Here is a 72,089-nt window from a genome sequence, read left to right as displayed (position 1 = left end):
TGATTACAAAGACACACATTTTTAAAAATAATGATATATATTATTACACAAAAGTTTTACTTCCCAACAGTATAGTGATATCCAAATTCCAAGCTGATAAATGTGCAATAAGACTTTTTAATGTAACTTAAAGTTCCAATCTCAGGGAGAAAATTACACACTGGACCAGCTCCCAGAGGGAGTTTGTAAATTAATTCAGGGTCCTTAAATCACTGTGCATGCAAGCTTGTTTTGCAATGCGTTACTAGGTTCAACAACATTAAGTTATTTGGGGGAAAAACAATTCCCTGTAGAAATCACAGGAGTGGATAGCCTTTCCACCAACTTCAGCCATTTCCCCTAGCACCATGGCAGGCGCCAAGACTCCCCGTATAACGAGGGAAGAGGTTCCTCACAGCTCTGCTGAGCTGTCCTCTTGAGAAGCCCAATTTCCTTGTGGATGAGAATGCTGTGATCGGTACCTTTGGTTGTGAGTTGCAAATGTACAACCTGATGGACAAACTCAAGTCTTTACACGTCAGCGCTCTGACGCTTAACTAAGACAAGAATTTGAAGATGTGTTTGAGGGCTGCCGAGCAGATGTTCAAGACAGGTCAGCAACCGTCAAGTTCTTTAAAAAGAAATTCTGACCAAAATTGTGACAGTGGAAACAGCTACATGTTGGGTCTTCTGCAGACTTGTCCCATCCCATCCACTGTATTGTAGCGTTCAACTCAACATCCAGTGTTAGTAGGACAGAATGTCCTAATTTTTCGTTACTAAGAGATCTATTCTGTACATAACTTTACAGATCTCCTTGCTGTAAGTTTACTCTACTCTGATGACTTCACTCCTCTGGAATTATAAGTGCCTGCGTCATTTGGACATTAAATACCACACATTGAGAGTGGGAGGATTGTTGAAAGTCCACAGCTTACCCTTCTGTCTTCTGACACGCATCAGAAATTTTCCCCTGATTCCAATGGGAGCAGAGTTAGACCAGCGCAGGCTTCCTTTTACAGCCAGTCCCCGCAGGCACACGTTTGCAGATCATCCTTAGCTGTGGATATTTATGCTGCAAACACCTCTTCTTTTATCAATAAACACCTTTCAAAGCCAAGCCTTTGCTATGTAACAAACTTGAATTCAACAGGTGGATGTTAGGCAGAGATTTTTTGAAGAGCCAAAAAATATGCACGTACAGTTAGGGACCTTCATCTTTGGGAGCAGTCATTTGCCATCATTCCACTTCTCTCTACTTACATGTTTTAGCAGAGCTGCATGATTTTATGTCTTACATAATATAGAGTGGATGATTACCAAATGTCCCATATGTTGTAGGTCATTCCCACGGCTGTTGATGCTTAATCTCTTGTCTCCTGTTCCTCCAAGAGCGGGCATCCTACCAAGTTTTGATGTACATAATATATTGGGTAGAGGAAAAGGATTCCTTTTCGATAGAAAGGGAAAGGGGGGGGGGGGGGGGGGAGAGAGAAATGTTTTGAACTAGCAGAGCTAAACATTTTAATTGAGCTGATTAAAAAAAAAACAGTCCAAAAAAAGTATCAAAATCTCTCACAAGATGGCAAAATTTATCCAGCTCTGAATTTGAGGGGTGGATGCTGAGGGCAGGCTGGAATCTGGAGCAGAGACAAGAAATTATACAAACAGCAACTGTAGGAGAAGAGGGGGTATTTACATGAGACGCGATAAGCAGGGCAGCGCCTGACAGAGTGATTCACAAGGAAACCATTGCAGGACCATTCGTGAGTGATTGGCACTTTGGATCCCGAGGTGAAGAATTCCTGAGGCTCTGACAGTCTCGTGTTTGGGGGAAGGTAACGAGAGCATTTTGTGAGCAAAGTAGGTCACGGCTCAGCAGGAGAGGCACGTTGTCACATTAAACTATGAAGATGCATAGCTTCCAAGAGGGTTTCTTTTTTCCTTCAGTTATTTCATTTAGCCAAGTATAATCCAGATTTTAAGGAATACAAGATGGTTGCAATTTATGGGTCACCTCTTTGTTCTTGCAATGGCTTTGTGAAAGAGGAAAGTGATTGCACTGTCTCGCTACAAAAGATAGCGATTTGGGTAAGTAAGCTCAATTGTCTGAACAATATTCTGCAAATGAGTGTAAAAAATTATATCAGAGAACAAAGCATGAGTCACAGAATTACTCAATAAGAAACAGCAAGTCAACTTTCATAGGATTTGGGTAATGTGGATATCTCCTGAAGTTATGCTTAGCTGCAGCAGCAGTCATGATGGAGACAAGACACATGGAGCAATAAAAATACCCAGTCATTTCAAGAGTAATAAGTAGAAAAATTCAGGTGACAAAAACCAAAACAAAACTCGAGTCACATCGTAGTTCTGATAGCTCACATAAACTCTGCAAAGTGAGCCCAGAAATTATCCAAAGAGGTCTGAGGAATGTGATGTTTTGCCCGCTATCCTGTCAGGAACAAGAGACTAATGACAGGAATGATTGAGGCTAGATTTTGACACTTGAGAGTACATAGAGTAGGTGTAGAAAAGATTAGAGTTATGCACACAGATGGAAGAAGTAGATCACTAGAGAACAGAAGTGTGACAGTATTAAGACAGATAAAGTAATTTATTTTATAGGAGACGATTATACAGTTGAGAATCATGGGGCTTTTTTTTCCATCAGAGTGAAAAGGAGAGAATATCTGATTTTCTTCCACATGATCCACAAGATGTGTCATGTTCTTCTGATGGTGTCAGAGAGAAAGAAAACGGTTTAGAGAGTGGGTGAACATTTGGATTTCTACCTGATTGACAATATGCAAGTCAGGGAATTGGCCCAGCATCAATGACTATCTAATTAATTTTGGCAGTAAGTACCGCCAACACTGCAGGAAAATGGTCATGTAACAGGTTCAGAATCGATATATTTGATTTGTCCTATATTTAAAGAGCGACCACTGAAATGAATAATAATTTTACTAATCCCCTGTCCCAGGCTTCCCCCTGTAGAAGCTGGAATAACTTCTAGGTTCAGGAGTGGCTCTTTTCCAGTGTTTCTCAGGGTTCACTTAATCTAGTGATCAAACATAAAAAACCCCAATATGCTGGCAGTCGCCCACTGGGAGTTACGCAGATCTCTTTTGGGAGAACTTCCTCCCAAATCTGGCAAAATATGGTCTTTAGCTCTGAATTACAGGATTTCGTATTGCTTTGCAGCAGTGACACCATGCACAGACCAGAAAATGTTCTGCATCGGGGTACTAACGCTTGTCTTCTGCACCAGGAAAAGGCATGCATAAAGCAGGATTGGTTTCAGTTTTCTACCATCAAAATGGTTTGTATTCCAGCACCCTGAGGCCAAATCCTCTCCTACAGCCAACCCAGAAGTTTCACGTAAATTAAAAGACCAAATCTGAAACTCTATTAGAAAAGGATGGACGAAAAAAAACTTTAAGGGGGAGAAGCAGCTTGAGGTAACTCAAAATTATTTCAGAAATTAATTGACTTAGAAGTAAATGGCAATACTGCTTAGGCACCAGGTAAGCAATTATTTATGTTATAAAGTAAGAACTCAAATGTATGTTAAAAGTGGAGGGCAGAATACTTGTACAAAATATATGGGTTTTCTTCCTGCTAATCTTCTATAATGTTGTCTGTAAACCACATCCAGACAGTACAAAGGTATCAGAGCCTTTCAAAGTCTTTCGTATATTCTTCCTCTGCACATTAGAGATAGAGACATTAAGAGTTGAACAAATGATCAAAAGAAATGTATGTGCCTAAATTCCCTTCGTTTCAGTAGTCCACATATTTTGTGAGGATCTAAGTCCAGAGACACCAGATGGTCGTTTTTCTCAGATATTTAGGCACCTACACATGCAAATAGGTGCCCAGCGGTATTTTCAAGCACGTCCAAACACTTCGCTCTCTAAATAACCATTAAAAATATTGATGCAACGTTTTCATCCTACGGGATTTTTCTAAAATATCAAAGGGAAAAATACGTCTACAGAAATTTGTCAGCAATTGAAAAGATGTGCACCTCCAGGCTACAGAGTGGGTACCATGTAGACCGGTGATATTGTAGCCAAGCGCAACACTAGACAGGGCAAAGCAATGACAGTGGCTCTAGGAATAACCTGGCACTGGAAGAGTTAAAAACTCCAGTTAAAGCTAGATAAAAGCTACAGCCAAATTTCTCTGTATCGCAACCATGCAGTTATCACTGGCTGTGCACACAACGCATCTGCGCTCCCAGGGTTCAACAGCCAAATGTCCCTGGCCCTCCCTACCCTCCAGGATTCCCCAAAAATGGATGGGGGCACAAAAACACACTCGGGAAGGCTGATTTTAAGAAATTCAGCTGAAATTTACCCTATAAACATTCAGCAGAGCGTCCTGAACCACAAAAAGAGAAGACCGAAGCAGCTCAGAGTAGAGACGACCAGAAGTACAAACGCTAAACAAAGATACCAAGATTTATCCCCCTCTTTCTATGAACGTGGATTTTATGTACTCTAATGCCAGCAGAGCTCTCTGTTAAACCAAACAGCCTGTGCTGGGTTTTATTAAGGAGGAATAGGGCATCACTTTGGTTCTTAAGAAGAATATATGATAGGTTTTGTCCTAGAGGGTTGTTTTTTAGATTCCCGACACTTCAGCAAATTAGTTTACAGCAAAATACAAAGGAAGACTATCTTGGGGAACAATCAGAGAGTTTTAAAATGCAATAAAAACTTACAGGGAAAAACCTCTTAGCTATAATTCGTAGTTTTGTCTCAAAGGGAATGAACAGAATTTTATGACTTTGATCTTCTAAAGAATGAGTGTCTTAACTTCATTAGTAATTTTGCTTAATTTTAAATATGGATGCCACAAAAGATAAAACCCAGCATTTTAAAAGGGACAGTCCCTCCTATATTTGCCAAAATTGCCTTACTGAAGTTCAGTTCAAAAGTTCAGTTAAAGAGATTTTATGGCAGACAATCTGTTATAATTAATAAGCATTCATAATTAACAGCTGGCCTGATGTAGCCTTTGAGAAGGATCACAACCCTTCTCTTTAAGATCTCAACGTAGTAATTTCTCTTCATGATCACAACCTTTCTCTCTACTTAAAAGTTTAGCAATGGGTTAAATGATAGCAAGAGTTAGATAATTCCACTATTAACCAAAGTTAAAAGCCCTTTAGCTTGCAGTTCTCAGAGACCTCACTGACTGTACTGATTATAACGCATGAATTTTAATAACAATTCCACACTGTATTTCTCACCAGCATAGGTTCAGAACTAATTAAAATACAACAGGAATGTGTTTGCCTCTATCTAGGCAAGGAACATTACTGAGTAACAACATCTTCCTGCATTGTCTCAAAAAGAAACAGCACTTGATAACACTGCTTTCCTCTGCAAAGTTAAGAGTCAGGTGAAGTTTTATTTAACTAAGCAGGGGCATTAGTTGCAAACATTTCAAGGGGCTGAGATTTGAGCTATTTGCTTTATATTTCATGCAGTTTTCCTTTTATGAGTACTGCTATAGATGCAAAAAATACTGTTATCCTAACTGATACAGTTTTTTGAGCTTTTCAAATTTATTTCCATGAAGTTATGGCAATGAAACGAAAACCAATTTGTTTGCTCCATGAAAGAGCAGATGTTCCAGAAGCAATATGATTTTAGATTATTAAAATAACCCTTGTCACATGCTGATAGATTTTCTTTCTAAGTCTATTCAATAAGCACAAGTTTCAGACCATTTTTGCTGAGGGCATTTTACAGCTTCCCTGGGCGGTGGCCAGCGAACACTGGGATGCTGCAGACTCACAGACGAGCCACCACCCTGCAACGGAGCACCTCTCCAAGGCTTCCCAAAGCAGGGGCTGTTCCAGCACGGTGCAGTACCATCCCATTTGGCAACCGTGGGCAGCTACCTTGTCTTGACTAATACTAATTACAGTCTTAGGCAATGAGAGCCAAAGATAACGAGCCATCAGAGTTAATGAAGGGGGTGAAGAGGACTTACAAGGTTAAGCCATGCTAACAGGAGAACCAAGAAGATGAGTAAGAGTGGTTTCCCCTCCAGCAGACGTTGCCGGCCGGGCTTGCCGCTCACAGATCTCTTTTCCCATCTCTGCCTGGCAGCTGGGCTTTCCTCTTTCTTCTGGCTTACACAAACACACAGATAACCTAAAGCAAACCTTGCTTTCCATAAAGGCCTGACCAGTAACCTCCCACAGAAACAAGGAAAGGGCGCTTCTAGGTTTATGGGGAGCCTTAGAAATCTGAAACGTGAGAAAAATTGACTGATTTCGTCTGATTGAAGGCTGGGCCTGCTCCAGGCAGGGACACTGTGTAGTCACTTCTATAATTAAGTGAAGCCTAAATATAGAGTGCTGATAATACATATCAAGTCCTTCTACATTGGTGGTGGTGGATTCAGACTCCACCACAGAAGGAATAAACAGACACAGAAACCTGACGTACAGGTCTATGAGCCTTTTTCCCCCCTTTTTGGGCGAGTATGTTCAGTGAACAGTGCAAACTTTTCAGATCAGCTCTGCTGTAGGAATTGAAACTACAACTTTACCCTTTCCTTGTACACCTGCTGGTGGTTTTGGAGAGCAGAAAAAAGGGAAGAGGCTGTTTTTCTTAATGAAGGATTTAATAAAAAAAAAAATTGAAACAAATCCTTTTGTTCTGCCATCTTACAGGTGACTGACTTCAGTCTGGGAGACAAGAGTTCAGCTGACAGAAACCTTGGCTCCGCTGAGGACTGGCAGCAGCCAAGGCAGCCCCATCCCCTGCCGTGGGCAGGCCACCTGCTTCCAGAGATACTCCGTGTGTTTTACAGAAGGTTTCTATCTTAAAACAAAAAAGACGTTTGAGTTAAAAATGAGCAATGTGATTTGTTGAGTCAGACTGCTATGAATGACAAATTAGAAATTATAAAACTGTTTTTCTTTATCAAGCAGCACACAAACAATTAAACTCCCCAATTCCCCGGCCTGCTGAGGAACACTGTGTTCAATTTTCCTTTCATTTTTTTGCACTCATAGATGGAAATATGCCTTAAAGTGGTAGCCAGCCACGCTGAGAGTCTGGTAATTCCCAAAATAAAGTTTATCTAAAACTCTGAAGTTTATGCCCGGTCTGAGAAGGGTGATGTGCTGCTCTGTGATTTGATACGCTGTTCCTATCTCCGAGGGGCACCCATGGACCTGCAAGTCAGCCCCATTTATATGATCGTTGGTTCTCTGAGCTAATGCTGTAAGCAGGCTGAGCTCACACCGAGACCAATAATAAATAACCAACCTTGAGCAATACATTTGCTTTATTAACTCACGCAAGCAGGGAGGCACGCGTGCAGCAAACCCTAATGCTGTTGGGAGGTGAGGATTGCCTGGCTGGGGCAGAGGTGCTGTGTTAGAGCAATGGGACAAAGATTTAACTTTCCAGAGAGCATCTACACCTATTAAGATTTCAGCTCCATCCTTCCCAGGGTTCAGCTCCCTCTTCCACCCTGTTTTAGATGGTTCTTTAGTCTTTTTTACCACATCAGAGCACCTTGCCACCTCCAGCAATTAATCTTCCGGACCCCTGCAGGGTAAGGAAGGATTATCAAGTCGATTTTTTGAACCCGGAAGGGAGTTGCAAAATAGATGCCTTGTGCACAGAACCTGATCAGAGAGATATCCAGGCTTGGCATGCATACAGGGAGGCACCTGGTCTGTAAAAGAAACTTCCATATGTATGTCTAGGGCATCACCTAGGTGTAATAACTCACCCTCATTACTTGGTGTTGACTCCCCTCAAAATTTTCAATCAACATGGACCTTAAAAAAAAAAAAAAACAACAAAGCAAAAATCAGTAACTAGGGAAGAAAGAGGAACCCTGTCTACTCAACCTGTCATCTGCTGTCTGATAGACACAGCCGCAGCTTCCCATCACTGGCAGACCATGTTCAGACGCCTGCAAGAAAGGAGGAAAAATTTCTGACACCAGACAGGTGAGTTGTACAAGAAAAGTCATGAATAAAGACAGGCTCTGTTAATAAAAGAACCCTGTGATGATCTGCGAAGCTTCCCCAACAATGCTTGTCTCATCCCAAACACCTAATGCTGGCAAAATTAAGGTAGGGAGAAGCAGGGCAATGCCAGAGGAAGAGTATTTCTAGCTGAGAGTTCAACACTTTCTCAAAAGATGATGTGGACCCCCAGCCTCTCCTGAGCTGAATCCCCTACAATGAAGCTAATACTATGGTTAAACATGAAGTTTTACAGCATACCAGTGGAACAGGCAGGAGGAGGGTTATATATACAGGTGGGATGGGTTTTGTACAGCAGCCTGGAGAAAGACTCCTTCTATTCCCTTTGAGAAGAGACGTGAATAGGAGAGAGGTGAAAAGCACTATTCCCACAGCCTCCCCAAATCTGCTTCGGATCCCCAGAGTGGGGATCCCCATCCTGATGGGGATCCCATCAGGATGGGACAGACGTTGCCTTTTATTCATCCTGCAGGTTGGTAAGGGATCTTTGGCACCAAAAGCAAAACGTATTCAAAACTAAAACCTCACAGTGAGTTGTAACACACTGGCTCTTCTTTTCTTAACTGAAATTTAAGCCCCCAAAATTGGGGTTAAACACTGCAAATACAGACACTGCCTATAGCGCGTAGCCCTGTTAATGCACGTACCTGTTCTTGGACATATCTCCCTGTGACAGGCTGAACCAGGAACCAGCCCCAGGGAGCACCGTCATGCTGCAGAGGCAGAACAAATACGGCCACAAGCTAACATGTCCAGGCAGCCCACAGAGCAGCAGCCCATGTCTGCGCGAGGACCGAGCTGACGCACGCCCGATGATGGGGGCGAAGCCTTTCTCCTGCCCAGAGCTGGGCTGTTGCAGAGCCCAGCACAGCCCCTGCATCCCCTTTCGCACCCAGCTCAGCTCACAAACCACCATCACTAGAAATCAGTTCTCTAAGTGTAAAGGAGATACCAAAGACAACCTTTCTCTACAATTATACCTTTCGCTTTTAATTCCAGAGCGCCCTCCTGCTCATGTGCTACACGCACGGACGTACTGATGCTGCATCCCCTGGAGCGTCACGGGACACCCACCCACACGCTCCTGGCTGCATGAAACTCAGCTGTGCTTTCCCTTTTATATACACCAAGCAAGCTATCGCAAAGAGAAAATGAGGGGGTTTTTAGGACACAGGGAACCCACATACCTACTGCATAAGGACACAAAATCTTTCCCTACGGGTGAAGCTTCTAGCACTGCAGCACCTCTTGGAAGCTCTGTCGAGCTGCTGCAGTATGCTGGACCAGTGATGGGAAGGTAGAGAGGCTGGGGATGCTGCCACCGTTCACCAGTTATTTCCCTACATCCACTTGAGCAGTGGCAAAGCTTACCTGGACGGCAGGAGGTGCAGCACGCTTAGTCTCCGTCCTCCAGTGGAACACGCCTTGGTGAATCGTGACGCTCCTCACAACCCAGAGAAGAACAAAGGATTCGGACGCAGCCCTGACAAAATGCACACAAGCTCCCTTTTTCAGAGACTTCTCTGGAAACTTTCTAAATGCTTTTGCTTCAGCTGGTGCAAACATGCCCCACGAAACCTAATGTTAGAAGTTAGTTTTAAACAGCACACACAAGCTCTTTTGAAACAAAATATTTTCAAGACATCTCTGCACTTGGGCCAATTTCTTCAGGCATCCAACCCCATATTTAAGCACCAAAGGCAAGACCCCCAGATTAGATGTCTTGTGCTTAGTTTTATGCTCCTGCATTTGAAAATATGGTCCTTAATATCTGATTCTCAGGCACCTGGAAATAAGTATTTTCCTTTGGAGTGATTAAAAAAAAGGAAATAATCTCTGTACATTATTTTTATTTTTTTTCCTTTATATGGTTTTAAGGCTGCTTTTATGCGGCACTGGAAAGTTACAGCCTGTGATTTGTTGCATTCTGGTCTGCTAATAGAAATATCCCCCGACTGCCGCTCACTCCTAAGAGCAGAAGGATCGTAACGCAGATTGTAAATGGTTGCATTACTGAGAAAGATAATGTTTCTTTCCACTTTCATTTCCCTCGGTTGATATTTATCCTGGTAGGGGTTGCATAAGCATATGAGAGAGAGATCATGCATTATTTACCAGTCTGGAAATGGGGAAAGGCTCCAGCCTTTCACAGCACGGCTGAATCCCAAGCGGTTCCCACCCGCTAAGATTTGCATCGTATTTGGTGGTAGCTTGGCTGAAGGATTGTTAAAGCAAATATGATCACCCTGCCAGCCCGGAGAGCAGCAGCTGAGTGGTGCTGAGGGTCGCAGGCTTTATTTTCCCTTCTTTCTGCTCTGGACAGTTTATGTCACTATTTATTTCACACTGCGGCAAGACTGGACCAAGCTCAGGCCAGAACTGCTACCGAGTCGCTGCGACCGTCGATAAATTCCTTGGGGTCAGCTGGGGCTCTAGGAGGCTCCAACATCTCCGAGATGAAATTCCTTGCTCTTGAATGTAGCTGGGGGAAGACATGCCCATAGGGGAAGGCGAGATAGGAGAAGGCGAGATAGGAGAAGGCAGGGAGCCTCTCTGGCCCCGGGGACTTGTCCCCGTGATGCTACCAGAGCCAGCGATGCTGACCCAGCTTCCAAACACCCCAGGAAGTTGCAACACTGAAAAGTTTATTATTGTTAAAGTCCAGCCAGTGTCAGGCTCTGTGTTTGTCCTTGCAGCACCATTGCCAGCGCACATTAAAAAAACTAACAAAACAAGTCATTAAATGCTGGAAACCTTAAAAAAAAAAAAAAAAGAAAAAGAAAACAAGCAACAATAACAAAGCTACTAAATAAGAAATACGTTAATGAGGAAAAATTACAAGGAACTAAAGATTTTAAATGCTCTTCCAAATTAAGGAGAACAAAGGAAAAGCATCAGCTCTTACTTTTGCAATTAAGGTATTATTTATGGCAATTTAGCTTCTTTAAAGATTAAGCCTGGATATACTGCTGCAGAAAGCACATCAGATTTACTCCCAGGGCTTCTCATCAGTTTCTCTATCAGCTTCAGCCAGCCAGCCAAAAAGCAGAAGGAGTTCTGTGCACTCCCGAGCCTGCGTGCACACAGGGCGCTTGTAAAACACCCAGAGGATTTATCCCAGGGCCGGGTGGTTGGACCGTGACCATTAGCAGTGGTCCTCAACCCAAAGCGCTAGCACTGGAGCTGAACTACTGTATCTTCAGGGCAGAAAACAAATCTTCCAAGAATGAGAGCTAACATTTTGTAGGAGTAAAACGGAAAAAATAAAGATAGATTCCGGCTCTGTGTCTGTGTGCAACCTGCATGCAGACAGGGGTGGAAAGAGGAGGCTCAGAGGGGGCACCCCGTGTTTGCAGGGAAGAGACACGCAGCCACACGAGGTCGTACGGAGGCACTGACCTGGCAGAGCAAACAGCCCGTTTGTCCCCTCCCAGCAGCGAGGTGACTGTCCCATTGACGTGACTGTCTCACCCACCTCCAGGGACACCTCCGATGGCTCAGGGGAACGCTCCCCACGGGCTCAAGGGAGGGAGGTGGAGGATGAGCCCACGGCCACCGAGGAGCCACCCTGGCAGAGCCCTTCCTTCTCCACCTCTGCCCGGTTTGACTCCGAGCCGTCAAGCAGAGCGCCACAGGGCTACCAAAAAACCACACTTCTGTGCAGGGACAAAATGCACCCGTGACTACGAAATTCACGTGCATCCTCTATAGGGTTTTTCCCCCCTCCTGCAGAGTTGGTAACATTTGCGTAGAAGCTGTTTATAACAAACTTTTTGCTGAAGTATGTGAAATATTAAGACTGTCTATGCTATTTATAGGACTCAGCCCCCAGATGCCTTCCTGCTTTTCCTACAGACTAATAAAAACAATAAAGTAAATAAATAAAAAAGGATGCAAAGTTTGGTTAAACTCAAAAACAGTTCAGGGAGGAGAGAGCTGAAGACAGGATGGTCCTGGGATGACATCCAGCCTTGCAGACATCCATGTCGTGCTGCTGCCCGCAAACTCTCCTATTTCAAGGAGACGTGATAGGTAAAACAGTTGCAAACTATATTGGCTTTTTTATGACTCTGTAGGTTTTTCCAACCCCTGTGCTGGCTGCCTGCCTCGGTGTCCTGTTCTTTGAACCCACAGAGAGTAAATAGCTGTGACTGCTGTGGCTCTGCGGGCAGGAGACGTGTCCCCAGGAGGAGCGTTAGGTGCAGGCAGGGAAAGACCCCCCAGCCTCCCCGGAGAGCAGCACGTGGAAGAGTCAGCTCACTTCGGCTGAAAAAAGGGGAAAAAGAAAGAGAGAAACAAGAATCAGCAAAGCCTTAGAGGAAGATCTCCTTGTGAATTCAAAAGGTCCCCAAGACTTGGGGGTAAACATGCGGTTAGTGGTTTTTCTGAGGACAGATCCAGAAGGATGCGAACAGGGATGTGACAGCCTTCAGCCGCCTCAGCAGACCTGCTGGAGACACAAGGGGTTTAACTGGAGCACCTGGAGCTTGGCAGGAGACGAGGAACACGCTGACCAGGGCCTCAGAGGGTGGTGCCCTCTAGCAGAGACTTTATTTTATTTAAATCTAACTGACCAGAAGATTTCTCTTCTCTTCATTCCCCCTTCTCCCAGCAGAAACTTTTATTATGCTAATTGAAACGTTTAATCACCCGCGACTGTTGGCTGCAATATCTCATCACAAGCAGCTTTAACGTTTGCTTGGATCAGCACCCTGGGACTGGAGAAAGTGTTTCACCCTTTCCTCTGCCCAGTTACCAAGTGCTCCTCTCTTCCTCGCTCCTCTCGCCCCCGGCCCTGCCCCCTGCCCTTTTTCAAGTTGCAATGCGTTGAAATAAAAGTATTAACGGCGCTTATCCGATGCATGGGAGCGAGAGATTGCGAGAGCGAGCTGGCAAGCAGCCAGCAGCTAATGGCATAAAAGCAACTTGATGGAAAAAAAAAAAAAATAAAATTAACATGCTGTCAGGCTGCAGAGGGTGCTGGGGACCATATAGAAGGGGAAAAAAAAAAAAAAAAAGACATTTTCTGATTACTCTAGATTTTAACAATAAAGGTCTGAGGAAGAAAGAAAGGTTTTGATGCAATTTTCTCCTTTTTGTCCCATTCTCTGTTACCCTCCCCCAGCCCTAAACCTCTAGCCGGAGCCTCAGGCACTCACAGGGATTTATCGGAAGATCTCTTCCTTTTTAGCATCGTGTCACTGCCAGATGCACCACGGGCTGCAGAGCCGGTCGGCACCACCACGCAGTTCTCCCCTTCCCACGGTAGCAAGTGGCACTGCGGTGGAGCGTCTGTCAGGGGGGAAAGAAAAAAAAAAAGTCATGTTTGACAGAACCCTGCAGAGTCCCACCTCGCAGCTCAGCTGAGCCAAGGACAGAGAGGAGGTTTCCAAAGAACTAACCCCTCTCCCATTTACAGGGACGCTTTTGTGGTGTTTCTTTTTTAAACAAGGGACATTGGTCAATTTTTTTTTTTTTTTTTTTTAATTTATTTTTCTCAAAGCAATCGAAAGGAGTGCCTGGAAAGCTCAAGCAGAAAGCTCAGCCTCTTAACGTTGGCTCCACAGCGTGCTGTTAACTGGGATTAAGAAAGTCAACTAATGCTTCACAGCACCGGGATTTCAACAGCACGGAGCCTCCTGAGGCAGAAAACCGCGACGGCAAATTCAGCAGGATCTCAAAGCAGCAGCTGCCTCTCCCCGCAGATGCCATTTAACCCCAGATTTGTGTGCATCCCACTTCTGAAAATCACCTACAAATCCATCGTGCCCTCCCTTCACGGACAGTGAGCACTGGCAGCCAGAGCCTTGGCTCCTCTCTGCCCGGCTGCCAGCACCGGAGCTGGATTAGGGAGAGCCTTTTCCCATGCAGGTGGAGCGGCAGCACGGGGCTCCCAGCAGATTCCCAGAGCTCCCAGCCCGTCCCGGCTGACCGGCAGATGATCCGGCGCATTTCCCCACAAGAGGCGTGCTGGGGGAACGAGGGCCAGGACACGAGGTACCTGTATCATTTTGATTAATATTTGTGGATGAATGCTGTAAATATGAGCCAAGAAGATTTAAAAGAAAGTCACTGAGCCATGCGAGTGAATTAATTTGCTTTTAGACAAAATGCGGCTGGTTTTCAGCCCTTTACAAGCAGGAACATTATTCCTTTCCTATGCCAAAGACTGACTGCGTTTGCTCTCCTGCTTTACTTCCACCGTGGAGGAAATTTAAGCAAGAACATGTATAGTGAATTGCTAAATTCAACCAGTGCCACTGAAGCTCACCTAATCATTCAGACCAACACGCCCTACCTGAGCGGCACACCGAGACCCGTGAGCTCCTCCGCTTTTTACATGTCGACAGCCAGGGTGTTAAAAGAAGGGGAAATAAATAAGCCAGACCTGGTGACTTACATCATTCTGTTTTTCTTTCTGCTCTTGACTGTGACACTCATTGTGCTCTTCATAAACTGCCAGCTGAAAAATTCTTTTTTTGCTACTCTTCCTTACGACAGATCGCTCAGAGAAGCGAGGAGCCCGTGGAGGACACAAGCTGTCTGACACTAGAGAGAAACTATGTCTTACAACAGTAGCAGGCACCAGAAACCCTGTGCAATAAGGCGTTATTTCCATATGGCAGTGAGTGGATTTGACCCTCTTTAAAGTAATAGGCTGCATCGCAGGAAAAGGTTGCTGAAAAATGTGCTGTATGCAAATCGGAATAGCTGTAAATAAAAGGCTCTGTTATGAACTAAAGAGAGAATGCTTTAGCAAATTTACACAGTTTTGTGCAAAAAATTGCCCCATGATTCCAGATTAAGCTCTATATGTATGCAAATGTCATCATCCAGCCATTCAGTGTCCATACAAGGATAGTTGCATTACCAACAATCTCTGATTTGGGCATCTGGCGGAGCTTGTTACCCATGTTTAGGAAACCATAGCATCAAATGTAAAAAAACCACAGTATATTTACCTAACAGCTCCACGCTGAGGATATGAGTTTACTTCCCAGACCCATTTCTCTCAACCGTTGCTGAAACTGCCTGGTAATGCAGCGGGAGTCCTGCCAGGCAGGAGGAGAAAACTAAAAATCTTTATTTAGGCTTTTGATTGTGATTCTGATGTTTTACTGCATCGTCAAACAGATTTTAAGTTACCAGTTACGTGAAACACTAAATACCTAAGGAATTTGTTTTCAACTTTCTTAAGCTACAAAGGAAATTATTCACCACGGCATGACACCAAAATAATCAGGATGTGGAGAAGGAAGGAGAGAAAATAAATATCATTAATAGTATGTAAACTAACGAAAGGGGAGAGCAGAGTGCTCCGAGTTCAGTACAAAAAGTAGGTAACTTCTGAAAGCCATAAAACACAGTTTTATAGGAGTAGTTGCTTTAATACACAATATCCCCACTCCTTGCTCTTTATATAAAACTAGAACAAGCAGAAGCGTGCTTTACCAATATGGCAACAGTCTGATTCAACACTGATCACTGGCAAACACCGGTGATTTAAACACCGGTTTAAATTACTAGCTACCTGCTTTTGTTCTAAAAGCTTCTGCTTAACCTTGTCAGCTGACATGCTATTTTACAGACGCTGGTTTTTAATAAAATGGCAGTTACAGCACAATTCCAGATCCAACTGCATGAACCCCAAAACAGTATTTCTATTTCCCACAAACAGTGGGCAAAAGGGCTTTTTGTTGTTTTGGTTTTCTTTTAACCCCAGTAGCTCAACATACAACTGTGTTTCTGGATGGCTGCAATTGAGTCCTAAACCCTATTTTTGCTCCAGTTTTTGCTAGCGGATCGTCTATCAGAAGAATGGGGTTCAAGTGGTGTCAGATGCTGTGCCCCTAAATCCCTTCTTAACGTGCAGAGTACAGCAGAAGTGCTTTGTGTATATATGTACATAACTTACTTGATCCAAATGAAAAGATTTTACAACGCTATTGTACACGTACAGGCTCGCACCCAAACACACAGATAAAACGTGTATACATGGGAGCCTGTTTGCAAGCTTTTTTTTTTTTTTTTTTACACAGAAATTGCACAGTTGATAACACTTCCGTGTCATTGTCTTGGTTACCATGTTTTATTATGCTCAAGTAAGTTAAGCTACTATGTAACAGGTTTAAATATATCATTCCTCAATAGGTGGCCAATTTTTATCTCCTCTGAACCAAATTTAACTGGTGTAATTCCAAGTAATTACTCTAATGTAGAAAGCAAGAATAAATTCAAGTGTGTTTATCTCAGCCCTTTTTGAATAAATCAAGTTTTATCAAATCAGGCATTTCTTATTTATTTTTAAGTAACAACAGCTTGTCTTCAGCTACCGGCCATAATGAGTTTGGTCTAAGAATTTCTGCTGGCAAAAGCCTCAGAACCTCTTAAAGCACATGTTGCATTGCACCCTACTGTACTTTATTTAAACGTTCAGGAATAACCCTGGAATAACCCTATTTTTCCCCACAGCCCGACAGTTGGAGTAATACCCCAGAAGAACCTGCCACGCTTAGAGCGCTAGCTGGTTTACTGGGAAAACTTTTATGCATGCCCTGTGTTGCTCTCATCAATACCCAGGATCACTTCTGTTGCAGCAGAAAGTTCTATTAATGACATTCTAACCAATGCATGAAATGTGTGTATAGAAAACATCAGATACATTCTCTTTCACCAGGCCCAAAATTCAAGTTGACCATAAAATCCACTTCCTGACCACAGGCATGCCAGGAGAGGGACCGACGGGCATTTATTCACTTGTTGCAACTGGTTTATTAGGTGCATGACACACACGGGGTCCCAAAGGTATACTCCATCCCTTCCCCTCACCTTCCGCCAGTCACGCTCCCGCCCCTGACACAAATACACCATTCACTGTGTCTTTATAGCAAACCCCACTTTCTCAATGCGCCTTTCAAAGAAGCCTCTCGACGCTCGCAGCCCCGCAGCAGCCTCCTGCCTGATGGCTTCTCTTCAAGGCAGACTGGAGGTCGATATGCTAAAATACGAAAGACGAGTGAAACACCAGAAATCTGGGACACGATGCTGTGAGAAGTGGGGTGGCCCCAGTTCCAAGAGGCTCTTAATTATACGCTTCGCTTTCAAAGGATGAGGAGCTCCCATAACGCTTTGGAGAGCATCCATACACTTAAAATACACACCTATGTGCTCTGCTGAATCAGGACCTGCGTGTTAAATAAGGTTTTAACTCTTCTTCATCTGGGCCAGGGAAACAACTCATCACTTCTACCCGGAAGCAGTGAGACCTTTCGCATCCGATGCCACCCTTCCAACGGATTATTATTACTGTTATATTTCAGTCTTTTGGCTTTAATCTCTTAGTCCACAGCTGGTTTTGAACCCAGCTGCCTGAGCCGTTGGCACACAGTGCCCGCGGAGAGTTTGCTGCAGTGCTGGTACTGAGTAACCAAGGAGGAGCTGCCAGCGTGATGCTCCTCTGCAAGAGCACCCCAAAATTGAGAGCTCGCTCATCCTGTTGCTCTCTGCCCAAACACCAGGTTTGTTAACATTTTGGGGACCCAGCAGGACCCATCTTTCTTCTCACATTTCCTACCTGTAGGTGGCTTTTCAATGGGCATTCACCCTCCTGCATTTCCCTTTCCCCCAAGCAAAAAACCTGAGCGTTTTCTACACCCCATGCCACATGGCCACCACAACTGATGCCTGGAAAGGACTCATCTGTAGGACTTGCAAGTCTGTCAAATTACACAGCAAGGCAAAAGGCAAAGAATAAATCCCAAAAGCTGAATATTTCACGTCTATTTGGGATGCCTCAGGCTGGTAAATGCCCTGGTGCCGCATGGCAAAGCGGAAAGCAAAGTTGCATTGCATGGTCATGCTCTCCAAACCGTTGTCAAACCACAAAAGCCACAGCAATTTGTAACTGCACTTGCTCTAATGAGTTTTCTTCTAGTAGCATCTTCAAAAGAAATTAAAAGCCCTTATCCCAGGACACCACTTCAAAACAGGAATCACCAAGACGGAGGCTCCTCTGCAACTCAGCTTCCATTAAGAAAAGAAAGAGGAAAGGCTGAGGACTTACGTAAAGCCGTTAGCGAGTCCTAACAAGAGTGAGGCTTTAGTTACACTCCTCCTGAGTTTTTTCTGTCCTTCCAAACTTACAAAGAGTGATTTCAGAGAATGGCTGAAGAGGCCGAGTAGGGTCCGAGCGTCGATTTCCTGGCCACAAGCGGCTGCCCCGACACATACGCAGGAGCGCGTCGCCAGACCCGATCCCAGCGGACGCCTTGGGCGAGAGGTTTGGTTCTGCTCCGCCAACGCACAGTGTCCTGCCCTGAACGCTGCTCTGACCACGGTCCTCGTTCTCCTAAACCTTTTGAGAGCCAGAAGGTTCACCTACCTGGCATTAGGAACATTTAAAACACCAGTAGATACATCAGACTGAGAAGATGAAAGGAAGATACCGCTGGATTGTGTTCACAGCACATTTGGCTTTAGGAGGTTGTTTCTTCCGAGCCTTAACTCACAGGACCCTGAGCAAATACAGAAACTACAGGTATAAGCAAAGAAGTTTGGTTTAAATCCATTAATCCATACAGAAAGTCTCCCGGGCAGCAAGTTACACACACAGTCACATCTTTGCAAGTGTTTTTCCTCCTCTCTCCCTCATTTTTACCCTCCTGGCAATACGAAATTCCTCCCTGCGGGGCTGAGCATTTGCCCAGGCAGTGCCTATGGTACCACCGGTGAACGATCTCCATGGACACAACCTGTTCATTCCTGAACTTGCACTTTTAGGTTTAACATACTGTATTTACCTCTGATTTCTTACAGGAAACTTAAGGAGAATTCCTCCTATAAAGATCTTTTAGAGTGAGACTGTTCACCAGAGACCTGAAATCTCACAGGTCTCAGGAAAACTAGTCTCCATGTGGCTCTTACAGAAAAAAGCCTATTTTGTCTATTTTGCATTGTCTCCCAAATTCCTCCAATCCAGCTCTAAAGTCAAAATCACCCACACAGCTCAGAGCTTTCTCAAGAGGTTCATGAGTTTGCTAACAGCAATTTTGATATCTAAGAGACTTCATAAAATGAGATTTCGCAGGAATGACTGGATTACACAGCACTTCTTATGTAGTCCTGGAAATAACCGGGTTGTTTGCAATAGCAGATGTACAACTTCAAAAAGAGAGTGGAAAAAAGGTATTTATAAAGAACAAACTACAGCTGGCCTTAGAACAAAAGAGTTGTTAATTTAAAATGCCTTTTTTTTTTTTCTCTTTTTTAAATGTCTTACGGAAAAAAGGAGGAGTCCTGCAAGGGGCAGGAACACAGAAAGGCTGGAGACGACCCAACACCTCCCACCCCCCAGAACCTCACCCCCCAAGCCCCTCACCTCGCATCTCCGCGGGAGTGAAGTAGTTTTACAGGGTTTGCCTTTGTGGGGGAGATTTGATAACTAAGTAGGCTTATTTCTGAACACAATTTTGAATTTTATTTTCTTTTGCAAGACTTAAGACTGAAAAAATTGAGATTTCACATTAATTTGCTGAGGTGTATAAAAACTACCTACCATTTTGTCTTTATTAGACTTTCACCTTGCCTCAGCTGTCCTACCTCGCCTGTAGCAGGTACAGGCGCCTAAAGCATTTCCACGACACTGTTGCTCTTTCTGCAACCACCACCCCACCGCCGAGGGAGCCCACTGCGGAGCAGCCAAGCCCCTGGTAACTCAGGGCGCTCCTCTGACGGCAGCTTTGCCATCCCACACCAAAACCAACTCGTACCTCGAGCAGGAGGCAGGTGGGCTCCAGGTGACTTACGGCAACGCAGCTGCCCCGTGACCACCCTCTGGATGCGTTGCCTTAGGGCGTTCGTCCTGCTTCTCTTCCCTCCAGCGTAGCACCAGCAAGCACCATTCAAACAGCAATACAGAGAGTTAATCAATTAAATACAGAACTGATTGACCCGCCATAAACCTACTTTGCAGCTATAGCCGGTCTGGCTCATTAGCAGTTTCCCCAGTCACATACATTTAAGGGAAACGTTGTGGCTAGCACAGCAAAAATTCTGGATAAAAGCGAATTTAACAACACACTTCTCTCATATGATTTTCTGTAGATCTGTGTCTTCATTTCTTGCACTAAAGTGAATACTTTTAGTGTTCTTCTAGAGCAGAGCTCCTTCAAAAGAGATTTCACACAGAACTGCTCACTGCGGGATTGCCCAGCAGCAACCGCTTGTTCTAGGTCAGGTGTGACCATCGCGCTCAGAAAACAGAACACTTGTGATGCTGGCTTCTTGCCATCCTTCGAAGAGCAGATGATTATCACTCCAGCACAAACTTAAGGTAGTACTGAAAAAAAAAAATATATATATATCTTGCCTGGCAAGATCTCTCTGCTGGGATAGATCTCCTGCCTCCAGATTTTTAGAATGAACTTTTAGACTGATTTGTCATTTCAATGTTGTATGTTGTCAGTAGCTGCAACGTTTGTTTTTAACTGGACCCCCACATGCCCTACAACCGCATTTACCAGCCGATGAAACTGCAGCCTCAGACTTACCTTTAGAAGTGCAGAACAGGAGGATTAAGAGAATCGCAAGCCAGACCTGTCTTTGGGTTCGCACTCAACTAGAGCTAAAAAATTGTTGCTTACAGAAATATTTGTACAGCACATTTGAACATGTGGCCCTATAAGGCAGTTAACAAGAACAGTATATTCAAAAAGAATTTGACACAAACTGCCTGGAAGTTGTAAAACTCTGAAGCACCTATCACACGGCTATTGCACGTGTTTGTGTTGTCATTTATTAAGGTTTGCTCCCTCTTTTAATGTGAACGTACCACTATAACTCCATCAGCTAGAGGCTTCTTATTTGGTATCTTGAGGTCTAGTCCTTTGACTGTGTTGGACTTCGGAGACCTCTCAGAATGGTTTTAGAGGAAAATACTGCTAAATATAGAAACATAGGGCAAAGAAAAAGCCAGACTGCGTGTTTCAGTCTACCTGCGACAAATGGCTGGCACATACTCAAGGCATGACACGCCATTTTCCCCGGCGTGTCTGAAAACCTGGGCAAGCAGTTCAGCAACACAAATATTCTGCCGAGAATGAAAGTGTCCTACACGCTCCCCATGAACAGGTCTATGGCCATGGCTACGCAAGCACAAGTCCCCTTCACCTGGGTAGGGGACAACACACATGACAGGAGACGAAAAGGAACAGATACGTCAAAATGATGTTTCTTATGAGGCTAAAGGACCCTTGGTCCAACTTGCAGGAGTTGGAAAAATCATGAAAAAGAACAACTGAAGGTCTGGGAGAAGCACCAAGACATCAGGACTCAGAGTATTGTCCTTTCAGTGGCTTTGGCGATTGTTTTATGCTGTAGGGGTTTTTTTCCCCAAAAAATTTAGTTTCTATTTTGACTTCTGCTCTTCCCACAGCACAATAGGAAGTCCGCGGACAGACGCTGGACAGCTTGCACGAGTCTCATACCTCCACTCTACAGCTTGCATAGGCTTCGTTTTTCAGCCTAGGTTTCCAGCATGCAGCTTTCTGCTGATTCGCTATTAAATTTGCGAGTGGTTGGTGTGAGAATTCACGCTACAAAGCTACAGACAACCAGCTTTGCTGCGCCTGTATGATAAAAATGCACAAGATGACAATTCTTTACTTCAAAGTTTATACGCAGATATCCAAAACTAAGGGAATGATTATTTGTGTTGAATGGTGCCAACCCAAAACGCTCATCAGCATAAGCCAGTTCTCCCGCCAATACTAATTGAGCATTAGGATGATGCAGCATCTAAAAACATTTATGTTTAACTGAGTGGCTGACAATTCACAGGTACTTTGGGACTTTTTACAAATGCCTCAGTGCACGCAGAAGACGACAGCTTGTTCTGCATCCTAAGTCAGAAGATTAACAGTGCTTAAGATTTCAAGGGAAAGTAGAGCCAGTATCGCCACCGAGTGTAGTCCAATGATTTTTTTACGCTAGCGGTGTCTGGAAAACACGCGTTCTAAATCATATACGCCAAAATACTGAAATTGGCAAGTTTAATGGAATCAGCCTTTCCACGATACCAAGTGCTTACTTCAGGAAAGCTGTTTGGAAAAGCCTCATTTAGAGCACTGACTTGACACTCCAATGTCCTCTGACCGGAGTATCTATAGTAAAAGTAATTTCCCAAGTTTTCCTAACCTCCATGAAACAGTTTTTCCTAGATGAGTAGGATTTCTTGGGATGGTGTCAGAGAAGGCATGGTCCTTGGCTACAACAGGGCAGGGAGCACTCCAGGACAGGAGTGCCTGGCACAGGATATAGGACACCCAACATTTAATTACTTTAAATGCTAGTGAGATCTTTGCTTTTTACGCAGCAGTGAGCAGAAGCAGCCTCTGACTCATTAACACGATGCAGGTTGGAGCGGAGGTAGAAAAGGTGGGTTTTGCCCAAAGCTTTTTTTCTTCTGAAAAAAACAGGAACGAACAATTTCACAGGTCACTTTGGCTAGCTACTCACAAAGATGTAGTTATCAACTGTTACTATACCCTCAATTCCCCAGAAAGACAGACTAGTAAGATTAACAAAAACTCTTCAGTTCTATAAAATAGTATTTTAAAGCTTTTAATAGCGAAGATTTTTTCTTCAGGTTTTGGGTTTGTTATTTTTTTTTTTACTTATATAGAAAGCTATTAATACAAGTCCATATAAAGTTTCTTGAAAGCCAACAAGCCACTGCGACACTTAATTTGAGATGTTACTTGCAAATTAGACTGTATCATCTAGGTAATACTATCATAATAAATCTTCTGGGAACTTTACATGGCAATCATTGTTTTGGAAGCAAAACCATCAGGTTTCAGGAGATTTTAAAAAAAAAAAAAATTACTACCTGAGTGATTGGATCCTCCTTACTATAGTGCATTCAGAGGAAAAAACCTATTGAGAAGATGAGAGAACTTCATGGAGTATGACTGCAAGGTGGCAGTCTGCTAGCCAAATTAAAGCCCAAAGCGGGAAGCACAGACAAGATCAAGCAGTATCAACACTTTTGTTTCAGTTTGGTACTAATGGAATAATTTGTCCTTTCTGTGGTTCTTAAATGGAAATCCCTGCGGAATTGGGATTCAGTATTTTTGTACTTATCCTGCCAAAAAAAAGGGATTTCTTTCAATTAGTGCACACCACCAATTACTATTTCAACCTCTATTTCTGTAGTATCTTGGTAAACAAGAGAAAAGTTTTCTTCCCCTCAATCTTAAAAATTAAGGCTAACAGACAGTAAAAGAACAGCTTACTAAAACACTCCTAAAATTTCCATTTTATTGGAAGAGTACTTGAGTTTCAAGAGATATTCAAACAGCCTTCATTTCAATGAAAAGGCTACCGGTCATCAGTTTAAAGCTCTACATATTCAGACATGATGACAGTTGTTTAAGACCGTTACGGTCAGCCACAATGCTAAAAAATCCCCAGCCGCACCCAAAACACAATCATCAGAGCGTTGCTGAAGTCTTACAGCTATACATTTTTGGTACTACTGATTTAAATATTTTGATAAATACCAGCAAATTGATACCGTTACCGCAGTTAAGAGTCTTTGGCTGGCTGCATTCTACAAGCCCCACAAAAAAGGACTCAAATAAATTAATGAAATAATTTAATCTGTGCTCCTGAGAGCACTGCAGCTTTTGCATTACCAAAAAGCTATAGAAAAGTATTTTTAAAATTACAAGTCACATTTGTACGAGGAGGAATATGTACATGGTAAGGCATCAGCATCGAGTTACAAGAACTCATAAATCAACCCTTGTAAACAAATATTTGAGACGTACTGAGTTACAGATAAAGGAAATCAGAAAAATCTGTGGGTTTTTTTGTTTTGTTTATTGAAATATGAGCAGCAGTATGCAAAAAATATCTTTAAAAACATAACATAGCAAAACCTAATAATATTAAAATTAACAAAATAAAAAGATGTTTAGAGTTAAATGAAAAAACTCATTGCTAGAACTGTGTTTCCTACAATGTAAACAAAAGCATAAAGGTTATGCTTGCAACAAACACAGAAGCAGGTTTATGGAGCAGCACAATAAAGCAACATTATGTTGTAATCTGATGGTTTGGTCTACTGATTTGAGTTCAGAATGGGTTACCTTCCTAAACAGAAGTTTCACAACTACAAAAAAAAAGTTAGTCACGTGTTTGTCTTTTGAAGCAAAACATTTAGAAGATGTTTTGGTTTGTTTTTGTGGGTTGTAGGTTTGGGGTTTTTTTTGCCCCTAAAAACCATCAGCAGCAATACTTTGGGCAACTAAATATCCTGAAAAAACTTATTTCAAACTAGGAGGAAAGCCTGACATTTTAATGTTCTCTAGACTTACACTGCAAGAGTATCTGCCCAAGAATTGACAACTTTCACATTGTAATACTGGGGGGGGGGGGAAATCATAGCTTCAAGCAACACCCGAAAGAATTCCAATATTTTAAACAATTCTACACCAAATCATAACACATGGGCTGTTTCATCATTCTTTTAACTAATGGGCTGTTCCGTTAGATTTGTCTCTCATCAGTCAGTCATACTAGAAAGTTTTATTTTGGTCCTATAGATACCATAACCCAATGTCATCCCTTCACGTACAACTACTTCATGCCTAATGCAATTAAATGAACGTAATACTTACGCAAGGCACTGGATTGACTGCCAGCAAGACTGAAGTCCTCTAAGGAGGAATATCCAAGCTACTATCTTATCTTAGCGACTATAAAAGCAAACCCACAAAGAACTTCAGCATATGCCTGTTCTAGGCTCTTTGCTGGTATTGCCAAAGCCGTTAGTTAATGCTGTGGTTGGTGCAAAGTAGAAAGACGCCCAAAAAGAAGAAAATACTTACACTACAAAAGCCAAAACAGTTTTCACTGAAGAGTAACATTCAGTCTAAGCTGGGCTATACTGGAAAGGCTCCATCTTCCACTACCACACTACTGGCTGATTCAACTTCTCCATCCTTCCATCTAGATCAAGAAGTGACTTATACACAAGTATGCTGCAACAGAAGCAGCACTCTTTACTATTGCTACACTTAAAACGTCATTAGGCTCAAACAGTTCTCATCCAATCCCTCTGTGCATTGATACCCGAATTTTGTATCGGCAGCACAGATAAACTAAACATGATTAGAAACACCATGAACCAGTAGCACACAAAATTTGCTAACTAGAAAGCTCTCAAAAAGTCCTACTTAAAAGGAACAGAAAAGTAGAACATAGACAAACCTTACCGGGTCTGCTCCTGCAAGCCTACCCTGGCAAAATCAGCAGTCACAAGGATATCCCCAGCACTGCATATATTACAGTTCAAGAATATGTACACAAGCAGAAAAATGCCAGAGTACTTTAGTAGTTAATGACAGCATCAGAAGTGGGTTAACTGGATATTACTGCAGAAATTATGGTTCAGTGCACGGGTAAGCCAATCTAACCACAATACTAAGCACCAGCTCTGGCTCACGAACACCCACTTCAGCACCCATTCTTGAGTCATTTAGTTGGCCACATCTAAACATACAAGTGAACAGAGATGAAGCCAGGTGAAAAACATTTTGGATAAAGTAAAATCTTGTACCTACAGCTAAGATCTTTCCTTAATCCAATGTGCCATGACATTTATTATAAAAGCTAGACAAGACAAAAAAAATCCTGTAGTGTCAAATATACATATTCAGCAACTCGACAAAAGTCAGGCCCAGGGAGAAGAAAATAGAAGCCTCATCCTGTGGCCAACCAACTTCGCATCTTATTCGATCAAAAGAACCATCTGTGGGTTGCAGTTGCAAAAAATGAAAGAGAAGACCCAAAGGTGAGCGGCAAATAATGTTATTCCCCTTCTCCTGAAGATGCACTTGTTTGTTTTTAAACACACTTGAGAAACTGCTTAAAAAAACCCAAAGAAACCAAAACACCAAGTAATATAGAAATTCCTGTACAAGAGAACATTAGGGTTCTGCAGAAGTGTTACAGTTTATTCCTTTAAGGCATTTCATAAGAAACATTTTAATGACACGTAAACAATTTTATTCCTTTAAGATCATTTGTTACTTAGGTACCATATGATGCATGATTTCCACATTTGAGCAGAAACTGTCATTCAACAGACGACACAAGAACTTGTGTAAGCAATCAATGTCTCAGGATTGCAGTAATTAACTGCAACACATCTTTTAATAAGTATTTGCATTTTAGAGTTTTCAGCCTCTCCCCCAAACACTGAACCCTTTTCTGAAGAAGTGTTCGGGAAAGGGTAAAAGGAGGGTGGGAAGTTAAAAAATACAACAAGTCTTTTTCGGCATGCAAAGAAATTTTGTATATAATTCACTTCTAATTCTCTTAGAATGTTTCTTTCAGCCTCCTTTTTTAATTATTTAAAGGGGAAAAGTATGCATACGTTAACTGATTTCTTTTAGTGTTTAGTACAGTGTTTAAATTCTCTACTGAGTAATACAACAGCACAGGCAACAGGATTCTTTACATGTGAGAGAGAAATTTCATCATCATATTAATGCAGTCCTTCAATCCCATCAAGCTGCCAACTACAGTTACGAGTCTTCTGATTGAACACCTGCCATCAGGGACAGGATCAAGACCACTGTTTCATGTAGGCTACAAAGAAGTGATTACTTTTGGTCATTACCAACAGGTCTGTATTAAATTACATGATCTGGAAGTAAAAGCTTCTGCATTCAGTTACTAATTTGCTAAGCCACTCACAGTCTTCAAAGAGACTCAAACTCATACTGAAAGTGAATTAAATACAGTGTAATCACTAATACTGCGTAATGTCTACTGAGAGATTAAAAGGCCTAACACAGATCAACTCCAGACAGGCAAAATAAACAGCTAGAACACCAAAAAGAAAACAAAAAACTTATTCCTTCCAAAAAGTAGTAAGCACTGCTATTTACAAATAGTAGTGTTTATGTTAAAATAGAGAAGGGTACCTAAAAAGAAATAGCCTTGGCAACCAAATCCAAACGGCATGAGTGTAAATCAAAGCAAAACAAGAATTACTACTCCAGAAACGTGCAAGATGTTTACCTTGTATCAATTACTATTTAAAACGGTGGTTAAAAGAGCTATTACAAAACTGAAGTGGGAAAAGGCTAAGAACCGCTATTCTGCATTAATATACAGTGTGTTTATGACAGCATTTTCCAATAGACAATACAAGTGTTTTTACACCACTCCAATATTTGTAAAAAGTATATTTCATGTGTACACTTAAAAAAAATCACATTGTTCAATCTGAGGCAAATTAGCCGTAATAAAGTCTAATTTTGCTTATGACAGATGTCAACCTTAAGATGTTAAACTACGCTAAAAATACAGCTTGCAAGCTGGAGCTGCACATGTTCAAACAGTTTCATAAACGTTAAAAAAAATCCCAAACTATGATATGTATTTATTTTCTGAAGTCAGTCTTCATAATTCTTGTCCCTACAGGACAAAACTAAAAAAATTTTCCAGTTAAGACATATGCCTGTTTAGTTCTACTTGAAGGAGGGGAAAAGTGTTCTGAATTTTTCAATAGACTTTTTTTCCCTTAGGGCTCAACTGTCACTTAAGCATCACAAGAACAAATTGAAATGTAAAACTGATTAGCTATACACAATGGAATTGGTCACAAAGGGATTTAAAAAAAAAGTTAAACCGTAAGATCCATTCTCCATATAGCTCACAGTATCCACACTGGAAGTTTCTCTAGAATTAGAATAAGTTCGCTAAAAATAAGGCTGAAGACAAAATTTCAGCACTATGAAACAGATGAGATGGGATTAAGAGGAGAACCCATTTGTGTAAGTACTTTATCCAGCCACTGGAGGGGCCCATGAAGATGAATTTCTATCCAGCATGGAGTGCTCGTGACATCTTGTCGGTGATATTCAGCTCCCCAGCCCTATAAAAATGAACAAAATGTTATCCACCAAGTTAAGAACACGCTTGTCTTTCAAAATAACTGTACTAACAAGAAGCAGGAAATCATGTTTTAAGATACTTATCTGAAGGTAACTCACAATCTAGCAACAGTTCTTATCTAAAGGAAAAAAACTGAGATTGGGAAGGAGCAGCCCGGAGGCTGCACCTGGAAGCCTGAATCAAGTCTTGTCTGCTACAGACTTGGAGCGACTACAAGAGCTCCTCTGCGGAGCGCACTGCTGAGTCAAGAATGACTCCTGGCTATGGCCACATCTCTCTTCTGTTTCTCCCTCCTGCTCCCTATCCTCCACACTCTCAAACTGAGCAGTATTTATCGTAATTGACAAAACGAACAAGACATCTTTTGGACAAGATGCAAAAAAAACCTGGAAGGTCCAAGTCTAGACTCCATGCTAAATATGAAACAGACTGCATCTTGATTAAACAATGTTGAGAAAACACTACTGTGAGAATAACAGCACAGTTTGACTTCATAAATTCAAATCATGTCTTTTTTCCATAATCAATTTTTTAAAAAACATTATCTTTGAAGGAGTTGCAATTTTTTTCTGCAATCACTTACGCTCCTCTCTACTCACATTCTTTTTAGTGGTCTTGTAGTTCACTTTGTTCCTTCAAATTTAGAGCATGAGCTCCAATCTCCTTTAATAAAATTATAGCAACTACAATGATCAAATCCCTGTCCTGCACACTGAAGTAACTAAACATTCAATACAGCAATCTGTGCTCTTCTTTTCTTGCATTGACTTCCCTCTCCCCAAATTAACCATTTTCAACATACTTATCATTGAGAACCACCACATCAGGTCAGAATAGCTTTGCTACATTGTTACGGTGCTAATGTAACTACTGCTGAATACCCAAATCCACAATAAATTTAAATGCCCCCAAAATAATTTGTTTACCTTTACAAAACTCATTCGAATGGTGCACATTTTGGTGAGCTCATATACTGCTTCAAATCCATGGTTGACAGACTGAGCTAAAAGCTGAGCAAACTCCTGATTGTTAAAAATTTTCAGACTGCATCCACTAGGAATCTTGCATACAGTTGTTGGATGAAAGCCATGGTGGTAGTTGCAGTTCCTGCTCTGTACAAATATGCTGCTATCACTTAAACACTCAGCATAGACTTCCCCACCAACATAGTAGAGATGAACTCCTTGAAAACAAAGATAAAAGTGTTTCAAATTACTCCTTTTTTCCTTCCCCAAAAATATAGTACTTAATACAATCCCCTTGAAATCAGAGACAGTAAATTTTCTGTTTGAGGAGCTTTTCAGAAAAGCTCTTTTGCCCACACTATAACATACTTGCTCATTTCAAAATACAGCAGACTTCATTATACATCAGCCACTAGATGTCCTTCTCTCATCAGTTACAGAATAGAATGAAAAAACTACTGCCACACATCAACAGTTATTTCAAGCTATTTTCCTAGAGAACTTACGTGGATTTTAAAACTCCAGTTTTATAAAACTGGTAGCTTCTGCCTATGGCAATTCCAACAGAAATAAGTGTCCTGGGAGAACAGGCAGTGATAGACAAGAATGAGAACGTATATCCATAGTCTGCTCTGATTTTCAATGTATTTTATCAAGCAAAAGGAGAGTTAAGTCAAATTAGTTGCACAATTTAAATACCATCAGGCTTTACAGACCTTAAAATCAACAAAGCCCCTAGATTTATCACATCTGCCTGGATTCAGCTATGTACGTAACTGCTTCCCTCCCTTTACGTTCTGAAGCCTGTATAACACTATTACTCACTAAAAATTAATATATAAAAGCTGACCCTTTCAGCATCAAAACACAGATTCTCATTGCTACTTCAGCTGAGATACTCGCCTGCCTTCTCCCAGATCTTCTCCCTTTCCCCCACCCAGCACTGTTATATGGTTGGGACAGAGTTCAGTTTAAGTCTTCCTTGCAATACCCTGCGAATCCACTGCAGACCATCCCGTGGTTTGCCAGATGAGGCTGCAGCAAGTCAACAGATGCAAGTTAATCTTTCAGACAGCAGCAACTGTTGTGAACATTGCTAGAGCCACTTGGGACTAAGGCAGGATGAAGGTTAAACAGAGGAACCACTGGCTTCATCAACTACAAGCAGCTATCAGAAAATCTGGGGTGGGCAAGAATGCACTTTCACAACACAACCCTGTTCATTTAAAAAGACAGAGACCACCACTTGCTAGCTAAGTTCTTTTGAGTAAAGACCTTCCGAGAGATCTCTGAAGAGGGGAGCTGGCTAATGTAACAGTCTGAGAAGAACACAGATACTTCAAAAATAATCCAACGCACAATTAGAAGTCACTTACACTTGCAATGCAACACTTCTACAGAAAAAAGCTTAGCAAATAGGATTGGGTAGTTTTAAGGAGGCAAAAACCCAAGACCTTCCAAACAAAAGCCATAAATAAATAGTATTTTATCCCAAAACAATCTTAATTGTTCTCAGAACTGTTACCATAAAGCAAAGTCTTAGTTTAATAATTAGTATTAGAGATGTAGCCATTTTAAAGCTTATTGCAGCCAATACCATTCTACAACATGCTGGATCCTTGTTACGGTTCTGACCAGACGCGCAAGATTTCTCCGCCAGTACCACTGAAAGGGGTAAGCCAAAACAAAAGAACCTGACAAACCACCTGCACCCCAGAAATCAATTGTTCCCCTTTATAACATTTACTTTTCTCGGACAACAGCATTGCAGAGCCAAGTTTCCAAGAGATATTAATATAACTCGTGTTCTCCAGATTATCTGCAAATTTTTCCTGTATTTATAGTAGTTTCTAATTAAAAGACTGTTAAGGGACAGGGATGGGTCTTGAAGATATATTAACAAGCAACAGTGACTTTCAACAAACAAAACTCAAGACCAACTGTACCAAATGATCTTAGGTGTTAAAAAGGCCTCTAGATATGTGCAATAGAAATGGGGTTCTCTTCTCAGGACTTAGTTACAAAAAAGGAGATACTCAGAAAAGGAGTACTACGTTGTAAGATAATCCAAGCACATTCCATCGGATGAAAACCGTGCATCTGTACGTACTATCAGCCAAACAGTACGGGAAAACTAGAAGATCTTGCAAAACCTGCTGTCTCCAGGAATCCCTCCCACGCACATACACACCCCATGGATTCACTCAGACAAATGAGCCCTTGCAGTTTTGCATTAGCACTTCAAAGTCCTGCTGCCAACTCATGCAAGATATGTGAGCATACTGTAGACAGCAGCATAATACCTTGCATGAACAACAAAATAAAAATAATCTTTGATATACTGTAAAGTGGTATGAAGAATTTGATTTAAGAAACAGATATAACACAGAATATCAGAAGTCCTGCAATATGTTTCTCGGTGCTGAAACACAAAATTCTACATACAGACTGTCATTAACCATAACAAACAAGCCCCTATGACGACACAGTTTGGTAAGGAAGAGGTAATATTTAATCTTTTAAATTAGCGCTAAAGAAAAATGCATGCAATTCCTAGACTAACTAGAATCAAACTATGCCTAAGTTGTCTTCAGATACTGGAGAGGTAGATAATATATCACAGATTACTTCTACTATTCCTATCTGAGAATAACCATTGTTGCAGTATACAGAAGTTGAAAAAAAAAAAACAAGGACTTAGCTTCTTAATCATGCGTAACACAACTAAGCTTTACCTTTTCCAATATGTCGTCTAGTGTTCTCAATTGTTGAGTTGCGATTAACATTTGAGAGCAAACCTAAGCAGAACCTGTTTTTATTATTGGAGGGATCTGTAAACCCATCTACTAAGACACTTGTAGAAGATGCATGAAAAGCCTCCCCAACACGATTATTTAATTCGTAATACACAATCGAACACCAGTGTTTGGGTTCTTCATAGGCAACAGGCTGAACATCTGAAAATAAGCAAAATGGAAATACCAGTTTACATAAATGTTAAAATATTAAATCTAAAACTGTAAAGCAGGCCTTCCAAAATATCAACAGATAACTAAAAGCTTAGTCAACAGTTATGATGGGCAAGAACAGTCCTGATTGAGATCTTAACGATTTTTACTTTAATGCATTTTAGCTAGTCCATTGATTTTATAATTATTTTCCTATTTTAAGCCTGATATTAAACAAAAAAAACCCCACACAAAAAACCATAGGTGACTATGTGGTATCAGGTGAAACATGATTCTTCTGTCCACTTTTAAAAAAAATCGTTTTAATTGATATTTTGGGACTCAATTTTCAGAGCCTTTGTGCATATACAATTCCAACAGCAGGCAAAGGTAGCAGAAAAGACTAATTCTGAGAAATGAAAAAAAGTTCAACTTCTTGTAAGCCATACTATGCACCTGAGGCTTTAAAAGCAAGAGATGCAAATAAGTGAGGCAAGTTTTATTTCTCAATTCTTTCTGCTACAGCCCCATTTTGCCTTGGAGAAGTGTTTCCACTTGTCAACAAGGTTTACTGCGCCATTTGAAGTTATTCGTTCTATTTGGTCATGAGTTATAAGAAACAAAACTATGTTAATTTTACACCATACTCTACAACTTACCTCTGGTAGATATATTTGGCATGATTTGAGGGATCATTGTATTGCTTGTGTCCATAGACTGAGAATTATCCTGCCCCATTTGATCATCAGGGGGCATATATGCAGGAGGTGGAGTATCAGCTACAAACATGAAAAAATAAGAATAAACCAGAGTAAACCTCAACAATTTAGAGTATTTATTTATTCATTCTAAAGTTGTAAACACACAAAAATACTCTTGAACAAGAGATGTTAAAACATTTGGACCCATTTTCAAAGTAACCTGAAGACAACCCAGCCAGCTGTCTTTACAGCAACCTCCCTCAATAGTTGGATTCTTACCTACGGCACTAATAGCAAGGTTGGACACTTGAGGAAAACTAAGAAATGAGCTTTTTTCTTTTTGCCTTTTCTCTTTAACAACTGCACTCCTGGGCAAAATGACTATAGTTCCCACTTTTTTTTTCCCCCCCCACATGAACGTTAGCTTTCTTGCCTACCGTCTTCTCCGTGTTCAAAAAGAAAGAAGTAGTAGACAAAATAACTTTATTTGCCGTAGCATAACGAAGGCCTAAACCAGGGGTTTTTTTGCTGCTTCTGTAGGCTGAGTTTATTATAAAAGCGTGGATCTCTGCATTCTTCCATTCAGCACAGCAGTCAGCGTACCAACACACTATTATCCCCTATTTCAGAAATTCCCTCCCAATACCATTAATGCATCTGTCCCAGTGATCACAGTCCTTATCCAAGAGGGATAACCCACTGAATGGACACTCTTTTTGCGGCACTGGGCAGCCAGAAAGAACAAAGATGAGGCCACCGAGCCACTGGAAAAATAAATTCTTTCATCTATTAACTTCTTGGCTTTATAAACCACACCAATAACCAGACAGACTCAATAAGGCTTCTTTCCTTTGCCCCTATCAGTTGGTGTTTTTTCCCTATTTTCACGCAAATCGGTTAAGTTCTATCAAAAATTTGCTCTTTTTTTTTTTCCAGTTAAATACCACGTGTCTTTATTCAGAGAAAGACATCGATAAACTTCTTGCTCAGTCTCTTACATCTGCTTTCTTTTCATTGCTAGATATTCTTGTAAAGTATGTATCAGTTATTCTACATTGAAGCCGTGCAAAATAACTCACCACTATAGTATCCATGAAAAAAACATTTGGAAAAGTAAAACTATAACAATTAACTCTGACCAGTGACAAAACTAGGAAGAAAACCCCCTAAAATGTAAGTAGAAAAGCAATTTATTGCAAGTATCACAAATTCCTGAGGTAGTAAGTCACAACAGCACGTGACATCTCAATTATTTTTATTAAGTTGACATTTAGGCTGTACTTACCCGGTAGCTGAAATGGACTAGATGGTCCAGAGCTAGCTGGGGAGCTTGGGTAAGTGCTGCTGGCTGGAGAAGGTGGATAAGGACTGTTTGGCGAAATGGAAAATGGAGTGCTGTTGGGTTGCTGGAAAGAATCTGGAAATGTCGCGTTGTGTGGCATATGTGGTTCATTGTGGCTTAGGTTCCTAAACTGAACTAGTAGACTGTGCTGTGGATTGAATTCACTATGTCTAGGCACTAACACTGGAGGTAGAACTGAAAAAAAAAAAAAACAAACAAAAAACAGGGAAACTTAGATTAAAAACTGAGATAGAAGGAAAGAGATACAAATAACGTGGCTCATCATGAAAATTTCAACACTAGCTGGAGAGGAAAGAGGAGCAGGGGATTCATCATCATGCCTTTACGCCATCCTCTCTCCTTCATTTTTGTTTTTTTACGTTGCACTTCATGGAAGACTCAAACTTTACTCTCACAAAAATCAGAGCAGAAATGCACTTAAATTTCATGCAACTGGAAGCAGACCTATTTTAACAAAGACCTATTTTAGTCCACATGTAGCATGTACCAAAGTAGTGATTTAGAAGTGCAAGACTCGCTGTATGTGTACGTTACCAAATCAGTAAAAATGGAAATACAGTCTATATTACTATAGTCAAACTATATAGTTACATATAGTCCTTTTCACTGAAGACAAACAAAATCTGTACTACAATATACAACTATTGCCAAGCTGGAGTCATAACTTTTAAATTCAAGAGTGCTGGAGTCTGGAATTCAAGTGCTACAGTAGAGCACTTCAGCCGTCTGCAGTAGAGTTACAACCATTTTGTGGAACAACGGAAGCAACTTTTCACTATACTTTCCAGAGCAACATAATTCATCTCTCCCACTCGTAACCACAATCCTCCTCACCTTCTCCCATGGCAACATGCCTTAACAGCAGACTTGCTACCTGACACAAATTTGGTAGGTACCTTGCTCTAACTGATCATCACTCTTGGTTCTGTTCAGCTCTGCTGCCTGCTAATGGGAAATCAAGTGGGCAACACTGCATCCTAGAATATTTTTTTTATCTCCTCAATTCATGTAACTCACTGATGAAATATTAAGCCCCTGAAAGAAGGCTACCAACCTCCTTGCAAGGACTGCGGTTTTTAAACACGTTTCTCAAAGAAACTGAAGTCTTTTGATTACTACTCTCCTATTTTCTTATAAATGAAGTCTTTGCCACTAACTTTAAGGGTAGCAGGCTTAAGAGATCTGTGGGAAAAGTGTGATTTACCACAAAGAAAAACAGCTAGTACAGAATGGACAACACACCTTCCCCAAAACCCCACCAGAAAAGTACACTTTGAACATTCCTCTTCCAAACTCCCCCACACACCCAATGTAATTTGTTCTGCAGTACTGGAGGAGGAGGGAGTGAACAAGGGTGGTTCCTGGAGATGTTGTTCAGTTTTTAGACAGCCATGTTCAAACATACCTGGGCTCTCCACCCTCTTATAGTGGTATGGATTGATGCAGACTTCCTTCTGTTTAGATCCAAAAGGAAATTCACAAATATCCAATGGCTTCAGCTCATGATGGCTTTGTAGATCAGGCCAACGCCAAACACGACAGTAAATTACATGGGGAAGGCCTTTTCTGTGAGAAACTTGAAGTCGTCCATCTAAAGAGCGGGGGATAGTAACACACTTGCTGGGCTGTCCTGGACTGCTCAAGGCTTTCTCCAGTTCTTCCATAGCACCTTTTTTCTTTTTCAGCTTTTTTACCAAAGCGTCAACAGCTTTTTCTGCCCATTTTTCCTCTTCATCTCCTTGTTTCCAGCCCAACAGACGCTTTACAGCTGGGCTAGTAAAGGAGAACAAACTGGCCATTGACGTCATTTGACACAAGTCTTCAAAAGGTTTATTGGGTTTTGTCTGTTGGGGTTTTTTGTTTATTTGTTTTTTCAAATAAATGTCTGTGTACACCAAAAGCAGTTATCGCCACTGATGAGCTGTATTATTTCTTGGAGGCTGACAAATGAACATACAGATGTCAGTGATGAAGTCTTCACATCAGAAATAATGATTGATTCCACCAATTTAGTTCTACTAAAAAGATAAGTTAACAAATAATTAGTAAACAAGTAAAGAATGTGGTAAAACAAAAAGAATGCTTGTTTCCACCCTAGCCATTGCACCTGATTTTGTTCCAAAACAAAATCCCAGAAGTACTAAGACCTCACCCCAAGCTAAATAAAGTAAAACATGATCAGAGTCCCCAGTTCTTGCATTACTGATTAGTGGGAAAAAGGACAGTCAAGGGACCAAAGGGACAGCATGGTTTCTGTTAACAACGTTCCTTAAATCTGTGAGTTTCCTTCAGAAGACATGCTTGGGGAATATGTTTCAAAACTGGTATTATATTCCTATCACAGTGCTTTACCAGAAGACTTAAACTTGCTCTGAAGAAACAGGGAAGAGGCATGGTGGAACCAGTAGTTCCACAGCCAGTACTGCATAGAAGTACTCAGCTGCTCAAATGGATCTTTTATTTCCCAAAAGGAGAAAATATTAAAGCATCTATTTGCTCTTGAGCTCTAATTAGGTACCCCATGCTTTTTGAAGAGTATTAAAAAAAAAATGAGGAAGAAGCTGTAGATAACTAAAAACACCAAAAACAATTAAAAGAAAAACCCAATAAAAACCTCAAACCAACCCCTCCCCAGCCACCACTCAGAAAGGTGGTCAACCTTTTCAGCTGTGGCTATTTTTATGCTGCACTTCCTCATATCTTTTAAGAAGAGTATTTGAGGCACTGGATATTTTTAGCCGTTGGCAAAAAAAGACTTTTCTTTTCCCCAGAAAAAGAGGGGGGAAAAGGCATGGCAGAGTAAGTACTAGAAATGTGACCTTTACTACAAACTGCCTCAGAAAGGAGAGGAGCAGAACAACACTGTGCAACTCAAACTGCGCTCATGAATGGTGGTGTTTTCTACCACTCACCAGCTCTAATGCAAATCCTCCCCCCCCCCCCCCCATTTAAGGAGTAATGATGACAAGAGGAAATGATGTGCTGTGGCAACGAACTGATAAGAACTTGTAAAATCCCTTGTGAATACTAAATAAGCAAGTATAGACAATGAGCAGCTGGCAAAAAGCAAGAGCAGAGCTAAGAGAAAGGATGTCAATAACAAAAGATGCTTCCTTTCTTGCTACAGAGACTGCCAAACAACATTGTCTCTCAACTTTTGATAAACCGTGGTGAATTAGAACACCTAACATACCCCGAGACACCAAATCTGAACATTAAGAGAAAAAGCAGGGCGGGGGGAAGCAAGATTTAAGTACCTCTGTGCTGATTCTCTTACATTGCTACCTTTAATCAAGGGGGTTTTTCCCTCCCACCTTTGACTAACTAAAAGTCATCTGATAAGGCTTTTCTAGGTGTCTAGGCACATTTACAAGCTCAGACACAGGGATGGGTACTTTCCTATAACAGAACCATATATTAAGCATCATCAGCCAAAGACACAGCAACCATCCCTAGAGAAAGCATTCATAATGTCCCACATGTAATCATCCTAGATTTTCTACTGGGGAGGTGGAAGGTGAGGAAAGCAGGGAACTGCCCCAAGGACACTTGGCTACAATGAAGAGTGTAAGTTTAAAAACTTATGAACACCCTTTACAGGAAAAAATCAATTTATTTCACACAGTAGCTTAATCCCATTGGTACTTCTTTGCTTATTCAGCTTTGTTTCAATAATATGGAAAAAACTGGGAAAAGCAAAACAAACAGAAAAACTGTTTGAAGATCTTTCTTCCTAAGCTCTCATAAAAAACAAAATGAAAAAAAGAAATTAAAAGAACAAGAGTCTGTCACTGCTTCAATAAGTCCTCAGAAGAGGGTATTGCAAAAAGAAAAGAAAAAAAACTATTATGTACCACCTTATTTCTTCAGAAATAAGGATGTCTGTACTTTAAGTACAAATTTAGTTCCCTAGAACTATTACACATGAGAACTTTGCACCCTTCAAAGTAACAGGAAATACATAAAGGGAGATAAACTTGGCCACGAACACAGACTAAATTTATTCTTTTACTGAGGATAAAAGTTTAGTGTTCTAAAAAGTAAAAGCTGTTTACAGCCACAATTAACTTACTTCCAAGCCTTGCGTACATTAAATAGCTGTAAGATATCAGCAGTTGCTCACACCCCTAAAAAAGGAAATGAACCCATCTAGAATCTCAGACCAGCAAGACGACAATTAAAAAGTTCTATTTCTGTTTCTCAGCTATGCTTTCAAAGAATCTTAAGAATCATCAAGGCAGAACATACACTGGAAATTCCTATAGTTAAGTCGAGCTCAGAAGAGATGTCAAGAAATGCCTCTTGGCTGTTGCCACTCTGATCTATTCCATTACAGCTGTCCCGTCTATATTATGCAATCAAGTTTACAGATCTATGATTCTATTCTATGATCATGTATAATGTCTTTTTTTTTTTTTTAGTATTTCAAACACGGTAACATGCAGCAACTAGGAATGAAATTTTACTGGTTGTATATCATTTCAACATCATTTACCCACAAGTATGCTCATGGAATAAACAAGCTAACTAAAAGCAAAGAAAGCTGGAACAGCTCTACTAAAATGATGCTTTGCAGTAACTAGTATTTGTAGGGCAACTATTGAGAGAATTTTGATAAATGACTCTGTCCTATAAACTATGATTTTAGAAATAATCTGCTTGGACTAAGTAACATAATTAGCTATAAAAACTTTACACTAGTCTGAATACCTATCAACAAAAGCAAAACCTAGTAGAACAAGTACTCCAGAACCATCATAACAGATTTGATCAAAACTGTTTCAACTTCTTAAAAAAAAGTTTCCACATACATGCTTGTACTATAACCACTGAAAAACGAGACTGTTGAAGTTCAAAACTTTAATAGCATTTACTGTAAATCCATTCTGGCCTTCAAGGCTTTCAAGACTTCTGCTGAAGTGTATTTTTACCTGTTCAAGAACAGCAAGGGCAAAAAAGAAACCCTGCAACAAACTGATAGGCTTTGCGAGGTACAAATGGACACCGAATTTATCTAATTATAGGCCTTTCAGAAGTTCATTCTGAAAGGCAAAAATACTGACGGGTTACAGCTTTTGCTTTTTCTTAAGAAAACAAGGTAGTATTAAAAAGCTTCATGAATTATTTGTAGACTAAAAGTGCTCCCTTCTTTGGAGCTATTTCAGGTCACAAAGCTGCAGGTTCAGGCATTTATGTAGAACCCAAACATTTTCATGTAGAAACTGCGACTCTTGTAGGGTTTTAAAATTTCTGAATGAATGGCATAAACCACATTTAGAACATTTACTTGCATTTGATGTAATTTCAGCATCTAATTTTTGAAAGCTTTCTAAGTAATCACGACATCTGCTAGGAACAATTTCACCAGATCATCTATATTTACAATCAATTTCTTCCAAGGCTTTAAAAGTGCATGTCATGAGCTGTGATTGCAGTACAACAGTACATCACTAAGATTTGAGCACAGAAACAAATGCTTTAGAGAGTCACATTTTCATTCATAGTATTGCACAAATTACTCGTATTGTTGCACCTCTGGACGCAGCTGGTAACAACTTTCAGGGGGAAAAAAGCTTTCTTAGATTTCCTTAAGAGGCAGAGGGTCTATTATGCATTACCTTCTTTTATTAAATAACTTCTCAACTGAGCTACAAGAAAACATCGGCTGAAATACACGTTATTACATTTAAAAGAAACAGTTGCAAACACTCTTTAAAGCGTGAGTGTCATGCATTGCATGGGGTAGCATGAGGGGGCTTTTAATCGGTGAATATAAAAGGAATTAATCACTGTATCAAAATTAGACTTTGGGGCATGCATTATTTATACATTTAAAGTTCTTGTTAATGACTACAGCAAATGAAAGGAAACTAGTTGTGTGAACAGGTCCATTGTTTGAACCCCTTCTTAACACCTCATCAAGCCAGCTAGCTATAAACAAAGTTGGTTAACAGCAGAACTTACAAATTACATTTCATTTGTGAAGATGGGAGAAAGAGACTATCTTTCATCTACCATCACAAATACTGAGTGAGTGAACTACCTTTTGGTTCCTTCTGAGATTTTCTTAGCCTACTATATTAAACTGGCAAGTTTAGCAGATTAATTTGATTCGCTACCAAGGAATCTTCCTCTGGCTAACAGGGCCTGAGCGGGACTCACAGCAGAACAGATCAATATAAAATTACATACGATATATTTATTTTAATGAGATGCACTTTTTATGCGACATGTTCTGCCATCGATTCCAAACTAGTTTCCCGCCTGCAAAATCTAAATTTAAAGTACCATTAACCAAGCAACCCATCACCCCAACCAGCATGGCAATGAACGATGCTTTTCACAAGCGTAAGAATAAAATGGGTCAACAACTACACGGTCCTCATCCTTTCCTACTGCCCATACTAAGCTTGTGTTGCAAAGGTACAAGCACTATTCTTTCCCTGCTTAATTTACTTGTTTGCAAATTAAGAAAGCTTCCTGTAACTTCATACCCAATCTGAAACAAGGAACTTCACTGCTCATGATTAGAAGCTGCTTTGAGACTCAATTTCATAATCTAAACAAACCACCACTTATAACTAGCTACACAATTGGTAGTTCATTAGAGCTGCTTCAGACTTGAAGTCAAAACTGTTTTTCAGTCAACTCTTGTGCCTAACTTTATTGCCCCTTCAAACTGAGAAATACTCAAATATTTTGACTCCATATACGTTAACACATTACACATTCATACAGAAAGCTCAGAAACTCAATTACAGTATATTATGCTATATTCAGTTGTCAATATTTTCTTTTAAAACTACAATCTCACACATCAATTTCACCTGGTTTTGTTAAGGTCCTTCTTTCCTTATAGATATCCTGACAGGAATTGTGCAGGATTGCGCTTGGCTTTCATTATCATTTTCCCAAGTCTACATCTTACATTATAGCCTAGCACAGGGTCCCATGCAATGGCATTCATTAGAGCCTTTTCTTGAGGACAAATATAGAAGAAACATTGGCTCCATAGTTTTTCCATGCACATCAAGGATAAAATAAATCCTGAAGTTACACAGTGGTTAAAGAATTTGGGCAGTAAACTTGAAGGGCCTACATATTCCCTACCATTGCCACAGCCTTTCAACAAAAAAGATTTCTTTCAATTCTCCTGTGCAACATCTTACTCAAAAGAATATCATCAATGATTTAACTCATCTTTTTTTCCCCTTCCTCCCCTTAAGGGTAACTAAAGATGAAAGGAGATTTGATGAACGATACCAAAAAGGAACTTGTGGTATTTTCATCAGAACGGGGCTTGCATATCCAAATGCACATCCAGCTGACCAGAACCTATGGTAAATGCTTTTATATTAGCACTAGATTTCTTTGCTTCAAACATGCCTTGTAAGGCAATATATTCTAACTAATAATACATGTAAACAAGAACAGAAAAGAACTCTCTGGTATCTTCAAAAATTTTACTAACCATGACTGCTCTCCAAACAAGAAATGTATTGACAACTTCTCACACAATACTTGTTCTTTTCATTTCCACATCTGTACATCATCTAACACAGCTTAAAAAAAATCTGAAGCATATAACTGTCAGCTGAGAAGTATTTAACTAGCACTCTCTTAAAAGAAACATAACAAAAATCTCTGAGGCCAAGCACAATCGGCGAGTAATGCGTCGTACATGGAAGAACTGTTATCATAAAAGCTATGTAGCTCAGACTGCAAAAGTGATGCTTCTGTTTTTCTTAAAGTTTTCTCAAAAATCACTGTTATAAAATATTATCACTTGTGTTATTTTTTTTATCACAAGAGTTCACTAATAGAGCTCCAATGCATTTCAAAAGCACCCTCACTTCCAACTGATGCCAAGAAAACCTCAGAAAAAGTGTAACCAAAGAACAGAAAGTTTTGAATTTGTTCTGCATCATGGCAAAACTTGAATTCAACTGTGATACGGGGCGGGGACGGAGGGGGAAAAACCAAAAACTTCCCAAGCCTAAAAAAGTTAGTATCTATTTCTTAAGGCATCCACTTAGGACACAAAAATCCAATGCTCACATGATCCTGGTATCTGCAACTACTCTAATTACTGAGCAATTAGCTTTTGTAAAAGTTCTCAAAAAACTACAAATTCCGTCTTAGAACCAAAATCTCTCTCCCTTAAGTGTTTTGTCAGAACCGTGCATTTTCTCACACTTCTATTTCAGCTAATTGGCACTTTCCAACAGAGGCATTATGCTGAAAAATGCCATCATCAACAGCAGTCAGCACATCTGAAAGTCAGCCCTGAAACTGCCTCATGTTTTTAAGGTTATTTAAGATCTACTGTAACCACAGCAGATAACTACAAGTTAGCATCCATTTCTTAATTAAAATTACATACAAGAGCATCACTACATTTCACTAAACATGAAAACAAAAGCCTATGCCTCCATTGGTAGGTTGGTGGACATGGACAGGCAAGGGGGTGATTAGGAATGACCTCAGTGCTACAGCTGGAGAAAAAAAAAGGGAAAATAAAGGACATCTGACACTTTTCACAAACCCTAAAGTATGTTAAAAAATTAACAAGCTGGACGAAGCCTTCCGAAAATTTAGATGCTCGTATGCAAGACCTTCATTAAAGAATAAGATCCTAAATACTGCCACTAAAAATGTGACTTGGCAACAAAAAGAGTAACCTGAAAGCAGGGACTGTACAGACTTTCATAAAGCTTTAAAAGAGGGAAAGAAAATTAAAGATGTATATGTGTGTGTGTGTGTGTATACACTTCCACTCCAACCGAACTGCATTAAGACTGTGACAAGATTACAAAAGCTACAGGATTTGGAGGGGACACTGACAATAGTAGTTCAGCAAGCTTTTTTTCCCCTTCCACAGAATGAATGAATGGCAAAGTATTCTAAATTTGTCAGTTTGTGACATCCACTGACCCAGAATTCAGAGACACTACCTCATAGTTGGTGGATCAGTAGCAGCGATTCTGACAAAGATCCTCTGTCAAGGATGACAGTCCTGGCAGGCTCAACCTTGGTGGTAGGTCAGTAGGGATACAGACTTGGCAGGCGGCGTTCTGCACCTTGCCAACCCACACTGGTCAAGCACGCTGAAGTGCCAGCCAAACTTTTCTACGTGGTCACACGAACACGGCTAAAAAGGCTTCCAGAAAACAGTGCGGGAACTTGCACTGCAACTAATGATAACTGCAGAAGTCTTAAATTACTGTTCAACTTGCTTTTAATGAGTTATCAACTTCAGTCATTAAATATCTAAAGCATTCTCAGCTCACACGAGAACAAATCTTTTAATTCTGAGCACGAGCTGCTCTCCTTACCTGTTGCTATGAAAAAATCATCTAAAGATCTTTAAAGAGGAAACATTAACACATTAAAATTAATTTCAGCAAATCTATCATAGACATCAGAAGAAACTTAAATTTTTCATGTTGATTAGAACGCAACTGGCAGGGAAGGAAGAAATAGGGACTTGCATAGAATTGCCACAGCAGTATTTCTGCAGGTATATAATTCAGCCAAGAGCAACAAAAGAGTTTTTAGAGTTTTCTTTAGAGAACTGTAAATATGGAGGATATTTTTCTGAAATTAAAAGTGTCCTCTGGAATATTAAAGATCACAACGTAATTTGCAAAGACCATTGGAATAAACTCAAAAACATACACTACACTTTAATAGAGCACAAGCACTCCATCTTGAGAAACAGAATTTCTCCCAGCTCAGATAATATTCCATCACCATGAAAACTCTGCACAGATCACCCACTCAAGATGCAAGATTAAAAATCCGACTTCACAACAAGAACCGAGTAGTACAGGGTCCACAGTTATAGTCCCTTCAGGTACCATCCGAGGTTAAAACTCCAAACCTCAAACAAAAAACACCCACCACAGCTGTATGCAGCATCATAGCAGCACACCCTTTTGTTGTGATCTTTTGTCATCGAGAGAAAGAAATGCAGAGGAAGCCCCTCTCCCTCCTTTCCCATTTCTCATCCCCATCATGACTGTCCATCTTGGGCTTCCACTAGGAAAGTTTTCTTTAGAAAAAAAAAAAGAGAATTCCTCCCTCAAGGGTATTTTCTCCACATTTGAAAGAAAAAGAAAGGTTTGACAAAGGCAGGTACCCCAATAAGCACATGGTTTGTTGGGGTTTTGTTTTGCAAAAATAAGTGCCACTTAGCAGCAATTTCAAGGCCAAGTGAACAAAATTTTAATATCAAGAGGTAAGAGTAAACCATTATCAAATGGTAGGGATTGAGACATTAAATCCAACAGCACCCTACACAGACAGAGCACTCTCAAAAGTTACAACACACTAATTATAAAACATCTTCAATTAAGTTATTTGCTGCTTCTATTAACTTCCACTACCACCAGCTGCCAACTTCATAAAGTATTACAGCTTTTGATGAGCATGGGCACATGACTGCAATAGCGTGTTTGCACCTTTTTTTTTTTCCTTCCCCTTCTCTTCAATCAAATTCTGTGATTCCTCAGAATATCAGAACTTCCACAACCGAGATATGCAACGAACAACGCTCATTTCAGTTTTCAGTATTTTAAAGCCACCTATGGAAGGTAAATTATCCGAAATTAACAAAGGAATGAAAGCCAGCAAGAGATTTCATCTAAAACCATCACATACTGACAATCTAATTTCCCATGACAAGACAAAGCTTACAGGCTGATGCAAATTTTGACAGTTATTCCTTGGAGGTTTTGTTAAAGCAGAGAGCCCAAGTCATTCACTAAGTAAAATCTCTAAATCTCTACAGATTCCACCAAAAGATTCAGCAACTGTTACTGAACCTGCTTGATAATATATTCAACAACTACCGCTGAATCAGTTCTTCCCTACCTCATTTTACTGAGAAATACCTTCATTCAATTAGCTTAAAGTCACATCAGAAACTACACAACTGGAACAGAGCACAGATCACTTGATTTCCAGTCTTGTGCTTTTAACCGCAAGACCATATTTCCTCTACTAAGTTTACAGCCCGCAGAAAACAAAAATTGCCATTCTAAATCATTTAAGTGGTGCATCTGTTGTCAGGCAGCTGTCAGTACTGGATGCACGCAAGACAGGCCAAGGTGGACAAGGGTGCGTGCCCTAACATCGCCTCCGCGGGAAAGCGCCTCTTCACCAACGGATTCGAAACGTGGATTTGTTACTCTCCCCTTTCGTTTGGTCAGGCCTTACACCATTTAAGAGCGGAGTTCCTCGTCTTAAAAAAAAAAAAAAAAGAAAAAAAAAAAACAAACAAAAAACACCGAGCCTCTTATTAGCATTGCAACAGTTTGCTCCTACAGTTACGTGCACAGACTTATTTTTATCAGAACGAAGCGTGTTTTAACAGCCCAGCAGCGCGGTCCTGCGCTCCCCTTTCCCTCCCGGGGCTGCTCCTTCCCCCACACGCCGCTCACCGGCCCCCTCCCCGTCCCGCCGCCGCCCCCGGCAGCCCCCGGCCCGGCCCGGGATGACCCAAAGCCTGTCACCGCCGCGGCCGGGGGAGGCCTCGGCCCCTCTTAAGTTTCCGAAAGGGCCCGTTCCACACACCACCACCACCCCCGAGGAACGCGAACCGCAGCGCCCCGACGCCGCTCGGCGCTGAGGAGGCGCCGCTCCCCCCGGCCCACCGCCCCCCGACACCCCCCTCGCCGCCCCGACCCACCCGGCACGGAGCGAGGCGGCCTCCCCGCCGCGGCGGCACGGGGCGGGTGTCCGTTAGGCGAGAGGCGCCGGCTGGGCCGCGGCCGCCCGCTCGCAACAAAACTTTATTGGGAGCCCGCGGAGGGGACAGCGGCGCGGCGGCGCCGGCGGGGCCAGCGCCGGGACCCGGATGTGCGCGAGGGGCGGGGGGGGAGGAGGAGGAGGAGGAGGAGGAGGAGGAGAGGGGGGGAAGCGCGCGGGCGGGATCCTGCGCGCCGCGCATGCGCGCCGCCGCCGTGGAGGAAGCGGACGCGGCGGGAAGGGCCGGGGCGGGCGGGCTGAGGGGGCCGAGTCGGAAGGGCCCGCCGGGAGTCAAAGCCCGGGCCCGCCAAAGAAAGTGAAATAAATAAAAAAGCGAGACGTTCGGGGTTTGTGGTCGAAAAAGTAATTTACCCCAAGACGGAGGAATAAAAAAGTTTCCTCAAGCTCAGCGCGGTCCCGCAGCGACCCCCCCTCACGAGGAACGCCTCCGCCGGGGCCTACCGAGGGCCCTCACGGCAGCCGATGGGCGAAGGCCGCGCTGCGATGCCCGGCGAGCTGCTGGGGCTGAGATCCGGCGCTCCCGGCCGGTGGCGTGTGCTGCCTTCCCGGCGGCTGGCGGCGGCCCGCCGGCCTCGGCCCTTGGGCTTGGGGGTTGTTCTGCGGAACTGGCTGGGTTTTATCCGTAGTGCTGAGGGACAGGTGAGGTCCTTCAGGTGGCTGCATCTCGTAGTAAGGTACTAAAACCGCGTGGTAAAGCTTCAAGAAAACGTGTTAGCAGCGTTAGGAATGACTGTAGAAAGGACTGTAGGGATGAGGACTTTCATACTGTGTATAATGCCAGTATGGGACAAACTTCTGCTTTTCTCACAATTGTCCCCATCGCGTGAAATGGAAATGACCGCTGTTTCCTCAAAGCTATTTTTTGAACAGCACAGAAGAAAGTTTCAGAGAAGTACCAGGCCAAAACCACCTCCAACGTGCCACAAAACCACCTGACCTTGATTAAGCATACTGCAGGCATAAAAGTTTGTTTCTTGTCATTTTTAAGTAAGTAAGTTGATTGATACGAAGGTAAAGAAGAATTGGCTTCCACGCCATGACTTGATGGCAGAATGTTTTCATTTTTTAAATTGCCTTCAATATACAACCGACTTTGGGAACTCCAAACACCTAAATTTCCACTAGATCTGAAGAATGTGCTTACCTCCGTTGGAATCGATAATAAAAATCAGTTGTCCATTCAAAGGCCTCTCATCGTGGGGAAGGACTGGCAAAGTCTTGTTTGCCTTACAAAAGACAAGATGCCTTAGAGCAACGTGTGGAAGGCTGAGCCGCGTTCAGCCCTGCTCTTCACTCGGTTCACAAGCAGGTGGAACTACTCGCCACAAAGTCCTGTTGAGGCCCGAACTCTGATGGCATTGAGAAGTTTAGTTTTATATGTGCAACGGGAACATCCACAATTAGGGGAAAGTATTTCACGCTTCAGCCCACAGAGTGATTTTAAGAGGAAACTTTTCCTACAGGAAGATTACTTTATAACCCAAAGGCTGCCTTCCTCAGAGGAGGCTGATCAGAGCCTGTTTCAGACACACTGCTGAACTAAACTGAATCCTAGTCTGATCCACTACAGAAATTCCTACGGAAGAGTTTCTTCCTCTGGCAAAAATATCATGTAAGAACAGACATAGGGGGCAAAATCACAATTTGTACATAAATTTGTATCTATCTCTGTTGTAGGACATGTAACTACACCGTCTTGCAGCAGTTAAAAATCTGGCGTACCAATTGCATCTGGCATGCCAACTGAATCTTGCTAGCAAACAAATTCCTTTTGGAAAAAAATACTAGAAACAAGCAAATGTAATGAAAAGTTATTTTATATATACATATATATGTATATATACAAATACATATATAATTAAACTAAAAAGCAACCACATGAAACCCCATGTTTTATTTGTGTAAATTAAGGGTAAAACATCTACCAAAAAAAAAAAAAGAAAAAGCAATGTAAAGTTTGTAGGAACAGGGAAAAACATCCAGTGAGCCAAACTGAAGTTTCAATTTCAAATATATTTGAGCTTTGAAGAAATTTTCTTCTGGTTCAAAACTATTTGGCTCTTGATTATTTTTTATGCAAACAGAAGTTTTAGCACCAGTGTACTCTGACTAGATCTATACAGAGGTCAATTAATAGCCCAACAGGATATCTCTACTAAAGTTCATGACAGCGGTGAAGGAACAAGGCTTTGGTGTAATTTAGTCAAAGAACAGAGCTAACCTTTGGGGACTCCTATGTATCTCTGCACCAGCAATTGTTCTGCTTTGGCCAGGCAGTCCAAAATATGGGACAAAAAAACCTGTTGGTCTTTTTCCAAATCTTTTGTGTAACTTAATTAATAAACCAAGTAACAAACAACAAATTGGCAGCAGGCATTTTAGGTGTTGTTCATGTGCCAGCCATCATGTCTCTACGAAACAAAATGTTCTCTTATTGAGAAGTAACAAAACAGTTGTATGTTGTCAGGTGAAGCTACAACACAGAGCTCCGATGTGCTTCCCCCTGCAGAGGTTTTTTAGAGTTCCAGTGACGAGGAAAGCTGAAGGTGTGCATGCAAGTGTACGGGAGAGGACAAGGAAAACTGTAAGTTTTCCAAAACTTAAGTTTTCCAAAACGTTCTCAGTTTAAAACCACAGGCACGTTTGGCATGTCTGCTTGCAGCACACCACTCCTCAGAAAGCAGTGATTCTTAAGCACAATATAGAGACTATTTTGGAGTATGGTAATAATGAATATGATCTACCGGCTGAAAAATAGTTTTCCTCTTTTTTTTTTTTGCCATTTTTTCACAGACTAATGTTGAATGGCCAAAGACCAAATGTCTAAAGTCACGTTATCTCCTTCTAGTCAATGGGACAGAGTAACGGACAAAGTAAACGACATTTGCTATCTAATGGTTGAAGTCTGTATATCCTTAAGGTCACAGTAAAATCAACAGCACTTATACCACTGTCTACTTCATACATGGTTTCCATCACTTAAATCTCTAGTGCCACACTCCAGTGGGTCCACTCTAACAACGTATCAAGTTCACTAAAAGGCTTGCAACAAGTAGACTCAAGGCATCCTGAACAGAGTTTCCAGAAATCCTGTGGTTTCACGAGTTCATGAATTTCACAACTCATGGAACCATCAGTCCTCGTTTAGCACTGGCAAACCTAGATTTTCCAACATACAGACATGCAGCTGTGATAATCCAAGGAGAAATGACTAGCTAACCTTCTACTTACCTGAATATTTTAATTGTGTGTTCAGATTCTGCGGAGTCAACTGCACGTGTTTATACATTTGGTCCTGCCTTGTAAAGTCAACTAAAGAACAAGTACCTGTCTCGCATTCCTTTGCACACAGTCTAATGGCAATGAAGAGAGAAGACTCTCTTCTCGTAAACCTATGCTACTGTAGATGTGTATGTTGGAGCTAGCTATAACCTTACAGTCTGATCAAAGTACAAAACAATCAACAGAAAAACTACCACCGGTTTGGATCAGGCCTTGCATGGTTGAGAAGCAACCGTGAAGTTCAACAAGTATCTTAAATTACATTATTTTGATTTTCTCTCCAGATTTTGAATAGGAACCCTACATTTCTTAATGAGATTTTTGTTTGGTTAGAAATGAATAGTTTGAAAATCAAATAGATTGTTTGAATTACAAGGAAATAGTCTTGAAATAAGGTTGCTTTATTATGAAACTTTGGCCTTCCTGTGACTTCTAAAATGACTGCATTGTTCAACTTAATTCCCTATCAACTTTCTAAATTGCTGGGGGAGAGGGGGAAATTAAAAAAAAAATAATTAAAGAAGCAGTTACCATGTCTCTACCCATATTAAACATTTGCAAAGCTGCTATTTTTAACTACGTTAAAAAATTCCTGTAGTGTGAAAGGTGGCTTGGATATTTAAACCAAATCTAGCTTAAAAACAGAATTGGGAGAAATGGATAGGATAGCTCAAGAAAGTTCCACTCTCACAGCTGTCAGCTGAGAAGAAATGGGGGAAGGGGGAAATGCTGAGAAAGGAATTTATTTTTTTTTTGGCAGTGAAGAGAGGAACATGCCATCCCTGTTTGAAAAGTTTCAGGGTGGGAAAGGCTAAGGAGGGGCTAACATACTCTACATACCTTTACGTATATTTTTGAGGCAGAAAAACAGTGTTATGTTTGAGCAGAGTTCAGCAAGTGGAAAGGGAGGTGGCATTCGCTCTGGCCATTTGGTCCTCCTAAATAACCCCGCAATTTACAGCATGCTGAGAAGAAGCACAATGGATGGTACGTGGCTGCCTCACAACAAGAAGGCAACACAAACGCTGTGTACATCGCATCACGTGTAAGAAAATGAAAAAAAAATGTTTAGTGTCTGGAGGAAATATATTAAAAGCGTTTATCTACAAGGCCCTTGGTGGCGTGGGCTCCTGTGAAGTTACACTCGCTGGCTCACGAGCTTTGAATTCTAGGAGAATAAATTATGTACCCCGTTACTGTTACAGCCACACTTCTGGGTGCCTTGCGTGACGCAACTCCCACAGCAGTACAGAGAAAGGGAGAGAAGAGTTAGTCTTGTTTCCTGAAGCTACAGATGTAAGACATTAACATGAACTTGTAGACCAGGGGCGGGAAAGGCAATCCAAAGGTATACTTCCCAGCAAGTTTAAGGCTGCACACTTTTCTTCCTAGACTGGAAGAATAAATGAGATGAGACGTGTAACTGAATACTGGTACTTCTATGGAGATGTTAGAAACAAAGACGTTTTGTAAAGGTTTTGTAAGTTCAGCTCAACAGTGTCTTTTCACACTCCACAGAATAAAAATGTGAATATATTGGGGATGCTACATCCAGTTCGACAGATCTGAGAGTCAGCTAAGGGCGCAAAACTGAACATGCAATTCAAAAAATAAATGTCTAAAAAACATACAAAAAAGACGAAATCCTGAAAAGGGGAAAAGGACACTGCAGGAAGAGTAAGACGTATAAGAAGTAATGAACAAGAGAAGCCTTTGCCTGAGAACCGTCGCAAAGTCCTCATCAGAGTGTGAACCCTCTTCCATTGACACCTGTGGATGGAGTCTGGTCAGGGCAAAGTACTGCTAAATTGGATCTGCCTCTTGGAACGGGGTGGAAACCTTCCCGGAGGAATGGAAAAAATGTCCCAGCCGATTAACACAAAGTAATACAGTGCTCTCAGAGGAAATGATAAAGAGAAGAATTTTAAATGGCACGATTCCTTTGACTATTCCTCCAGCATTGCTATTTTTCTAGACCATCCCCCAGCTTGCCCTCACCATTGCATCAGCAGGACAGAAACGTGTAGTACTCTCATTCTTCTAAATCAGTGATTTTCAACTATTTCCAGAACGTGACCTCACATTATAAGAACACTTTCTGGAGTCTGACACCCACTGCTAAGCCCAGAAGAAAGATAGCCCCTGCCTCCTAAAAGCTGTCTGCGACGACCAGATCAAATACCTGTGGACAACAAAGAAGCTGGACCACAGAAGTGGGGTAGAAAAGGTAGTACAGAAAGCGAAGGAATCTAACATCACGGTTAACTTCCTTGCAGTTACCATAACCATGTGATCACTATGAGCTTTTTTCTTTTATGAAAACTGCTCAAAATTAGCCATGAACAAAATTGTGTCTTATTTTCTTCTTAAAGATTTACTCCCTTCCCTACCACTTGTTTTACATCCTACACCATTAGCCAAACGCGGAGCGGCCTGGGTGTGTTCCTCAACGTTATCGCCTGCATAGACCCGGTTTTTCCTAGGGCCTTTCACTCCCCAGCCCAAGCGCTGCCTTCTGATGCTCCCTTTTGGAAGTGACTGGCGTTTGGGTGGGACGCGTTCTCGCTTTGGGACAGTGAGGAGATCTCACATGCAGCCTCACGCTCAACATAATCGTCTGTTGACACAGTCATGAGCTGGAATTCCATTTCTCGTAGCAATAGTTGGGACCAACATCCACAATAACTGTGCACTGAAAACTTGTATTTGTGGCTTCATGGCCAAAACCACAGGAAAACTATTTTTAGTGCAACAGAGCTCTAAATAGTGGAAGCACTGAAAATTTAGCTCACATCATGGGCCAAATTCTTCTCCTGGTTACACCCACTCTATGGAGAAGCTTGAATATAACAAACAGAAACACTCTGAAACAGAAATTTAGAAAAAAAAAGAAAGCAACTTTTGCTTATGAGTAAAATCGGTATTTTAAACTTTAAATGAAGAAAGGTACACATCCTCCAGCATTTCCCCTGGAAATAAATAAAAGGAAAGGAAAAAGGAACAGTCTGAAGTAGAAGCGATCTATTACAATAATTGTACCTATTACGATAAAGGTAATTCTTCCCGCTATATATATCTGAACAATACCTATAGCTAAAATCTCTCTCCATTCATTATGCAGATCCTTTTGGCTTAGACCAGTGAAAAGGACACTGAGTTTATCTGTATCTTGAGAGAAGATGCAGCAGATGAGTGTAGCCTCTGAGTAACAAATCAGGCTTTAATAGCTAGACCTACAAATTACTCACAAGCCAACTACCTAACAGCAGTTTATCATCTCAGGATTTCACAACACGAAACAATGAGTGATGGCAATGCCGAGTCCTCAAGCTTTCTCAGGTAGGAACCAACAGGACCTGACTTTCTCCTTCTGGGTGTATTTCTGCCAGAGTCCCCATTACGGGACGCTGGGCCTTTACAACTTGTGTATTTAAATCTCGTGGCACACTTAGGGACACAACTTTTTTTTCCACCCTCATGACCAAATAGTTGGGTTTAATAATTTCCTCTCCAGTATCAAGATCTGCATATACAAGCATAATAATGGCTGTTATAAAATTAAAGTGCTTTTGGGCATAGTGTAGTGCTGGTTTTGGACAGCACATTGTAAGCTATTTGCTTCTCTTCGCAAAATTTCCACAGTAATTTTATTTTCCTTTCTTTTCTTTCTGTTAGGAAAACAGGGAACTGGATCATTTTCTAAAACAAAAATTAAAACTTTTTGGAGAAGCCAGTAAGATGAGAGAATCGCAAAATAGGGTTATTTCTCATAATAACAATAATAAAAAATGTTATTTTTCATTCACTATTTTATCATTGATGAGATTGCTTCCACTCTTTAAGCACTGCCCTATGACATACATTTTAAAAGGAAATACAGGGAGGAAAATCAAAAGACAAACAACACATTTTCAATTTTGGTTACATTTTTGCAAATCTGAAATAAATTAGGATTATTGTTACTGTCTAAACACATTCATATTTCACACAGTAAAGGAAATATAAGAAGTTCATAAACTTTTTTGCTCCAGCTGCTTAGATGGGCCCCATGTAAGGCACTGTCACTAAAATAGTTCACAACCCTAATTACAATTCACCACATCTTGGGAATGACATTTAGGATTCTCGAGGCGCTTTTAGATAATTTTTAGACTCTGCGTAGAAGCTCAGCTGTCACGAAGTAGGTTTTATTTTGTAACAGATTTTATCCTTTGGAATGTTATGTTTGGATTGAGCTGAAGATACGGAAAAATGCATGCAATATAGTATGCTTACCCCACTGAAATATAACTCCTAAAACAAAGCTGAAACTTTTTGTCCTTTAATGTTCATATTCTAGCCTGTGCTTGCCTATAGCTATTTAGATTTGGGGGGGGGGGGGGGTAGGAGAAAAAACTCTCCCTTACTGCATTATTCCGACTCCATTAGTGTAGTCAGAGAGAATTCCTGCTCTCTGTCCAGTAATTAAATAAATATTTAACATCGCAGGATTTAATTGGAATCCCGAAAGTTAACAATAGCCTCTGCTATCGGTGTCGCTATCGCAGGGGTTCTGTTTTCACAGGCGTATATTTAGATCTCGGCCACATCACCCACTTGCATTATGAATAGTACAAAACCCACCCTCCCCCCCTTAAAAAAAAAGAAAACAAACAAGAAGCTCAGTGAAATCTGGCAACTTTTATAAAGTGACGCCATCTCCACGAATCTCCTTCCCCCTGCTGCAAACCGTACTTCAAAGCTTAACAAATTAAGTGGCAGGCAGCCTCTCGTAAAAAAAAACAACCAACCAATAACAAATGAACACAGCTTTACCTTTCAGAAAATTACTGCAGCTCCATTTTCTGACCCTTTATTTTTTCACTAGCTCCCTTCCAAGCGATTTCTATTCCTCTCTCTCTCATGCTGGCGGCAGGGCGGCTGGGGAGGAGCCCTGCGCGGAGGGTCCCCAGCCTGCCGGGGAGCAGGGACCGGATCGGGTAACACACCCAGCAGCACACCCAGAGCTGGCTGCAGAGAATTCAAATTCCCACTTTAGAAACTTTCTGCAATACTTGTGTGTCAAGTCTATTTTTGCTTCCTTCCTTCATCCTGTAATAATGCTCTTCGGTCCGATGCGACGCAGCCATCTTTTGTGCAGTGTCTTTCGTACAATCTGTAGATCAAAAGCGCTTTGCCGGTGTAAATCCTGGCTTTGCCAGAGCTGGCTGATCCCTTTCGGTGAATAATTTATCTAGTTTGCAAAATGGGAACAACTACAATCACAGTGTATTGACTCTCTGCATTAAGTCTCTCTGCACAAAAAGAATACTCCCAACCTGAATGCTTTTAATGGATATAAGTGTGTATATACATGTATAATACATATAACTAGATATATATACACATATAAATATATATACACACACATTTAAGGCATTCAGATGGTATGTCTATGCGCACATGCACACACCCCCCCCTCAAAATGGGCCAGTTTAATTAGGATAATGGTGCTTTTCATGTAAAAAATACCATTATAAAGTATGAATGATTTTCATACCAGGCCTTCTACATTTGCATTTTACCACTCTGTGTGTATATACAGAGATGGCAAAAATAGAGAGTAACATTTATAAACGAGAGTGTAAGTCTGCAAAAGACGAGCCATTCTCTGTGAATCTACAGCGCTAAACACAATAAAAGCTGATTAGTCTTGTTGACAACAGAGCTCATAGAGGTTTCAAAGTCCAGTTATAGGAACAGTCTGACAGCTGCACACCCTAGAAGAACCACTTAAAACGGAAAATAAAATTCATGCGATTAGATGCTTGCAGAATCAAAGCCTTTCTTACAAAAATAATGAGATTATTATGATTATGTCTAATCATTAGCCATTGGTCTTCATGAAGATGACTAGGGTTGTGTGTAAATGATCAGCTCAACCCTCTCAAACCCTAGTTCATGAGAAACCTTGTGTCTCCCTCACACTGCAAGCTTGAGTTCCCTTGCCAGAGCTCCAATTACCTGGCAAGATTTGAGCCAACAGTGGACAGGAAGGTTCAGACCCCCCCCGTAAGGCATACAGTGGGGAAGGATGAGCGTGGCTTGTCAAAGGGGAGTCAGACTTTGCAGATCACTACTGGGTTTCTTTGAAGGATTCAGCCAGAGCGTGAGGAAGATAATATTCTTCTTGATGTATTCTACCTGGATTTCTAAAAGACTCTTGGCAACGTCTCCCACCTTTCTCAGGGAAGATAATCTGCCAGGGGAAAGGAGGTAATGGCCTCCTAAGAAGGTATAACTACTTAAAAGAAAGGCAGCAAAGAGTGGCAATATCTGGTTACTTTTCACAGCAGAGGCAAGTGGAATTTCACAGGCAAGCGTGTGCACATCGGTGCTGCTCAACGTATTGCTGAGTGAGCTGGAGAAGGCAGTAAGACAATCTGTGGATAACGAAGTTGTCTAGGAAAGTGAAGATGAGGGCTCAGCGTGAAGAACTGAAGGAGTTCGCCATACTGAGTGGGAAACAAAAGGCAGATGAAATTTGGTGTAAATATAAATGTGAAGTTGCACATGTGGGAGTGAAGTCACATACAAGATGACGTGCTCGACCATATTATTACTCAGTAATGATATTTTATAATAGTTCGATGCAGGTGTTGAATGCATTTTTGCTCACCAAGGAGTGCATTGAATGTCAGGAACTGCTACAAAAGGAATGGCAAACAAAACAAAGAAGATCGCTCTGACGCTGTGAATTCCTGGTGCACCTGCATCTCAGGTTCCATGCAGAGGGCCAGTTCTCCATCTCAAAAAGAAATGCTACACCTGCCAGAGGTACAGACAAGGCCAAAAAGAGTGATCTGAAGCATCAAGTGGGTCCCATGCAGGGAACGTCTAAATAGCCTCTTCCATCTGGAAAAGAAAGAGCTGAGAAAGGATATTACAGACATCTGCAAAAAGCCCAAGTGGAACAGGGAAGGTGAAAGAAGACTTTGTCTTCCAGTTCTGGAGGAGGTGAAAGGACACTTAGCTGCAGGCTTTTGAGAAGAAAAAGGTAGTTCTTCACACGAAGTGTAATAAGGGGTTCAAATCTCCGCCACCGAACGTTGCGGGTACTAAAACGTTACATGAGTTCAAAAACCAAAACTGGTGACACAGCAAATTCACAAAAGAAAAACCCGTTAAAGGTCACTAAATATAAAGACACCGACCTCTGGCTCCGGAATTCCCTCGGTTGCAAATTGCTGGGCGAGTATTCTGTGCCGTCACTGTTTGCCCTGTACTTGCATTCTTCCTCTGGGCATCCTCTGTTGCCGGCTGTTGGACGGGACACTGAGCTAGACAGACCTTTGATCCCACCCGGTAGGGTCATACTCATGTTCTTCACACGCTGTTAGGAGAACTGCTTTTCATCCTGAAGCTCATATCTCACTGCAGTCATATTTTATTGTCTAAAATATCACAAATTCTGGTCTGCATTTTTTCCAAATTGTGTGATACCCCAGTTCTGCCTCTCCACCATTCTACAAATATTGTTACATATTTACAAATTACATGTACAAATGCATCTGTTAATAGGAATAAAACTCTTCTGGTCAAAACCTGTGAAATCGTTTTTGTTTAGTGTACCACTCTGGCTTTCTCAATATGGTCAGGAGCAAAGCTTCCAAAAAGTCAGTAATGAGTTTACACTATGTAATTAAAAAATGCATTAATTATTCTAATCTACATTAAGAAACTATTATTAAGAACTCCACATTAAAGGTAATTTAAATAGAAGCTTCAATTTAGTGAAGCTTCAGTATGGTAGAGCACAACTGTGCAGAGCTTATAGCCCAGCGCAGATACTAACTGAACTAACCATATAGCATCTTTTCATCCACATTTTTATATCATTATGTACAACAACAAACGTTATGTTTTGAAATGTGCATCTGGTCTCTTCCAGTGATACCAGAGCTGTGCAATAACGGGAAACTTCCCTTCGTGCCAAACGGGAAAAAAAAATGGCTTTTTTACATTTTCTGTGAAGGGAAAATGGTAGCAGGGAGGACGCTCATTTGGCATTTGAAAAGTTGTGTTTTGATAGAAAAAAAATTCCTTTTAAAACAGTAATGCAAATGAGGAACGTCTAATGGAAAAGTCATTTCTAAAACTTGTGTTTTGACAGTGATGAGATGGGATTGCAGCTGAACTTTTCCATTTGTCCGTTCTCTTCCTTCCCTAAACCAACAGTAAAATGCAACGTAATTCACAAGGTATTTTAACAAATCTATATATGCCAATGGGACAGATTTAGGCCAGAGTTTCTTTGGTCCAGCTCAAAAGGACAGCAAAATACTTGATGATATTTAATTATTACACTTTCTAAGAGAAAGGCATTTTAGATCCTATTAGAAATACAAAGAAAATTAAGTTCAGCTAGAAAACGCCACGTGTCCAAAATCAGTCCGAAATATCAGTGGCAACTTCAGAGCAGGAATTTTTAATTCAACCCCAATTTTGAATTCCAAAGACTAACCTGATACAGAGGATCTCGGGTGCAAAAACACAGAGCAGTTGTAGTTGCACTGCAGTTCCCACTACCGCCTAAATACCGACATTTTGGGGTTTCGTAGAGCAAGGAGGTGTTTCCATTCTAGATTACTGAGGATGTGTTTCTGAGAAAGTCACACAATTCAACTTGAAATAAGCTCTTTCCCGCCTTTCTTATACATAACTCATCATACCCAGATTTTAATATTTGTGTTCTTGTTTCAAACCTACTCTGCCAATTTATTATATAAGCAGCACCTTGATCTTCATTCTGTCAAACAAATTTCTTAGAAAAACTCTTGATTTTGGTGCCAGTTTTTATTAGTGGGATAGTTGGAACTGCTGATAGAAGGCTATAAACCCCAGTTTCAGGAAAATACTGATTAGTGCTTACATTTAAGCATGAGAATAATCTCCCGTCTATTCAGCGAAGTATTTATGGCTATGCTTTACTTTAAGCACACGCTTAAATGCAATTAACTTCATTTTAATCATGGGCTTAAGTGCTTTGCTCCCTCAGGATAACAAGACCATTGGCATTTCATTTAGCTGGCTGAGCTTGTTTTTAAGTAAATCCCGTACTCTCAAGCACAAACTGACAAACATGCAAATAACAGTTACCTTTTTGCCTAAAGACAGAAAATGATAAACCGAGTAGTTCTCCAGTCCATGAGGGGAAACACCGAGGCATGGAGTAGATTTTCATTTCCCTGATACTATCATATTAATTGTCTGGTAGTGAAATGCTGCCCTGCAAGAAGAGATTGTGCCGTCTTTGATCTCCTTCTGTACATGAGCAAGAGGAGACATAAGCATTATTTTCCATTGAAATGAAGAATGTTTGCTTGTTTGCTAGACAAAAGCAAATGTCTTTGAGACATTGTGGGCCATAGCTTCACTTGATATAAACTGGCATGCCTCTTTCATTCCAGGGGAATTACACTAATTTTACACCTCGGAGTACATCTCGGAGACTTTCCACGTCATGTATAAACTTGAATAGAGAGATTCTGTATCATGAGGTGAGATCATAATATGCAAGTGTTTGACAGACATAAAGCTATGAGGTCTGGGAATGCTTGATGGTAGCTAGTAAATACAGTATGGTCTGGTCATTAAGTGGGACCAATTGTTTATAAGAAGAATAAACCAGTTGGTAGGCAGAGCCAAAAAGCAGTTTTCTTTACCATGGTACTCCTAATTAACAACTTTTCCCCGCCGAAGCAGTAAAATGCAAAACTATGGTTTTATTAAGTCTTACGTGGCTCAAAAAAACCCTTTCAAACGTCGTTAACATTTGATCCGTTCACCAGAGAAGTGACCATTTTAAAAAGAAGTAAAAGAATAATTGAAAAATTTGAACATAAACCAGCTTACACCACTGGCTAGAATATTTCTGATGCAAATTGAGAACTGACGTAAAATAATGCCAACATTACCACCATTCAATTTTAAAGGAAATAAATTGTGTTACGTTGTCATAGTTAACTTCAATTAACATGAACGAAAAGATTTTCAGAATTTTCTAACCTTGTTAGTGTTTGTGGAACCAGACCAAAAGCAACCCAGCAAAACTGGAATTTCTGTTTTCCGTACAATTACTTCTATGAATAGTGATATTAACGAAGGCTTAGTATAAAAAAAATACATTGAATGCATGTAGCATACTTCCATTTTTATCTTGTGAACATTACTGCAATTATTTTCATATACAGGAAAAAGTATTCCTAGCGGAAGAACAACAATGCTGAACGGATATTGGGAGAATTTCAGACAGGAAACCTGGTACCTTCAAAACCAAGAGTTTTGAAAAGTTTTGAGTGATTCATGACCAGTTTAGAGATCTGAGAAACCGCCACCAGCTGCTCGTCTCTGCAAGAAGTGGAAGGCGACTGTGGGTACAACCAGGGCGCTGTGGGTGCCAACACCTGAACCGCCGCACGCACCTTTGAGGGTATCCCCAGCGGAAGGCAGAGCCATCGCTCGCACCATCGCGCACCCCAGGGAGCTGCTCCAGCCCGGAGAGGTGGAAGGAGAGTGGACGTTCCTTCCTGCAGGCCAGTATTGCTGCAGGAAACGAAGATGAATGATAATGAAGTGAGACTATGAGAAGCTTGCAATGAGCACTCGGGGTTTTCTCTCAAATTACAACATATTGGTACCGCTGCTGGTGGCTCCAAAATTTATGGACAACAAAAATGCTGAGCGGGATGGCTTTCCCAGGTCCTACCCTTCACCTGACTGACAAATACCTTTTTCTAACTTGAAGAAATACCGGGTTTGGTCTGCAGAGGTCTGTCTCTGGCTGATTGCTTCCCCTGCCTGCCTTTTGTCCTTTCCACTTACTTTCGCAGGCTTTGCACTGAGAAGAGCGTAATGCCATGTATAAGCCCTAAATGTATTATTTAGTCCTTTCTTCTAAAAGGAAAAAAAATGTCCGGGGGCAGAATGATTTCAGGCTGTTCAAATTCCTGACATGGAAAACCCTGTGGTTAGTCAAAGATAATCCTGTTATTTCCACCAGTTTTACAACACTATAACCATGACTTCCCGTTGGGTGGTTATGAAGCTACATCAACGCAAAAGGAGAACAAAGTTAAACTATCCCAGCTTCTGAGTGCAGAAAAGCTTTTGGACCTCCATAAACGTTCACTTCCTTGTTGTAAATGACAATAATTCAGGACAGTTCTTCCTAGGTTCTTTGCATTTAAACATCAAATACAATGCAAGGCTTCAGAAGTGCTTTCTATCTGCCCTGGAAATCAGAGAAGAAAAGCAGTAAGAGTTAAAAGCTTCTTTGGAGCAAATTATAATTTACAGCTGGTTCACCATTAATGTGTACCTGAGCAACCACTCTGAGTTCATAAAGTTCAGTGAATTCAGTAAAATTTAAATGAGATTATTGTATATTAAAGGCCAAGTCATATGGGGTTTTTATGCAGGCAAAAGCCTCGCTGCTTTCTTTCTGAATAGGGCCTGATTAACGACGGCAGAATTCAGCTCTATGTTAATGCACCATTTAGTGCCCCACTTTTGCACACTGCAATGCTACATCCGTGCCCATTTCATGTTCTCAGTTAAATCAGAAGCAAAAAAGGATAGATTGAAATGGCGCATTCCAAGTATCTCTCACATAGTTTTGCTCGTAAGCTGAATGGCCCTTTTTGTAACCAAAAGGACCAGAAACAGCCTCCTTTCCCAACTGGAGGTCTTTTTTAAATCTGGCTTTTAAAACTCTTTATGGTAGCAGAGAGAAAAAAAACACCATAGTCTATATTGATGCTCTGCTTGCAGATTGTCCTCCGTAGCAAGGGGCACAATGCGCTTCCCTGGCCGATGCATGGTTGCACGAGAATCATCCATTTTTATCACTTTCAGTTATTGTTTCCTTCCCTCGCCACAAATATTTCCCACAGTGCCACTGTTTTCTCTTGGCCTCCTTACTCATCCAAGCTAATAGTTAGGGGCACACTGGGCATTTTGTTACGCTTTTTTTTATGTTCTGGTAGGCATGAAAACTCTCAGTAGGGATTCCATTATGTTTTAGCACTTGTGTTGAAGGGTGAAATAACTTCACAGCCTGTCAGAGGAGTGATGCATCATGAATAGTTCCTTCTTTATTCTACATATTTTTACTTAAACATTCTTAACCATGTTTTGTAACAAGCTGCTTTCACTGTACTAGACTGTCTGGAGGAGGAGGATCTGTTTTAACTTTCAAATGACCGTGAAAGATTGGAGAGAAGCAACAAACAAGAACATCTCTGTATTAAGTTATCAAAGTTTTTCCAGGGATCTGAGGCTGGAGAGCCAAATGTTAGCAAAGAGGTTTTGCCTTCATTCGCTGTTTTGCTGCCTTTGTTTTCAGAAATTTGCATTGTTTTCACCTGGGTATTGATTTCATCTCAAACTTTGACAACTTTCTCTCTTCTGTGATTTCTTTGAAGACTGAATGTGTCAGAATTTACATGGGCAGAGCAAAGGGCAAACCAGCGTCAAACCCCACAACGTCTGTGTTCCCCATTGGCACCCTTTTACTGATAATCTTCAAACTCTTGTCAACAGCTCCTATGTTTCCAACACAGAAAATGTCAGATTTGCCATTTTTACTGTGTTAATAAAACTCGTCTCATTACCACATTCAGCTAAATAACCGCACCGAGCCTTTGGTTAATGGACATCTCCAATGAGTTCATTTTCGTGAAATACCCAAAACTCCTTTTACAATATCAAATATGTGAAGGTCGTTTAGCCTTAGCGAGTGGCCCTGCCTGGAAGGGACTGTGGCACAGGTCAAGGATGGAACATCAGCAAGGGAGAAGAGGAAAGGGCATTTTCCTCCTCTCAGCTCCTCACAGTGCAGTTCAAGCCAGAAGTTACTGGGTATTCCTGACTCTTCCTCAGCTCTTTAAAACAAGTACGTCAGCGATGGAAGGATTTTGTGTACTCACAAGACGAAGTCAAGTCACAAAAACTCTGCAAGGTCTTCTCAGTGTGATAGTGTCCTTCTGATTTACCCCAACTCTATTTTGGGTTTACTTTTGAAATCTCCCAGGGGTTGGCCAAAGCCACCAACTCTGATGGTACATCAAACCAGGACTATGCATTAGCAGTAGTACAGCCTTCATTATCTTGCCTTATGTGCTGACCGGTGCTCATCACTAAAATTTCTTAAATAGGCCATGACATTATATGTTCCCCCAGATGTCCACCTTTAAAAACAGCCTAGACACTAAACTCTAGAATGTTAAGTTGAAAACCTTAGAGCAATTTCTTCACAACACTTAAAAAGACCCAATCAGGAGCATCTGTTGTCACTTTGCCCTAAACCCCACTCATGGTGAGCACGACAAGTGAAGTGCCGCCCGGAGGCAGGCTGAGACTTAGGCCATGACTCAGAGTGTTGTTAATCTTCCTTCCTTAGGGTTTCCTTCCTCCCTGCCTCCAGGACGTGGGTCCTACATCAGCTTTCTGCCTGGAACAAAGGGTGGCCCCACCGCAGCATCTCGGGCTAACCTCTTGCAAAGGAAAGGAGTTCACTGCGCACACAGTCCCATCAGTTCCTGCTGACATCCAGGGAAGGGACAGAGCTGCCCTGCTGAGACCGCTCACTTTGATGCTACTCCTGGTAGCAGTACGAGGAGCATCAGGCCATGAACAGCCTGTCCAGGGGTCTGCTTAGCAAATCTAGACCAGGCCAGGTTCGAGCACTCTGTGCAAGGTCCTTCATTTCACTCAGCATCCACAGTACCAGGATGCCGGTAGCCAGCAGCTGTAAAAAGCAGGGTCATGAAGTACAGAGACCATAGCAGTGTGCTGGTTCGTGCCTTGCCAGAAGTCACAGGCTGTGCCCATCACGGGATGCACCTCCAGAAATCAGCAGTCTCCTGCCCCCACGCTGAAACCAAAGCTCTGCTTCTGAGCTGATGCACCGTATCGGCTGCGGTCTGGCCTGCACAATGGATACCGAGTTACATGCAATGACAAGCTTCACATCCTGTCTTCTGCCCCTAAAGTGAAAAGCAGAGGGGAAAAAATACTTAAATCAGCCCATTACTCTTCTAAAAAGACGGCAGTGAACTGGACTTGCGCAGCCTTCACAGTAACAGGGAACATGAGAAGCCCCTTTCTAAATCTCTGTAGTTCTTTGCTGATTTACAAGCCCTAAAGATGAAGTTCATTAACAATATTCCCCTTACAACTTGACTTGAGTTGGAAATTTTTTTCCCACTATTGGCTAAGAATATATCCTAAGAATGGTAACACAATATTTTCCTATTGACCCAGCAGAAAAAAGATTCAGGACTCATTAAAATAGGTAGCTATATGGATTCAGTGGCATAGATGTGTAAACTAAAGTGCTTGCAATAAAGTAATACCAAGAAGCTTTAAATAAACAAAAATACTTTGGATCTATCTTTGAGCTGATTTTTCATTGATGTCCTGTAATGGGAAGAGTTGAAAGGAAGCGTTAGCCTCAAAACCTGTAGTGAACAATTACAAGGTTTCTACAAAATGATGGCAAATTTATACAAAACAAGGGGAAAAATTTGGGAAGCTCTGCACCATGAATCTAGACTGCCCTTTTAGGGAATACCACATAGTGGCTGGGGTTTGCAAAAGTGATTCAGTAAATTTAGCAGCATGAAGGTAACAGTCACTTGTTTTTTCATCAGCTCCATGGTTTTGATAACAAACCCCTTGCCTTTGTTTCAATTTTCTGAGAATTTAAAAAAAAACTTTTTTCCACTTTTTGAAGATAAAATCAGCAACTCTTTTACTGATCCATTTATTACGTGAATAACTGTGAACTGCAGGGTAAAACTGCTGGCTGCATGCAGTTTGTGCTCAAAGGACCTGGACCAGACTTCATGCTCCCTTCTGCCTCACAGACATTTTATCAGCTGGAAGAAAATTAATAACATCCCAGCACTGATTTGCATTCACAAGCTCAATGAAAGAGCGGCAACACAGAAAAAGCAATCACACGGGAATGTACAGAACATTAAAACGAGCAGCAAAAGACAGTGTATAGTGAAAACACAGGTGCTTCATCATCATATTTTCACTCGAGTATCTGAATCCTCAAATAACCTGCACAAAAATCCCTGGAAGAGGTGGTGGTGGGAGGACTCTGCAGGATGAAGGAAACAGTCTGAGGAGGACATGGAGCTGGTGCCGGAGGGTCAGAGGCAGCAGGAAGGTTCTGGGTTAAACTTCTCCACATCAGCACGAAGCTGCCAGGTCACAGGCTGGGCTCTCTGGTGAGCGACCAGCTTTTATTTTCTCAGAAGAATAGATAGGACCCGTGAGTTTCATGTGTAACAGTTAGGTGGCTTGTGAATAGAGAATGAAGAAAATACACCCTTTGGGTTTTCTCGGCCGTGAATTTTACAGCTGATAATTCAACATCAGGTTGAGAAGCGGACCCTTGCTGAAGAAGGGGAGAGGAGAGGACAGGGCTGGACGCCACAGTGCACAGCAGTGCCAGCTGCCACGAAGAGTGGCGTTCGTAATGCCGAATACACTGAAATTAAATCACAATAAAACAGATACCGTAAGTCTAACAGTGTCTGCATACACGTTACTCTGGTTACACGCTCCCTTCGTAAGGATAAGAAAGGTGCTTGAATAGCCGGGTCTGTTGAAGAGCAGATGTCTCGTACACTTTTTTACCATCTCTCGTGAGAAGAAGGAAGGAGAGAAACCATGTATGCTCGCAATTATAAACCAGGGGCCTGATCCAGAGTCTACTGAAGTCAACAGAAAGGTTTCCACTGACATCAGCAAGCACTGGGATGGGCCCCCAGAGCTTCGCTGCGTGCTAACAACATCTTGACTGTTGTCAGCTGGAGCTTCGCTGGGTGAATTTCAGGACTGGCTCGGATGCCCAGGTTTCCTCTCCTTGCACGATGGGTAAAAGGGCAGCCTGCAAGCGTGGGGCTGCAGGTTTTAAGACTGGTTCTAAACAAGGACCAAGCTTCAGCATATTGTGCAGCAGCCTTGGGCTGTGCTAAATTAATGCCATCTGCTACTGGCCTTCCTCCTCTCGCCTCCTCCCACCTCCTCCCTCAGGGGGCTTCTGACAGTGGAGAATAGCTGGAGTACAGTCACAAGCATCACGCCTCTTCCTGTCCCTAACACACCCTTTACACCCTTTGTTTCTCTCTAAGTGTCATGGGTGGAGTAGGATCCCAGTATGCTGGCTCCAAACCAGCTGGCAGCATCTGGCCAGGCTCAGCCCCATTTCTCCCGGTCTTGGAGGACCTGAAGCAGGCAGAGCCCCCGCTCTGCAATCTCCAGGGGTTAATGATGGTTTTTTTCACCCAGGAGACGAGTTATTTTCAGTGACGTCACCACCCTCCTGGCTGAAAGCTTATGAACTTTCCAAATTCAGAGGAGAATTGCAAATACCGTGTGAAATCTCTTCTCACCCTAGGTTGAAACCTTTGCCAACAGCCCCTTCAGGGAAAGGCTCCCACCACTAGCCTGAAAGTTCAAAAAGTAGGAGCCATTTCTCACCAGCAGTGTTTGTGAAACGCAATTGAAAGTAAAGATCCTAATTACATTTGGCATTTCTAAGAGTCAGTCCTCTGCTAAACAAATGACATCATTTGTGGCATTGGCAGTAAAAGAGCCCACTGTAAGGGACTGTAAACAAGAGTCCATCCAGCCTCATTCTGCTCTAACAAAAGGAAGGGGAAAGGGGGGGAATCTTGCTAAATGACCACGATGTTCACATTTTTTTCAAGTATCAGACATGTCCAGATACCTCTGCAAAACGGGTTTGAAACGGGGGATAAAACGCGCTCAGAAACTGGGACTTTTGGCAACCATAAGGAAATCACTGCACTCAGCAACGCGCGGCCGCTCAGGCTGGGGGCATGGTCACCCCTTGCCTTTCTGAATCTGAATTTTGTGGGTGTTAAAGATCGGTGAGGCTGGATTGAACCTCCTCCTGATTATTGAATGCTGTATTTGACATTTCTATGGGATGCATTTTCCAAAACAGGACTTATATTCACAATTCCTCTTGGAAAAATGGTTGCACATCATTGCTCTTTTCCTCATACCACATTGCATGCTCTTTGCCTTTCACCTGCTGGTGTCACAGCTCCCACCTCTGTTGAAGGGGGAAGAGATGGTTGTATTTAAGCCTAGAAGGAGCTCCCTCTAGAGAGGAGCAAAGCGGCTCTTCCCCAGCAGGGAGGAACTCCGCACGATTTTGGTGTAGCAATGCATCAGCCTGGCCTTTTGGGGGAAATACCAGGATGCAGGAGCTGTGCACCAAATCATGATTAAGGGAACAGACCAAAATCCCTTCCCTCCGTCAAAAAAAAAAAAAGAAAAAAATATATATATCTCAGACTGCTGTCTTTCAGTCTCAGGTTGTATATGTTCTGGTTTGCCTCTGTACAGCAGCCTGTCCCACGGCTGTGCTGGGAATCAGCGCAAGGCCAGCTCGGAGCGACCCGTGCTGCCAACACAGGAGGATTCTTCAGAGCTCTCCTTTCCTCTTAACGATCCTGCTCGACCCTGCTTACTTTGTGATATTTGAGGGCATCGCAGCGTGAAGTGGTATGAACACAGACCATTAATTGTAACAGGATGCGGTTAGAGGCTTTTTGATATCTACAGGCCCGTAACTGTAACCTGCATTCAGCTATTTTCAGCCCTTCATGCAAATAGAAGTAACATTTGCATTCAGATTGCCCTTAGTGCATAGATGTGCTGGATGATAAACGAAAAGTACAGTGTAAGGGCAATACCCATCTGTTCCCTGTCAAATATATATTAATTTTTTTCTCACCAGGTACTGTAGATGGCCCTTTGCCAAATTTCTTTTTAGGCAATTGCACTCACCACTGAAAAACAACTGCTCATTTGGACTGTGAGTCAAACTACCATCTTAATACTTTCCCACTGCTCAATTTTTGAAATCTCCTTCCTAGCTGAGCTTCTGATAGCTTCCTTACTCTAAGGAAAGATCTTCTCCTTGGTCTTTTTTTCCTTTGCAAAAGTAAAATATGGGATACATTCTTGATCCAAGCATATGGAAATATCCCCTCGCCTACAAAGCGAGATGGGTTCATAATGTTCCTTTCTCTTATTAATTTAGTTGCAAGACGCTCTCTGAATCACTCACAGTATCATCATGCAAACCCGTTCATGGTAGTTAGACTTTATTCATAGGAGCACTCGCCTTGCGGAGTCTGAAAGAGGCCATTTATGCTTAATAATGATAATAACCAGCAGTTGGAGGCTGGGAGAAGAAAGGAAAGTAAAACCCCACAGAAGTTTACAGGAAAGGACACTTAGTGTTGCCAGGAGGGTGAGAAGGTCAGACATCTGGTGCTTAGTCTCGCCCTGGATTACAGGCAGGAATGCACGGCCGTGGAGGTGGGGCTCGGCCGGCCGCTGTGGCAAAGGCGCTCGTGGCCGAGGGGACTTTGGGGTGCCCCGGTGTGCCCCCCATTTGCACGAGACCTCTATTGTTCGGGGGTGCAGAGCACAGAGGGGGCTCATTCTGCACAGCCAAACTCCCAGGGAATGAACAAGGAGGTGAAAAGCGCGCCCTGAAAAATTTTTTGAGGTTAAGCTGGGGTAGAATCATAGAATCATAGAATCATTGAGGTTAAAGGCTACCAAGGAAATATTTAGGAAATCCCTCAGAAATCATGTTGTATTCATCCTCATTAATCATGAAAAAAACCCAACAAACAGGGATCACAGAGACCTGAGTGCCCTCACTCGGTGGTCCCAAACTTTCTGGGCATAGACTATCAGATATTAATGAAAAAGTGTGTGTTTTGAGAAGCCAGCTGCAAACTGCCTTGCCACTTATAGATCCTTCTATAAGGGGCCACAGACATTGCTGCTTTATTCTGCTCTAGTAAGGCAAAAACATTGCAAGTGTGCTGAAACTGCGAGTATCAAAACCATGCAGTGTCCTCCCGTGAGAACAGTGGGATGGAGAGCTCATATGGTCAGCTCTCGCTTGGCCACAAGTCATTGAAATATATAGAGTAAGGGGATCTACATTTTCCTAAAGCCTAGAATAATGCTTGAGTTTAACCTTCAAGAGCTCAGCAGCCCACAAGACAAGGAGTATCTTATTATCAAACCCTGTAAGATCTTACAATGTTTTTCCTTTGGTGCTGCAATTTCAACACCCCCAGCATTTATTGTAAGTTATCTCAAACGTTCACTGTGTTCAGTTCATGTTCATCTCCATCTATTTTTAACAAAAAACAAACGCACATTGGAGCAGTACAGTATTTCTCTTGAGTATCATAAGACTGCTTGATCACATCTTTTCCTGGCACTTAGTCTGTTGGTTTATGAATTATTTTGTTACACTGAGTACATAGTTGATAGTTTAATGGCTGGAAGTGATTGTTCTTGAAATATGGATGGAGTTGTCATGGTAATACACTGCTAGGAAGATTAAGGCATGCATTGAATTCTCAGTTGTTTTAGCTGTTCTTTCCTTGCCATGTTTGGAGAACATCCTATCTAGTGCAATCCTCCAAGACGTCTTACTGGATTCCCTGTCAAGTAGTGACTAACCCAATGCTTTGAGTCACCAATTTGCCATCCCTGGGCTCCAGCCAGTCCCGTGCAGCGTGCGTAGGGGCTGGCGGGGCAGCGATTGGCCTCCAGCACTGCCTGTTTTGCAATACCAGGAATTCCTTCCAGCCCCTTTGAACTAAATCTTAAACAGACTCACACTCTGCCGGAGCATTTGGCTCCAAGATACACAGGAAGGTTTTCAAAAGCACAGAAGAGTTCAGACAACAATGGGAGCTGGTTTTCTAGAATTTGATATTTAAGAGTTTTAAAGGATTTGATAGCGATAGATGGGGCCTGAAGAGGTTTTCAGAAACACGTATTGAAAGTGTCGCCCCTGGGGTTCCCTGCCACCCGCCCCATGCAGCAATTTGTTCAAAGTCACCCTAGCGATTCCTATCAAACTCTGACAAAGAAGATTTTAGTCGAGTATCTCAGTAGTTCTGATAGACCGATAGCATTTCTGGCTTTTGTTGAAAGACATCAGCTGACACCAGTTAAATCTCTGGTCCTCTGTGACCTGTCACTGGGGATTTTTTTCACGCAGCCTCACTGACAGAGACGGAGATCGTGTGCGTGGGTGGGAAGGGAGAAGCATCATTTCCCCAAAAGCGGCTCCCTGTAGCCAGCCCACTTCAGTGTTCTTGGTAGATTTACTCTGTGCCTCCCCATCTATGCACAGCGAAAAAGAATATATACTAAAACCTTATCTTTGAGAAAATTTGTATGGGAAAGGAGCATTACTGGCAGTCCCATGCAGGGTCTCAAATCCATGCTGGTATTTGAAACATGAGCGAAGAAAAACCTTCAGACATTGAAACTCAACGGAAAAAAAAAAAAACCAACCCAAAATAAAAGGCCAGTCTATGAACATGTGGAAATACAATTTTTAGAATTGCCTAAATGAAACAGAAGCCCTGAACATCCTATTGCTGTGGACAAAGCAAATCCACAGCAATAAGAGTGAGCGAAGAAAACGGTTTATTGTCAAATCCACTGACATGGAGTAATAACTACTCATTGCAACTGCAGTCAACACCTTTCTTGTAAATCCAGCAAATAAGTATTCACTGCCCTGTACGTGATCTGCAGCTTGCAGCAAAGATGACCCCAAGCACCTGGGAAAAGGATCAAAACAAAAAGCACGTGATGGTTCTTAACAGAAACTACATTATCCACGGAAGGGACAAACACACATGGCCTTCAGATCCGTGTAAAACAATACCAGGGCTGCAGCAGGGCTGAAACTGGGAAAAGCAGATGCTGCCCAAAGCAGAATCTGCTCGAGAAGTTTAACATGCACAACACATATCAGGAAATCGGATCACTTCCATGTGAGCAGAGAAGAGCTCGTTGCAAGCTTATTTCCGGCTAGCATCAAGGAACCAAATGACAGAGAGACTGAAGAGGCAGAATTCAGACCAGGATCCGTACGTTCACTCAGTCTGGTTGAGTTAGCCCTTGTATTCAGCTTCTTTTGGAGACAGGAGCCAGCTACAAAAACGAGGCCTGGCTTAAGGTCAAGAGCTACTGAAAAACATAGGAACAGTCCTGCAGCATTTCCTCTTAAGAGACGCTATTATCCACAGCAAAGACCATAAAATTTCAGCTGGTGCTCATTGACGGGAAGTTAAAAACTCACACAAAGCACGAGGGTCCCTGAGACACGGCGGGAGGGGGGAAATCCCCCCAAAGCCACATGTTTTTGACTCCTTCAAAGATGCATTCAGTTTAACCCTCAAGTCTAGAGCTGTTTCTGCAAATGTAAGAAAACCATCTCTAGCTTTTAATAGGTGCCAAATCCATTATTTTGGCTAGAGAGTCAAATTAGCTTTGGGTCAGTGGAACAGACTAGGTGATTTATTGAAGTCCCTTTCACAGTGCTTGCCATAATTTTATAAACTAATTACAACATGCAGAGAGTTTTAAAACCATCCAAAGGCAATGTTGAACTCCTCATGCAGTACAAGCCTGTGCAGATCGCACGGAAGTTACCAGCGTTGTTTCTGAGGACTAATATGTCTTAATTCCTTTAGTTATTCCCAATTCACAGTAACAGACATGGAAAATTTATACCATGTTTATGGCTGATTTAGAACTAAGACTCAACTTACGGCTCAACCATGAAAAAGTGGAAGATAAGTCTCGTTAGATAAAATGGACAAATATTGGCGGTGTTCATGTGGACTGAGTAACTCCAGAGGAATGCTCTCCTTGAATGGTCCTGGAGGAAGGTGTGGAGCTTCCTCTGTGTGTGTGTGCAGTTGGGCATTCACTGTTTTCCACGCACACAGCTTACAGATGGGAGAGAAAGAAACCTCCGCACTGAGCTACAACTGCCTACACAAATAGGAAAGGTCTGTTCACCACATTTCGGGTCCTCCGTTCTCTTTCTACACCAGGGTATTTGCAATCAAATCTTGAAGCGCTAAGAAGGCAGCAAAGACCAAAGCTTTTCCTCGTGTGTCATTACCGAGCATGAGAAGGTGATGCTCAGAGCCCCAGCGAGGAGGTGCAGGTGTGCCGCATCCATGATCCTCACCACTGCATCACTCCCGGCCTCCGTGGATCTCCTACGGGGTCTTGCGGAGGAACTGCAGTGCCATGCGAACAGGGTCAGGTGAACGGCAAAGCTTAGGCCGAAAGTGGCATCGGAAACAGCTGGGTCCTGCGAAAGGGAGGTGGCTGCAGTGCTGGTATTGCTGTTGGCCGCCCGCCCTGCCCCAGGGTGGCCGCAGTGCCGTGCAAGGAACGCAGAGGCTGCGGCGCATCTGCAGAACATAGTGGGATGCAGCTGCCCCGTGTTTAGGATGTAAACGGAGCCTGTCAGGGTGAAGGAGAAGCAGCTTGTGCCCTGAGGCTATTCTTCCTCTTCCTTTCTAAAAAAAACCCCACCAACTTGCCCCAAAACCCAAAAGATTATAAAGAGCATGGGGCTGACACCTTCTCTAAAAGGATTTTTAAAAAATCCTGTGCCTTTTTAGAGTGTTATCTCAGGGAGAGTTATCCCGTAGGCACCATGCAAGGCTAAAACGCCCCTCCTTATCAGGAGCAACAAACATCACTTGCACAATTAACATGGCTCTGGCACTGGTGTGCAAGCTGCCAGCCAGGGAAACATGCAAAGCAGCCACTTGAAAAACAAAATTCTCCACTTTCTTGTGCATGTGGAATGAGCATGATTTATCTGGGAAGGAATTTGCCCTCAGTGTTGATCTCCTTAAAAGAGACGGTAACTAAAATAGCTACAGGCCGCTTGAAAATTAACCAGTTGCATGTGTAGCGATGTTCCCCTCTTTTCCCCTCGTCCTAAACCCAGACTTTTATCCCAGCATCTGCGCCAGTACTTCGTTAACCCCTATCCCACAGCAGGTCGTGGCGATGTTTCTGCACGGGACAGAGATTGGTATCACTGTTGGATGATGTCTAATTCAGCAGAGGAGCCGGGAGCCCCGCTGGCATGGGCTACTGGGGCACGAGAGCCGT

General features: G+C 41.9%; 2 protein-coding genes and 1 long non-coding RNA gene across 4 annotated transcripts; 1 reads left to right on the top strand and 2 right to left on the bottom strand.

The window, feature by feature from the left end:
• Positions 1-6,620: 6,620 nt before the first annotated feature.
• On the bottom strand, positions 6,621-13,232 carry LOC143166018 (uncharacterized). Its single transcript, XR_012996356.1, has 4 exons — positions 13,174-13,232; positions 9,386-9,497; positions 7,753-7,801; positions 6,621-6,826 (listed from the first exon to the last, which is right to left on the bottom strand). It is a non-coding gene; the product is annotated as an uncharacterized LOC143166018 (long non-coding RNA).
• A 120-nt stretch (positions 13,233-13,352) lies between these two features.
• On the top strand, positions 13,353-16,294 carry SMIM32 (small integral membrane protein 32). Its single transcript, XM_076349988.1, has 2 exons — positions 13,353-14,011; positions 14,183-16,294. Exons 1-2 carry the CDS (start codon positions 13,953-13,955, stop codon positions 14,559-14,561), a joined length of 438 nt encoding a protein of 145 aa, XP_076206103.1. The 5' UTR covers positions 13,353-13,952; the 3' UTR covers positions 14,562-16,294.
• A 9,713-nt stretch (positions 16,295-26,007) lies between these two features.
• On the bottom strand, positions 26,008-54,166 carry SMAD5 (SMAD family member 5). Of its 2 annotated transcripts, none has more exons than XM_076349617.1 (7): positions 53,832-54,166; positions 35,368-35,980; positions 33,885-34,136; positions 32,558-32,677; positions 31,686-31,907; positions 28,912-29,168; positions 26,008-27,965 (listed from the first exon to the last, which is right to left on the bottom strand). In XM_076349617.1, the coding sequence occupies exons 2-7, from the start codon at positions 35,768-35,770 to the stop codon at positions 27,822-27,824; spliced, it is 1,398 nt and encodes a 465-aa protein (XP_076205732.1). In that variant the 5' UTR covers positions 35,771-35,980; positions 53,832-54,166; the 3' UTR covers positions 26,008-27,821. The 2 variants fall into 2 exon arrangements, with proteins under 2 accessions (XP_076205732.1, XP_076205731.1); XM_076349616.1 differs by lacking the exon at positions 53,832-54,166 and adding an exon at positions 45,655-45,789.
• Between the last annotated feature and the right edge of the window lie 17,923 nt (positions 54,167-72,089).

This window comes from Aptenodytes patagonicus, chromosome 12 (assembly GCF_965638725.1).
Source record: "Aptenodytes patagonicus chromosome 12, bAptPat1.pri.cur, whole genome shotgun sequence".
Taxonomy (NCBI): domain Eukaryota; kingdom Metazoa; phylum Chordata; class Aves; order Sphenisciformes; family Spheniscidae; genus Aptenodytes; species Aptenodytes patagonicus.
The sequence above is the reverse complement of the archived record's forward strand: the minus strand, read 5'-3'. Positions and strand labels throughout refer to the sequence as shown.

Excerpts from the sequence above, each read along its gene's own strand:
- SMIM32 (XM_076349988.1), top strand. The coding sequence starts at position 13,953 with ATGATCCGGCGCATTTCCCCACAAGAGGCGTGCTGGGGGAACGAGGGC. Across the intron at positions 14,012-14,182 it reads AACGAGGGCCAGGACACGAG|ACTGACTGCGTTTGCTCTCC; the intron begins GTACCTGTATCA and ends CCTATGCCAAAG.
- SMAD5 (XM_076349617.1), bottom strand. The coding sequence starts at position 35,770 with ATGACGTCAATGGCCAGTTTGTTCTCCTTTACTAGCCCAGCTGTAAAG. Across the intron at positions 34,137-35,367 it reads TAAGAGGGTGGAGAGCCCAG|TTCTACCTCCAGTGTTAGTG; the intron begins GTATGTTTGAAC and ends TTTTTTTTTCAG. Across the intron at positions 29,169-31,685 it reads TAGACGACATATTGGAAAAG|GAGTTCATCTCTACTATGTT; the intron begins GTAAAGCTTAGT and ends TTTGTTTTCAAG.